The 54531-nt window shown below is 45.8% G+C and overlaps 2 protein-coding genes across 3 annotated transcripts; both read right to left on the bottom strand.

Annotated features, from left to right (window-relative positions):
* Window positions 1-5619: 5619 nt before the first annotated feature.
* On the bottom strand, window positions 5620-28669 carry LOC115085968 (gastrula zinc finger protein XlCGF26.1-like). The gene is made up of 4 exons (XM_029592548.1): window positions 28448-28669; window positions 27258-27384; window positions 10161-10280; window positions 5620-7975 (listed from the first exon to the last, which is right to left on the bottom strand). Exons 1-4 carry the CDS (start codon window positions 28469-28471, stop codon window positions 6483-6485), a joined length of 1764 nt encoding a protein of 587 aa, XP_029448408.1. The 5' UTR covers window positions 28472-28669; the 3' UTR covers window positions 5620-6482.
* A 2821-nt stretch (window positions 28670-31490) lies between these two features.
* LOC115085952 (gastrula zinc finger protein XlCGF58.1-like) lies at window positions 31491-52420 on the bottom strand. Of its 2 annotated transcripts, XM_029592515.1 has the most exons (3): window positions 51883-52420; window positions 45957-46083; window positions 31491-37285 (listed from the first exon to the last, which is right to left on the bottom strand). In XM_029592515.1, exons 1-3 carry the CDS (start codon window positions 51904-51906, stop codon window positions 34764-34766), a joined length of 2673 nt encoding a protein of 890 aa, XP_029448375.1. In that variant the 5' UTR covers window positions 51907-52420; the 3' UTR covers window positions 31491-34763. The 2 variants fall into 2 exon arrangements, with proteins under 2 accessions (XP_029448375.1, XP_029448376.1); XM_029592516.1 differs by lacking the exon at window positions 45957-46083.
* Between the last annotated feature and the right edge of the window lie 2111 nt (window positions 52421-54531).

The following is a 54531-nucleotide window of genomic DNA, read 5'->3' as shown; positions in this document are numbered from 1 at the left end:
TGGCAATTTCTTATGTTCTTATGACAATTTTCAGATGGAAAATATATGCATCTTTCCCTTTGAAAACTGCTGTAAAGTGCATAGGTAATCGCCTCTATATTATGTGGGCTGTTAAAATTACCCCATAAAAGATTCAATAAGCAGGAAACAAGCGGGACAAAAGGAAAATGGATTCAACAGAAACACTAAAAAAGTACACTTGACATGAACTTGCCTGCAGACAATCGCTGTACTTCCCCAGCCAGAAGTGAAAGCCCTTCTGGTAAATTCACAGCCAGTCTTTCTGGCTAGTTTCATGGAATCAGCTGAGTCTCAAGAAGCTGCTTTGCCAGTCAGCAACCTGCTCATGAAGCTTCACTCTGTAATGAATTCCTCTTTCTGTTGGCCACTGAACAGCAAACAATTCCAGCTTCATTTCAAGCAAAGCAGCAGCGTGAACTCTCTGTGTCCTGGCTGGCAGGACAGCAGAATGCAGCACAGTCAGGACACCACCTGCAGGTTAACTTCAAAATCATTAAGAAGAAAGAGTTTTCATAGCTCCCAGATCAAATACCTATTGGCGGACAAAACGGGGAATAATTTTAACATTAAAAACCTCTAGTTTGCCACACTGATAAATTAAAGTTTCCAGTTTTCCAGGTCTTGGTGGAGAGTTGTTAAATGCTTGAGCCAAAGGTTGGACACTCCACTGGGCCAAAGCTCTTCTGATGTTGAAATCTGTTTATTAAGAATGCTCAACAAAAAACAATGTGGCTTAAAACACATGGTACACATTGTGCTCTGATACGCACCACATGCACATACAATGGACCATTATTTACAACCAAATTGATGCCCCCCCCCCCCCCACCCCATCCGCTGAGATGATACGGATCTACAATACCAAACCAGAGTTAATAATCAAGAATGTTCAAAATCTGGCTCCAAGTTCTGTGTAGTAGGGACATTATGTAGGGCATCCAGACATCCGATGTTTGCTTTTTAATCCGAAACGAAGGAGAGTGCTTACATGAGACCTGCTCTATGGTCATCAGGGTGTGAATACTGTTGCACCATTGAGTCCTAGAAGGCTTATTTGGATGTCTCCAAACACAAAGAACAGCCAAGGCTGCTAGAATAAAGACTTTATTGATCCACAATTTTTGTTGTAGAGTTCTCAATACAACTAAAGAATGTTTTTTCAAACTTAGTGCTCAAAAATCTGAAACCACTCCTTCATTTCAGCGAATTCCGTTTAGTAGTTCAGTCTATAATTCTGTCTAAATTAGACTACTGCAACTCCCTACTACTAGGCCTTCCTGCCTTATCCACGAAACCCCTACAGATGGTGCAGAACGCTGCAGCGAGGTTACTCACCAACTCAAATAAAAGAGCCCACATCACACCAATTCTACACGGCCTTCACTGGCTTCCTATAAAAGCCAGAATCTCCTTCAAGACATTAATGTTGATCCACAAGGATATTATGGGCATTACCCACCTAAATCTAAACTCGCAACTCCGCCCTCACACATCACAAAGACCTATCAGATACAATTACAAAGGTTCCTTATATGCTCCCCCGATCAAAACCTCACTAACAAAACGAGCACTCTCTACAGCCGGGCCCACCCTCTGGAACTCATTACCTCCGGAACTTCGCCAAGAAACATGTCATCTAACTTTTAAGAAACACCTAAAAACATGGCTCTTCCGGCAAGCCTTCCCGGAATCGCAGGAACACTCTGACACCGGTCAAAGAGCAAAATAGACCACTATAAGTCCCATGACCGCCCCAAACCCCTCAGGGCCCGATTACGCCTTATCTGGACAGTCCACTTGTTATGAAAGACACCCTTGTAGATGCATTAGTTCATAAGCTCATGCTCTGCTCATGTTTATGCCCATCAACATTGTTCACTGTTACTTGTATCTCTCAATTTATCTTACTATTTATTTTTAGCTATTTTTTTACATCTTTTAACGCTATTTGACGAGTTATTGATGTCTATTTAATATTTACGTTCTTATGTTCAGAAACTCTGTTTAATGTAACGCCTTAACCGCGACTGTTTTGTTCAATGGAAACCGACCTGATTTGATATTTGTATCGAGAATGTCGGTATATAAAAATTCTAAATAAATAAATAAATAAAGATTTTAGTAAAAAAGGACTGAGTAAACATTTGGAGCATAAACATTACCTAATAAAATCTGTCTGCCAAAAAGTTCCAACTCCAAATAGAGATATCTGCCCTCTGGATCCACAACCGAGTGCCGCACAGTAAACGCCAGGGATTTATGAAAAAGTATGGCAACACCTGCCCCGCGGCGGTTAGAGGAGGCAGAGAAAACTTTACCCACCCACTGCTTCTGTAGTTTCTGATGATCCGCTTCCGAAAGCTTCGTTCCTTGCAGCACAGCTATGTCTACACGTGAGCTGCGCATGGCCTGTAAAACTTCGTCTATAAGCCAATCCCACAGACATTCCACGTGAAACACCTAAGAGTCACCAAAACAACCCATAGTGAATGAAATAACAGTGTAAGAAAAATACAATACCTCTATGTAGGGGACAGGACCCCTAAGGGCCTAGACCCATCACCCCTCTAGAGCAATAAGAGATAGAGACAATATAGCAATACCACATATGAATACAATTCTCAGCTCTAAAAAATAGTGCAACCCACAAGAAATGGAGCAGCAAAAAAGAGCAGTAATATTATAAGGTGCACAGTACAGAAACAAAAGACGTCATATCTCAGCAGTCAACCCCCAAGGAAAAGGAAACCCCAATATAGACAGGCAATGGGCAAAGGCTAAAAAATAACTTGCATCCCAAATGCCAACCCAAATAGCCAAAAGTAGCCAGTTTGGATGAACCACATGTGCTGTGAGGGCCTCTCCTACTGCGAACCTAGCGTTCAAAACAGGACTGAACTGTAAAAGAAAGTCATGCAGCTATAAAAGTCTAGAACAAAAGGGCAGATATGAAGGAGTCAGAGTTGAGCCCTTGTAAAAAAAAACCAAAAACAAAAAAAAAAGTATGTTGAGCTTCCTCCGCTGAAGTGAGAAAAATGGTCCTCCCCTGGTGAAAGATTTTCAGCTTGGCAGGGAAAAGCAGTGTGGACCTGATGTTCTTCTGTGCTAATTGCCAGGGAAATGCAGGGACAAATGCCTTCCTCCTCAAGGCCACCGCAGCGGAGTCATCTTGGAAAAGTAAAACGTTGTTCCCCTTAAAGCGGAGATCTTTCGGACGTCGATAAGCTCTCAATATTTCAAGTTTATGGGCAAAATTAAGGTCCCGGAATATTACTGCTCTGGGTTTTTATTTATTTATTTGTTTGTTGAGTTTTATATACAGTTATTCGGTAGAGCCATCATTTATGTACCAATTGTTGTAAAAGCTTTAGATGGAAGCACAATCCCAAGACGACGGGGGCCCTAGGCGGTGGGGCCCCCTCGATCCTCAGAGCACCATGCATGTCTGCAAGGCTTCCACTCACGGCCCCAATTCCCTAGCTGGAACAGATTCAGGAATCCCTACTAGCCGCAAATTATTTCTGCGTGACCTATTTTCTAGGTCATCCACTTTGGACTGTAGGGACTCGCATAGGGATTGCAACTGCTTCATGTCAGTACACATGGAGGTCTTGTCCTCTCCATCTGAGATCTGCTGTTCTGCGGATTGTAACTGCTGCTGAATTTGTGCCAACTGATTGCTCACCCCCGAGAGCTGTGTGAAGATCTGGGCAAACTTGCCGTCAAGAGCAGCTAGCACGGCCAACTGCCACATCAGAGTTCGTCGGGTCCGAAGTTTCAGCGGCAGCAGGAAACTCGGGTGTGTCGGCCATTTTGGAATCGCCACCCCTTGCCTTGTCTTCCTTCTTTGCCGATTTAGACACCATAAATGCAGGGAGACTGCAAGGCTCGCCATGCTTCATGTCACTGAGCTTAGGAAAGTGTAGTGGGATGAAAGCCGCCGAATTCGGTAAGCGGGAAGCACTGGGGAGGGCCCTCGGGGAGATCAGGTCATGCGTCCGCTCTCCCTCACAGCATCATGTGACTGCCAAAGCTCTTCTTAATCCAGTTTCCAACTCTACTGTTATTACTTCCAGCAGTCCCATAATTCTGCTGATTCCCTTAACAAGTTCTTCTGTTTGCTGGGTAACTTTTGCTTTTCTGTTGTGCTCTGTGGGATCTTCCTATAAATTTCTCCTAAAACTGTTCTGTTTTGGCTTTGTTTAGTGGGCATCACCATAATTTCACTTATGCTCTTCTCCAATTCCCTGTAAAATTGTTTTAGTTTCTATCTAAACCATTTATTTTGCTCTCTCTAGTTTCTGTTTTCTTCATATTGCTGCGGTTTTCTGTGCTGCTGCTTTGGATTCTCTCTTTATTTGAACGCTGTGGATTTGGGATTTTCCCGTTAGTATAACCTGCTTCAGCTGGATGCTCTGGATCTTTCTTAGAATCTTTGATGATCTAGGTGCTCATCTACCAGTGATACCTCTTCATGCTGTCATTTCATTTTCCCTCTATATGTTGTTTCCAAGAAGGAGATCTTGCCTTCCTTCTGGTCTTGTGTCCGTATTGGTAAAATGGTCTGAGTAATAATTTTTGCAGTAAAATCCATGTACCATTGTGGATTATGACCTTGTTCTTATGACTATTGTTCTTATGACATTATAGTTCACTTGTTGTTTGTTCCTATGCTTCTCTGCTCTCCTATTGGTTTTTTGTACCCCCTACCCTTCCCCTGTTAACTTGTAATTTCCGTTGCTTTTGTTCCATGTAAACCGAGGTGATGTTTTGACTAACATCGGTATAGAAGACTTTTTAAATAAATAAATAAATACCTAATGCTCTGTGAGGCTACATTTCCATCTAAAGCTTTTACCACAATTGGTACATAAAAATGGTCTCTCATGGGCATAACATCTCTAAATTGATTTCTTTTGTGTACACCATGAGAAAAAAAACAAACAAACCTTACTCTTAAGCCAGGTTATGATCTCAGTTTCTCAAATTTATGGCTAATGCTTTTCTTAATACATGCACTGCATTAAAGACAGCCTCCTTCTAGAATTCATAGGGTGCAACATGCACAGGCAACATATTAATGTGTACTTGAATGTTCATTGTAATCAAGTCACTGGAACCTAAGACAAGTGGGGCTATTTCTGTACCTTTCTGCCACATTTTCTTGGCCTCCAATTGTATCTCTTGATACTTAATGTACTTCTCTCCAAATGCAGCACAGAATTATTGCTTGATATTGAGATTTCCATTAGCAATGCTATTCCTGTTTTCTTTTTTATTTCACAACATCCAGTTTTCTAGCCTTGAGCTTTTTATTGGTTGCAATGTGAATATCCTATGTGATCACAACCTCTTCATTCTCTGTAATTGTCACTTTTTCATCTACACGTGGTTGTAGAAATAAAACTCTGTTATTTTCTATTATACTTGTTTAGTTATTTGCTAGAGGGTGTGCAGAGATTTTCTTGTACTTATATCCAATTGAGTAAGGTCTATGATTACAAAGCAGTATGACAGCGCAGATTTTGCAAGTTAATTGAAAGGTTTGTATTTTATTTGAGGCTAATAAATCACTGTTCTTTATTAGTTTCGTTCTCCTTTAGTACTCTTTGCCTTGAATCTCAACATGTTGATTATCTGGTGTATTTTAAGACTACACTTCCACCTGAATCCTTTTTTTTTTTACTACTCTTACTACATGACAATTCTCTCACCAGTGATGTGCAAGCTCAGATTAGCCTTGTGATTGACTCTCTCATCACATTTAACATATGGAAATGGTCTCATATGAGCATGGAATATTTGGTGAGTCATGAGGTTTAGCTTCTGACTAGAGCACATCAAAATAGTGCATCACAGGTGAAGACTCCAAATAGGTTTTTTTTGAGTATACCATGACAGAAATGAATCTTATTTTTAATCCAAGGGATGTTGAAGTCTATCATGTATTTTCTGGTGTTTTGTGAAGCTTGACTTCTGCCTAAAGCTTTTATCACATACAGTACATGAAAAAGATTTCTCAATGTGAATGCTCTTGTGTTCTCGGAGTCTATACTTCCGTCTGAAACTTTTACCGCACTCAGTACATGAAAACGGTGTATATAGGCCTTAGGCCTAATCTGTATTTCCTGACTTTGCTGGCAACATATTTCGCAACCATGTGCTTTGGCAAGCTCAGTACCGGAAGAAGCCAACACCCCAGAGACGATACCTGATTGGACAATAAAGTAACGATCATAATTGGATATTGGAAGAAGATAACACACCCAGGATGCGCATCAATGTATTTCTATTGGACAATGAAAAAAGTTTAAAAACTCCAGCCCGAGGGCTCCGCATTTGAGAAGCAAGCTGAATGCCAATTGTCACTGACCTGCGTCTCCAGAGAAACAACGACTTCCTCTTTTTCCTTGTTCCTCTTAACTGTATTGTCTTTGTATTGCTATCAATAAATTTGCCTTTTAGATCATAAAGCTGTCTGAAGGTGCTTTCCGAATACCCGCCAAAAACAACGGTTTCTCATCCATGTGAATTTTCTGATGATTTGTGAAGCTTTTTTTCTGTTTGAACCTTTTCTCACAGACAGTACAAAAAAATGGTCTCTCACCAGTGTGGGTGTTCTGATGTTCCCTAAGGTTTTGCTTGCATCTGAAGCTTTTACCACATTCAGCACACAAAAATGGTCTCTCACCAGTGTGGATTTTTTGGTGCAATCTGAGGTTGGACCTATGATTAAAGCTTTTATCACATGCACTACATGTAAATGGTTTCTCATTTGTGTGGATTATCTGGTGTGCTGTGAGGGTTAACTTTTGACTGAAGCTTTTACTGCATTCAGTACATGAATATGGTCTCTCCCCAGTATGAGTTTTCTGGTGTATTGTTAAGCTTATTTTATGCCTGAAGCTTTTCTCACAATCAGAACAAGAAAATGGTCTTTCATCAGCATGAATTTTCTGGTGTCTTGTAAGATGATTCTTCAGCCTGAAGCTTTTATTACATTCAGAACATGTAAATGGTTTCTCATCAGTATGGATTCTCTGATGTTCCATAAGTTTTATTTTCTGAATAAAGCTTTTATCACATTCAGTACAACAAAATGGTCTTTCACCTGTGTGAGTTTTCAGGTGGTTTGTAAGGGTCATCTTGAGCCTGAAACTTTTATCACACTCAGAACATGCAAATGGTCTTTCACCAGTATGGACTTTTTGGTGCATTCTGAGTTTAGCCTTCTGTTCGTAGCTTTCATTACACTCAGAACATGGAAATTGACTTCCTCCAGAGTATCTTTTTTGCTGGCTAATAAAGTGTCTTTTGAGAGAGAAGCTTTTACAAAATTTAGGACATGAAAATGGTTTCTCTCCTGTGTGGATTTTGTGGTATTTTGTAAAGTTTGCTTTATTAATAAAGCTTTTCTCAAAATCCATACTTGTAAATAGTCCCTTTCCTTTGTTGATTTTCTGGTGTTGCAGTAGCTCTCCCTTCCTTCTGTCATCTTTCCCAATTTCATAACAGATTGATGGCCTCACTTCTGTGTGGCCTTTTTCTTGTTCCTCTAGTTCTTCCTTCCGATTGAAACTTTTCCCATAATCTATACATGCAAGTAATCTCTCTTCAGAAAGAGGCCTTTGCTGTGATTTCAGAGTTACAGGATCCCTGAGGAATATCTCGCATACATCACATAAACATCTTTCTTCTGTTTGGTTTTTCTGCTCTTCCCTTGTGATTGTGATATTACTGGCACTTTGCTCAGACACTCTAGAGTTCTTGGCCAAGTAGCCTGCTGAATTTCTTTGCTTCTTTTCTGAGATGTTTTGATTCCTGTGATTTCTTCCCCATCCTGAAGGTGAAGAAGTTTCTCCTCCATCTCTTTTTGTTAACATCTTGTTCCCTTCGGGGTTCTCACTGAGCTCCCAATGATGCATCTCTGCATTGTTTCTGGAGTCATCATTTTCTAGATAAAAAATAAAACATTGGGTATTATTATGTTTGCTGTAGACACAGAATAAGAGATTCTTCAGAAATGAGGGCTCTGATGTAATTGGAAGTCAGACTCAGCAGGGAATAAAAGTTTTTCAGTGAACACTGGAGAGAATTCCCATCAAGGGACTCCAAGCTCCAGTACAAAACCTGGCCAAGCAATCAGGAGAGGCTGCTAAAGCACTTCCTGTTTCCTTTCTGCAGGACAAATTTCTTTCTTTCTTTTTTATACCGGTATTAGAGGTTACATCATACCGGTTTACATCCGAACTGAGGTAGAAAATACATCAAACAGGGACAGGGGATGGGACTACAAGGAACAAAGAGAAAGTTAGCCGGGAACTGGCAAACAAGAGATCAGAACTATAGATATAACCTGTTAAACAATGAAACATAACTTAACAGCTAGGTTCAAGTAACGTATTGATGCAGCAAGGGGTTAAGACACAGGGGATCTAATCTGGGTAAGCCTGTTTGAAAAGCCAGATCTTTAATTTATTTTTGAATTTGATGGCGCAAGGCTCAAGTCGGAGGTTTGTGGGTAGTTCCAGCGGGTGGGACCGGCAATGGAGAACAATAAAAAATGGAGAGCAATAAAACATGTACTGAATTTCAGCACAGTGCTAAAAAACAACCAATGCACTAAGCTGACATGCGAAAGCATCAGGAGTTCAAAAAAGCAGGCTACTCTGAAAATGTGCATTTAAAAAAAGGTTAGCACAAATCACATTTTCTGCACATAAAATAAGATGTGTGTGGTTATGGTTAAAATTTATTTATATTTTGTATGCACATAAATCATAGCTTATGCATAGAAAACGAGATTTGCGTTGAAATCCATGCTTTCTGTGCATAAATCCTGAGTACAGCATCCCCGCGCCAGGAACTCCAGGTTCAGCCTCACAGACTAACTTTATTCCACCTGACTAGGTGCTACATTTTGAGCATTAACAAAACATGAAGTCAGTCAGTGCACCTTTTTACACAGGGGGGTGGAGAGGGTAATAGCTAATGCCTTCCTTAGCATGGAATCTCCACGTGAGGGCACCAACCAAATAAGCATTGCTGTGTGCACAAAACAACTTGCTTCATCAGGGACTAAAATATGGACAGAAAAATTGTGTGCCCTGCTGCGTGCTCTTTATTACATCGGGCCCTGATTAACACAGTAATACAATGAGACCAAAACTCCATAAATTATGAACTGGTCAGTGTTTCTCAACCAGCGTGCCCCTTCACCCCTGCTCAGGGGTGCCATGGAAAAGTCACTACTGCCTGATACTCACATCCAGGCCAGCACCTGGGCTCTGCTCTCAGCACCTTGCAGCCACAAGAGCCACCAGAGATGGCTCTTAAAATTGGAGGAGCTCTTTTCTGAGAATACGAGTCATCACGCATACTTCTTCATCGTCACAGCTAGAGCCTAAACTCCGGAGTGTGGCAAATAATGTGCAGCATGCAGGGTCACGGACAGCTGAGCCCTGCTTTGTCTAACGCACACAGCGCCTCCATCCTATTGCCAGGCGCAGTGAGATAGGAAGAGCGTGCACTGAGCACTAGAAGTGACTTGCCCTGGATGTTGGGAATCGTAGCAGTGAAGGAGCTCTGACAGCCACTTGCAGCAGCCAAGATAAATAACCTAGCCAGCTACCTGCACCACACTTTTTCCTTATCCTGCACTTGTACATAGAGGGAGCTGGTCCATCGTGTCAGGTTCATGTGTGTCTCTGCCCCGTTTCCCACTCTCTTTGTTTTACATTTTGGAAGATAGACTGGTGGGGCTTTCAGTGCTTTCCCAGCTCTTCTTTTGGTCATATGAGACCTCTCCACGACCACACTGCCTGCCCCCGTGGAGCCTGGTGGGCCACACAACGTTTTTGTTAATACAGGTGTGCCTTGAACTTGAAAAGGTTGGGAAATAACAGTCTAAGCTGGTCCCTATCCTACAATACTTCTGAACAGATCGCATTATGGCCTTCAGATGGTCTTAGGACTTTGGAACAGGGCATTCTGTATGTCTGGTGCCTGCAAGAGAAACCCTGAGAGTGATTAAAGAGCTCGCCAGAGAAGCTGGTGAAGGGGTCTGTGCAGTTCCCAGCTGCTCCTTCCACTCTTCATCTCAGCAGTTTTACCCCGGTCCCTCTTATTCCTGCACTCACCTGAGCAGCTGCTTCTCCCAGTTTCTCTTTCATCTGATCCTGGATCATCCCTGATGCACGGCTCTTCCCCTCGTTCCATGTGGGAGATAATATCAGGGGTGACGGTCGGAGAGCCTGACCCTGGGGTAAGAACACTGCATTAGATTTCCTATAATCACTCTGGATTTGAGTTGCTCATATTTTGCAATTTGAAATACCATTTCTAAATTTAAACTATTTGCCACCTTCAAACAAAAGTATTCAAACCCTCGCTTAGAGGCAAAGTTCAGAGGTCCACTGTACCTTGGAAAAGTCATGTAAACTCTCTTTACAGTCTGACTTTTTCTATGCAAAGTGCAATACATTCTCAATCCAATCTCAAGATACGCAAACCTTATTATCTTCTAGAAATCAATCTGACACAGAGAATATGATGGCAGACAACGAATGCAAGGCCCGCTGAGTCTTCCCGTTTGATTCCCACTGCAACCGAATGGACCGTAGAAGATTTCTGATCTTACCCTTCACCTTTCCTAAACATCAGATCCCATGGGCCTCTCCCCTGCCTCCTTAAATTCTGGGATTTGCCTTTGGCTCCACCATGTCCCTCGGAAGATGTTCCTTGTCTCAGTCGCCCTTTCTGTGAAGAAACTGGCCAGTGTTTCTCCTGAGTTTAGCCTTCTGAAATTCACATTATACCCTCTTCCGCTCCCTGGAAAACATTTGTCATTTTTTTTCTGCATGATTTAAACCACTTTGGTATTTATTTATTTATTTATTTATTTGAAGCTTTTATATACCGAGGTTTAGCACATGCCTTCACCCCGGTTTACATTGAAACGAAACAATGATACATAGAACAATTTGAGAAACAAAAGTATATGCAAATAGCATATAGCAAATAGCATATGGAGTAGGTAATTTGAATGTCTCGTCCATATTCCCTCCTCTGCGGTAGAACATCTCTCGATTTTTCTCTCTCACATCTCTGTGTTTTTGGTGCCATTGTAGTAAACCCTGCCTGGTCCACCTCTTCCTTTGTCCACATCCTTGTGTAGGCAGGGCCTCCAGAACTGAATACAATTCTCCAGATCTGGTTTCCTCTATGATCTGCACAGAGGCTTTATCACCTCCCTTTTGTACCCGTATTGCCAACGTTGTTCTCTGTAAGCTGTGCACACGTACATACACATGCACATTAAAATGCTACGTTCCCGGGTAGAGCTGTCGATTAGTGTCAGTATATAACGTTAGAAGTCAGCATAAGGCAGGAAGGACTTTTTCTGATGATGGCACCAAATCTTTGGAACAAGCTACTCACTCAGGTTAGGGCTGAATTTAAGTCTTCTAAAATGTCATAAGTTGGTCAAGGCTTTTTGGTTCTCAGATAGTGGGATATGATTGCAAGGAAAGTCTCTCTAAGGCATTGAGTGTGAAGGGGAGGGTAATGGTTTAATTGCAGGATAATGGCAAGGATGTATAATGAAACATTTGTTATGATTGTTCCCTGCTGGAAAACTGCTACGATCGCTTTGGCTGGTGCGTATGTTTTTAAATAAATAAAATGTGTGCACGCGTGCAGGACAAGAAGCTTGCACTCGGAGAAAAATGGCATGCACAAGAAAAAGAAGACGGAAAGGGTTTCAAAGAACACCACAGTGTGCACGAAGCTGTACACTGTGGTGCACAGGAGAATGTCTTTGTGCATGCAGCCCACAAAAAAAATTAGAGGGAACACTGGTTACAGCTTTCCCTATGCACAGTAAAGCAAATTCAATACACTAGCTTTTTTCTGGGTCCAGATAAATTAATGTATTTTGTGAAGAGAGATCTTTATGGTCCATGCCGAGAAGAGAGAAGGGGACAGAGAAGGAAATCTTGGCTACGGTGCAGGGTAGGGATTTTGGCATACGGAGATGGAGAGAGACCTGGTGGGGCGTGGTAAAAGGCTAGAAGATACGGGGAGATCAGGAGTAAAGGGAAGAGAGAAGAGGAAAGTGGTGGAGAAAAAAGTGGAATGCCGTACTGAGGAGGGGGAGATCTGGATGAGGAGAGGGAGAGAGGATGAACCCTCTTCTCTCATAACCCTCCTCCTGATTCTGATCCCTTTGCTCACTGGCACAGACAACACCACACGACCCCTACAATCACCTCACTTACTCATCCCACATACACCCTCCAATCTCCTTACTCACACACACACACACACACACACACACACACATTTAACCCCTCACCTCTTCTCCATCTCTCACCACCCCCACCACCTGTTGCTCTCCTCCCCTCTCCCCACCCCATCCTCCCACTGATCTCTGCTTGCTGGGAGGAGAACAGTGGTGGTGCAATGCCTTGGGCTGCTTTTGAGGTGCTGCTGTTGGTAGACGTACTGCGAGAAAATACAAAAACCAAGGTCAATATTCAAAGGCATCTAGCAAGATAATTTGTGAGTTATCTGGCCAAATGCCAACTTTTGAAAACTTCAAGCACTTACCTGGCTAAGTCACCTAGTGGATAAAATGTAGCTGGATAACTTAGGGGCATTTTGGAGGCATTCTGGGGTGGAGTTTATTTATCCACCTAAGTTATCTGGATAATGCCCATCTTCGCTGTTCTCTGGTTAGCGTATCTGGCTAACTTTAGGACTCTTGCAGAGCAGTCATAAAATTACGATTGTTGAGAAATACCATGCTAGGTCAGTCCAAGGTCCATCGAGCGCAGTATTCTGTTTCCAACAGTGGCCAATTCGTGTCGCAAGAACCCCTCATTTCCCCAATAGTTGTTCCATTTCATATGTTTTACTCCCAGGGATAACCACTGGCTTTCCCAAGCCTACCTGGCTAATTACTGATTATGGACTTTTCCTTCAACAACATCTCCCATCATCTATTGACCCCCACTATGTTACTTGCCTTGACCACATCCTCCGGCAACAGATTCATAGCTTGGAAAAAAAAAATACTTCCTACAATTTGTTTACAACCTACTGGTTGCTAATTTCATGGAGTGTCCCCTAGCCCTAGTGTTGTTTGAAAGGGTAAATAACTGTTCTCCAGTTACTCGTTCCATCCAGTTCATGATTTGATAAATTTCAAATCATATCCCCTCACGGTTTCTTTGCCAAGCTAAAAAGCCCTAATCTATTTAACTTTTCTATTCCCTTTATCTTTTTTGTCACCCTCCTCTGTATTTTTCCTCTGTGCTATGTCCTTTTGGAGATGGGGCAACCAGAACTGCACACAATAGTCAAGATGTGGTCGCACCATGGATCTATAGAAAGCTATTATGATATTCACAGTTTTGTACTCTGATCCTTTCCAAATAATTCCTAACATTCTATTTGCCTTTTTGACTGCTGATACACAATTAAGCCAAAAATTTCAAAAGTATTGTCCACAAGGACTCAGAGGCCCTTTTTCTGGATGGGGATTCCTAACACGAAACCAAGCAAAGTGTATTTGTACTTGGGCTTTTTTTTTTTTCCTATATGCATTTTTTCTTGTCCACATGAAACTGCATCTGCCATTCAGAAGCCCAGCCTCCTAGACTCACAAGATCCTTCTGCAGTTCTTCACAGCCTGCTGCCGTTTTAACGACTCGAAAGAATTTTGCGTCACCTGCACATTTGCTCACCTCACACGTCATTCCTTGCTTCAGATCATTTATGAATATGCTAAATAGCACAGGTCCCAGGTACAGACCCTTGGGACACTCCACTAATGACGTTTCTCCATTCCTACCTTCTGTTTCCTGTCTTTTATCCAGTTACCAATCCTCAACAGGACACTGCCTCTGATCCCAAGTCCTCCCAATTTCCTGAGGAGTCTCTCATGAGGGACCTTGTCAATTGTCTTCTGAAAATCCAAATACACTATATCAACCGACACACCTTTATCCGCATGTTTGTTGACATCCTCAAAAAATTCTAGTACATTGGTAAAGCAAGACTTCCCTATGCAAAACCTATGCTGACTCTCCCCATTAAATCAAGTCTATATATGTAGACAGACATTCTGTTTTTAAGAACAGCTTTGACTTTTTTGCCCAATAGCCACATCAGACTCACCAGTCCATAGTTTTCCAGATCACCACTGGAGCCCTTTTTAAAAATCAGCATCACAACCATCCTCCAGTCTTCTGGTACCATGGCTGTTTTAAACGATAGGTTGCAGATCCCCAGAAAGAGCTCTGCAATTCCTTTTTTGAGTTCCTTCAAAACTCTGTGATGAATACCATCTGGTCCCAGAGATTTGTTCTTTAGTCCAGGGATGGCAGCTCTGGTCTTTGAGAACCACGCACAGGCTAGGTTTTCAGGATATCCACAAAATATGCAGGAGACAGATTTGTATGAACTGCCTCCATTGTATGCAAATTTATGTCATCTTCAGTCATTGAGGATATTCTGAAGAGCTCCCCTTGGGAGGTTTTTTTTGTGCTTTTAGCATTTATTCAACTGTTTCAAGTATATTCAAAGCAAAAAGCCTGAGCTCTTGTATGTGTGCACCTGGTGCAAAGAGCTCCTGGCTCTCAGAGAATGAGTCCAATCTCTGAAGGTCACAGTGGCAGACTTGGAGGAGCTGAGGCAAACAGAGAGGTATATAGAGGAGACATTCAAGGATATAGTAGAACAATCCCAATTTCAGTCAAGAAGCACTTGCACTGCTTTGGAAGGAGACAATCATTTTGTTGTGGAAGAAAGTGGTCCTGTAGCTTGAACTTGCCCTCCGGGTGATGCCTTACCTCTCACACAGAAGATGTGTTTCCCATGCCATGTGGCCAGGAGGGAAGAGTTAGGGCAGCCATTATAGTGGGCGATTCAATCATTAGAAATATGACCAGTTTTAATACTGTATGGGAATCCTATAAGAGATGGCGGGGGACTACTCCCCTGCTACGAAAGCACCCCAAGCCTTAGAACCATTGTGAAATCCTAGAACTCTGCTTGCCTCATTTATTCGCTCTGCTATAGTAATGCTGTAGGTCCAAACCAGTTTGATGGGTTGGCAAGTTCTGCCCAATTCGCATCTATGCTCATGCTGAACTTGGAATTCAAATGAACACATAACACACTTGTGAGATGACAGTTTTGCAGTTTATTGTACATTATCATATGATATTAAATGTTATATTATTGTTATACTGTTTGTGAATTATTCAAAAAAAAAAAATTAAACACAGAAATGTAGTTAGTTGGGTGGCTGGTGGGTGTGCGGATCGCTTGGAAACTTGTCTGCCTGGTGCGAATGTAGTGGATTTTATAGAGTGCTGGGGAGGAGCCAACTGTCATGGTATATATGTGAGTACCAATGACATAGGAAAGAGCAGGAGGGAGGTTCTGGAAGCTAAATTTAGGCTCTTAGGTAGGAAACAAATCCAGAATCTCCAGGGTGGCATTCTCTGAAATGCTCCCCATTCCACATGCAAGACCCCAGAGGCAGGCAGAGCTCCGGAGTCTCAATGTGTGGGTGAGAAAATGGTACAGGGAAGAGGGTTTTAGATTTGTTAGAAAATGGGGAACATTCTGGGGAAGGGGAAATATATTCTAGTGAGACAGGCTTCACCTTAACCAGAGTGGAACCAGACTGCTGGCACAAACATTTAGACAGGAGATAATGCAGCTTTTAAACTAGATGGGGGAAAGCCATAGTCACTCAGAAGCGCATGATTCAGAAAGGAAAATTTGGTTCTTACCTGAGCATTTTCGTTCCTGTAGTACCAAGGATCAGTCCAGACTCCTGGATTTATTCATCCGTGCCAGCAGGCGGAGACAGAGAAAGTAAAACTGACACTGCTTTATATACCCTGATGCCACCTGCAGTTCCTCAGTATTATTATTATTATTTATTTCTTTTATATACCGACATTCAATCGAGATATCACATCGGTTTCCAGATAACCAAGAGAATAGGGCGTAGTCCGCCCTATTTTACATTATAACATGGTAACAAAAAAAAAACAATTATAACATATTATAACAGTGGTACATGGAACAAAAGGTTATAGGATATAACAAAAGGTTATAGAAAATAACATATGTACATGAATGTGTTGTTGATAAAATAAATTTAGGATTAGGGACTTGTTGGTAAGGTAATTTAGGAATAGAGGTGGGGGGGATGAGGGAAGGGAGGGGGGAAGGTGGGGTGGGAGGAAGTAGTGGAGTGAGGGATTCAGGGGGGTGAGAAGACTGAGTATGGGATGAGGTGTGTTGCGTATTAATCTGTACCAAAGCTAGATGCAAACAAACTATCATAAAAAAACATTTGAATCTAAACTTGATAACAAAAAACTTCTGATATCTGTTATGTACAACAGTTAAGCAGACGACTCTCCACCCTCCTTAATATCCGAGTGAGACTCTGGACTGATCCTGGATTACTACAGGAATGAAAATTATCAGGTAAGAACCAAATTTTCCTTTCCCTGTATGTACCAGATCAGTCCAGACTCCTGGGATGTACCACAGCTTCCTAAACAGGGTGGGATCTGGAGAGTCCCGCTTGTAATACGCTTTCGCCAAAAGACAGAGACTCCCGATCTGCCACATCCAGTCGATAATGTCTTGCAAAAGTATGCAGCGACTTCCAAGTCACTGCTCTACAAATCTCTTGTGGTGATACCAAGTGAGCCTCTGCCCAAGAGGCCGACTGAGATTGGGTGGAATGAGCCCTCCGGTACTGGCTTACCTTTGAGAATATAAGCAGATCCAATAGCTTCCTTAAGCCACCTGGCAATGGTGGTTTTATAAGCTTGAAGCCCCTTCTTCGGACCGCTCCACAAAACAAAAAGATGGTCAGATCGCCTAAATCCATTCATGACCATAAGATAGCGAAATAACACTCTGACATCTAATAGCCTAAGCTCATGAGCATTTGGTTCAGAGGCTGCCAAATCCGAAAAGGCCGGCAGCTCAACCAACTGATTAACATGAAAAGAAGATACCACCTTTGGGAGAAAAGATGGAACTGTCCGTAAAGACACACCTTCATCAGATATCTTAAGAAAGGGATCACGACATGACAAAGCCTGCAACTCTGAAATTCTCCTTGCAGAGCAAATGGCTACCAAGAAGACCACCTTCAAAGTGACATCCTTAAGAGTGGTCCTGCGAATAGGTTCAAAAGGAGCCTCACACAAATCTCGAAGTACCAGGTTGAGATTCCAAGGAGGACAAACATTCCTCACCGGCGGACGCAAATTTTTGACACCTTGAATAAAAAACAGACCACATCAGGATGAGAGGATAAGCGGTAACCATCCAGGTTTCCCCTCAAAGATGTCAAAGCCGCCACCTGAACTCCAAGAGAGTTGAAAGCAAGGCCCTTGACCAAACTGTCCTGTAGGAAAGATAACACATGTGCCTCGGAAGCGCGCAAGGCCTGAATCTGCTTCGCCACACACCAGGACTCAAATACCTTCCAGACTCGGACGTACAACTCTGAGGTGGATTTCCGTCGAGATTGAAGGAGAGTAGTAATCACCGGTTCTGGGTATCCTCTCGACCTTAAATGCTTCCTCTCAAAAGCCATGCTGCTAGACAAAAGCGATCTGCCTGATCGGAAAATACGGGACCCTGATGTAGTAGACCTGGAAGATGACTGAATCGCAATGGCCCCTCGACCGCTAGGTTTATCAGATCTGCGAACTAAGGACGGCGTGGCCACTAGCACCACCTCTCCTGGATGTCTCTCTATTTGCCGAAGGATCTTGCCCACTATAGGCCAAGGAGGGAATACATATGGCAGAACTACCCAAGGCCAGGGAAGGACCAGGAGCATCTATGCCTTCGGCGCCATAGTCCCTGGTCTGCTGAAGAACAGAGGAGACTTTGCAATGTGACGCGTCGCCATCAGATGGACCCAAGGACAGCCCCATTTCTCACGAATGAGTTGCATCGCTGCATCCGACAACTCCCATTCTCCCGGATCTAACAGCGTACGGCTGAGATTGGAGAAATTACTTACCTGATAATTTCATTTTCCTTAGTGTAGACAGATGGACTCAGAACCAATGGGTATAGTGTACTCGTGCTAGCAGTTGGAGACGGATCAGATTTCAATCTGACGTCAGCCCCTAGTACATATACTTCCTGTTCTATGTAAGACACACATGTTAAGTCACTCCAATGTTATATGTAAACCGAAGTGATCAGTAACATTGTTACTAGAATTTCGGTATATAAAAATGTTAAATAAATAAAATAAATATACCCCTGCAGGAAGTGCAGATCCTCAGTATTCTTCCTTGCAAAGCATTGTGGATATATGTTTGACTGACCGATTAGTTAATTTGATTAACTTGTATAACTTCGTAACTATATAAACGTTATATAGTGATTAACTGGTTAATTTGAACTGGTCGATTGAGTATAGCTGGAGACCGCCAGGGAGCTCAACGGAAAGCGTCGACACCCAGCCGGGTGGAGACCTAGGTAAACGAAAAGGAGGCTTACCCTTGAATTATTTGCAATACCATTCGTGACGGCAGCCAAGGGCGGGCTGCTGAGTCCATCTGTCTACACTAAGGAAAACAAAATTATCAGGTAAGTAATTTCTCCATTTCCTAGCGTGTAGCAGATGGACTCAGAACCAATGGGATGTATAAAAGCTACTTCCGAACCGGGTGGGAGGCTGCCTGTGACCCACTCAGTATTGCCCTTGCAAATGCCGTGTCCTCCCGGGCCTGAACATCCAGACGGTAGAATCTGGAGAAGGTATGGATGGAGGACCATGTCGCTGCCCTGCAAATCTCGGCGGGTGACATCATTCTTGTTTCTGCCCAGGATGCTGCCTGGGATCTGGTCGAATGGGCCTTGATCTGTAGAGGCGGAGGTTTCCCTGCTTCTACATAGGCCGCCTTGATGACTTCCTTGATCCATCGGGCTATGGTTGCCCGCAAGGCTGCTTCCCCTAGTCTTTTCCCGCTGTGAAGGACGAAAAGGTGGTCCGTCTTCTGTACGGGTTCTGACATTTCCAGGTAACTGGAAAGGATTCTGCCAACGTTGAGGTGATGCAGACTACGGGCTTCTTCTGAATTCTTCAGGGCTCCCGCCGACGGGAGCGAGATGGTCTGGTTCAGATGGAAGTGGGAGACCACTTTGGGAAAGAATGACGGTACCGTGCGCAGCTGGATGGATCCTGGGGTGAACCTGAGAAAGGATTCACGGCAAGACAGCGCTTGTAGTTCAGATATGCATCGCGCTGAACAAACTGCCAGTAGGAAGACAATATTCAGGGTCAGCTGATGGAGTGATAGCCCTCGAAGAGGTCTGAAGGTGGTTCCCGATAGGAAGTCCAAGACGAGGTTGAGATTCCACAGAGGTACCGGCCACTTCAGGGGTGGACGAATGTGTTTGACTCCTTTCAGGAAACGTGACACATCCGGGTAAGAGGCTAGGCTATCGCTCTCGCCCCTGGTGCCGAAGCATGCCAGTGCTGCCACCTGTACCTTGATGGAGTTGAGGGACAGTACTTTTTTGAGTCCGCTCTGTAGGAACTCCAGCATCATGGGAACTTTAAGTGAACCTGTCTTGATGGCGTGATCTTCGCACCAGGCTTCAAATATTCTCCAGATCCTTATGTATGTTAACGATGTGGAGAACTTGCGTGCTCGGAGGAGGGTGTCTATCACCGCCCCCGAGTATCCGCTCTTCTTCAGGCGAGCCCTCTCAATGGCCAGACCGTAAGAGAGAATAGAGCTGGGTCCTCGTGGAAGATCGGACCCTGTTGTAGCAGATCCCTGAGAGGGGGTAGGGGTAGAGGGTTCCCTGTCAGCAGTCTTCTCATGTCTGCGTACCACGGTCTTCTTGGCCAATCCGGGGCCACTAGAAGAACTAGTCCCTTGTGTAGCTGTATCTTGTGAATGATTGTGCCCAAGAGGGGCCACGGCGGGAAGGCGAATAGTAGGGTCCCCCGTGGCCAGGCCTGCACCAAGGCATCGATCCCTTGGGATTGTAGATCCCGCTTGCGGCTGAAATATCTGGGTACTTGGGCGTTGGTTCTGTTCGCCAGAAGGTCCATTTCCGGTGTTCCCCACCGGTTTACTATCATCCGGAAGGCTGCAGGAGACAGCTTCCATTCTCCTGGGTCTAGACTTTCTCTGCTGAGGAAGTCCGCCATGATGTTGTCCTTACCGGCGATGTGGACGGCGGAGATCTCCTGTAGATTTGCTTCCGCCCATGCCATCAGTGGGTTTATCTCCAATGACACCTGTTGGCTTCTGGTTCCCCCTTGTCTGTTGATGTAGGCAACCGTTGTGGCGTTGTCAGACATCACCCTGACCGCTTTGCCTCAGAGTCTTTGGGCGAACCACAGGCAGGCAAGTCTGACTGCCCGCACTTCTAGGCGATTGATGTTCAATCCTGCCTCTTCTGTGTTCCACTGCCCTTGGGTGGTTAATTCCTCGCAGTGTGCTCCCCATCCCTGTAGGCTGGCATCTGTAATTAGCAGAGTCCAGGTTGGGGATGATAGTCTTGAGCCTCTGTTCATGTGGCTGGGCTGCAGCCACCAGTGTAGTTTGGTCCGAACTGTGCCCAGGAGGGTTAAGCGTACGGTGTAGTTGTGCGACCATGGGTTCCAACGGGACAGCAGTGAGTGTTGTAGGGGCCTCATGTGGGCCCTCGCCCAGGGGACAATTTCCAGTGTGGATGCCATCAGCCCTAGGGCCTGCAGGTAATCCCATGCCGTGGGGCGAGGGTCGCTCATCAAGGATTGCAACCGGTTCCACAGTTTTGATCTCCTTGTGGGAGTCAGGCTGACTTTGTCTTCCTTGGTGTCGAAGTGGACCCCCAGGTACTCCGATTGTGAGGGCTGCAGGGAACTCTTGTTTGTGTTGACCACCCATCCAAGGCTCTCCAGTAGAGACTTGACTCTGTTGGTTGATTGGATGCTTTCCTCTGGTGACTTTGCCCTGATCAGCCAGTCGTCCAAGTAAGGATGTACGAGGACTCCTTCCTTCCGCAGTATTGCCGCCACTACCACTATCACCTTGGTGAACGTCCGTGGTGCTGTGGCTAGCCCGAAGGGTAGGGCCCGGAACTGGTAGTGATGGCCCAGGATCTTGAAACGTAGGTAACGCTGGTGTTCCTGATGAATTGGGATGTGCAGGTACGCCTCCGACAGGTCCAGGGAGGTGAGGAACTCTCCCGGCTGTATTGCCTTTATTACGGATCTCAGGGTTTCCATGCGGAAGCGGGGGACCTTCAGGTATCGGTTTACGGATTTGAGGTCCAGGATTGGTCGGAACATTCCCTCTTTCTTGGGAACGAGAAAATATATGGAATAATGACCAGAGTTTATCTCCTGAGGAGGTACCGGAGTTATGGCCTCAAGGTTCAGTAGCCTGGCCAGTGTAACTTCCACTGCCGCCTTTTTGGTGGGGTCGTGGCAGGGGGACTCCACAAACTTGTCCGGGGGGGTGCGTATGAAGTCCAGGTAGTACCCTTCCCGGATAATGGCTAGGACCCACTTGTCTGAAGTTATCTCGACCCATCTTTGGTAGAATAGGGCCAGTCTGCCCCCTATGGCTTCCCTTGGATGGGTCGGCTGATTCTCATTGCGGAGCGCGGCCGGGCCCTGAGCCCAAGCTGTTTCCCCTCTTGTTGTGCTTGTTCCGAAAGGACTGGTTCCTGCCCGGAGGGCGGGGCACCTGGTAGCTGCTCCTGTAAGGGTTGAAATGCTGCGAGCTTCTGCCCCTGGAGGCCCTGGAAGGCTGTCGCTGGGCTCTCCTTGACTTGTCTTCCTGAAGGCGCAGTACTGGGGATTCGCCCCATTTGCCCGCCATCTTTTCTAAATCGCTGCCGAACAGAAGTGTTCCTTTGAAGGGCATCCTTGTGAGGCGTGTTTTGGAAGATGGGTCGGCCGACCAGCTTCTGAGCCAGAGCTGTCTCCTGGCCACCACCGCCGATGATACTCCTCTGGCCGCTGTGCGTACAAGGTCTGAGGCTGCGTATGTTAGAAAGGATAGTGCTGGGTCCAGGATATCTCCCGGGGTGCCGTTCCTGGCCTGGGATAAGCAGGCACGTGTCACCACGGTGCAGCAGGCCGCAATCTGAAGAGACATAGTGGCCACGTCAAATGACTGTTTAAGCTTGGCTTCTAGCCACCGGTCATGCGTGTCCTTGAGTGCTGCTCCTCCCTCTACCGGAATGGTGGTGCGCTTGGAGACTGCGCAGACCATGGCATCCACTCTAGGGCAAGCGAACATGTCTTTGGTTGCTGGATCCAGGGGGTACAAGCTGGCCAAGGCCCACCCCCCTTTAAAGGCAGACTCTGGGGTGTTCCATTCCAGGTCAATTAGCTGTTGAGCGGCTCGCAAGAGCGGGAAATGACGGGAGGTCTGTCGAAGGTCTTCCAGGAAATGTGTTCTCCTCGGGATCCCCCTGGGTTTCTGAATCCGGAATCGCCAGTTCCGCCAGGCACTGGGAGACCAGATCCGGGAGCTCCTCCCTTGTGAAGAACCGTCTCATGGTTCAGTGGGGGTTCTGTCCCCGGGGGGAGTTCTCCTTCTTCTAGGGGTTCGACTTCTTCTTCTGAGATGTTCTGAGATGTTCTTCTAAGATGTTCTTCTGAGATGTCCGTACCCCCGAAGGGAGTACGGACATCTCAGAAGAAGGGCTACTTGGCGGTAAAAGCCTATGCCTAGGTCTTGAGGGGCCTGGAGCATAGGGGTCCTCCTGCAACGTATGTGGTTGGTCCGCCCGGGAATCCGTTTGCATTCGGACAAAGGCGTGAATCCCCTTGAAGAGTTCCACCCAAGAAATAGATGAGGGGTCCACATTGAGTGGTGCTACTTCCCTGGGAGCCTCCGGCTGAGAGGGAGTCCCGCTGGGGGTTGCTAGCTCCAGGGAGCCCCCTGAAGAGCTAGTCCCCGGCCCTGGGCGAGACTGAGCCTGTGGTGGATCTCCCAGGGCCTCCTCGCATTGGGCGCATAATGCATCGGCTTCCTGGCTCTGGGCGGCCCTGAGGTGGCATGCTGAGCAGAGGCCTAGGGATTTTACTTCCATTATTGGAGGTGACTAGGCTGCCTGCGCGTACATATTTCGCTCCGGAGCGCCTGGCCACGTGCGCGCGTATCTGTGCGCTTAGCCGGGGTTTGTGCGCGTATCTGAGCGCTTAGCCCGGGATGTGCGCGTGGGTAGTCGAGTGCGCGTAGTCCATGCGACCGGGACTTGCACGCGCCGCTTATGCGTCCAAGGGTTCTTGTGCGTATAACTTACGCGCAGAAGTAGGTTTGTGCGCACAGGTAGATTTTGTGCGCTCGGCCGGGCGGCGATGTGAACGGCGCGAATAAGGCCAAGATGGCAACGGCGACCACGCGGGCAAGATGGGTCTCCACGTGGGAAGGCCCTTGGAAATGCCGGGGTCTGGCCCTGCTAGGGCGAATCAACCCGGTGGCGCTGGCTTCGGCCGATGGCCTGCGCTCGTCCTCAATCCTCGGAGACCAGCACAAGTAAAGATTTCTACCTTACCTTATCTTCGGCGCTTCCCGGTCTCGACCTGGGCGGTCTCTGGCTACGGGTGGAGAGGGCAACTACCTTCACCGCCGCTTTTGAGGGTGCACCCGCTGCCTCTCAGCCGCGCCCGAACTCCTCTTGCTCGGGGGCTGTAAGTCCTCGCCGCAATCCGGCCACCGGACCGAGGCTGCCTCTATGCCGCGGCCGATCCTTCGGGGGCTAGGTCTCGCCGCAATTTGGCCGCCGGACCGAGGCTCACCTCCGAGGGATCACGGAAATCACCTCGGGAATCTCGACTGGGGGAGGGACCCGAGGGTATCACCGCAGGAGAGCAGGGCTCGTCTTCAATGGAATTTTCTTCTTTAAATTTGGTTCCAACGCTCGGAGAGCGTGCAGATAGCTCCTAACTGCTATGGAGTCGGAAAATACTGAGGATCTGCACCTCCTGCAGGGGTATATGTACTAGGGGCTGACGTCAGATTGAAATCTGATCCGTCTCCAACTGCTAGCACGAGTACATTATACCCATTGGTTCTGAGTCCATCTGCTACACGCTAGGAAATAAGGAAATATACTACAAAAGCATTTAACTTGCAAAAGGGAGATTATGAAAACATAAGAAAAATGGTTAGTAAAAATCAAGAGGTTTACATCAGGCATGGACATGATATTTTTAAACAATCTTGGAAGGCCAGACCAGATGTATTCCATGCCTTAAAAAAGGTGGATGGAAGCCACCTATTAAAAAAAGGTGGATGGAAGGCCATGCTTAAAAGCTGAGGTAAGATAGGCTATTCTATCCAAAAGAACATCATTCAAAAAATGGAAAAGGAATCTAAAGGAAGAAAACAGGAAACAGTATAAGCACTGGCAAGTCAGATGCAAAGCATGGATAAGGAAGGCAAAGAGAGAATTTGAATTCGAGTTTTAGCTGTGAAGCTAAAACTCATAATAAAAACTTTCAGGTGCATTACCAGTAAAAAGCCTGCGAGGGAGTCAGCTGTGCAGCTTTAGATGATCAAGAGGTAAAAAGGAGTGCCAAGGAAGGACAAAACCATAGCAGAGAGATTCAATTAATTCTTTGCTTCAGTCTTTACTGAGGAACATGTAAGGCTGATAACCCATGCCAGAAGTGATATTTAAAAGTGATGATTCAGAGGAAATGAAAAAAATAAACCTCAGTGACCCTGGAAGATGTACTAGGGCAAATTGATAAAATAAATAGAAAATCACCTTGACCAGATTGTATTCATCTCAGAGCGCTAAAAGAACTAAATAATGACATTTCAGACCTACTGTTAGTAATCTGTAAACTATTAGAGTGGCCAATGTAACACCAGTTTGTAAAAATGGTTCCAGGTGTGATCCAGGAAACTGCAGACCAGTGAGCCTGACATCCGTGTTGGGAAAAATGGTTGAAACTATTCCAAAGACCAAAATTACTGAACATATAGATACACGTGGTTTAATGGGACAAAGTATACATGGATTTAGCCAAGAGAAGTATTGCCACATCAATGTGCTACTTTTTTTTGAAGGCATGGATAAAAGTGAGCCAGTTGATATAGTGTATCTGGATTTTCAGAAAGCATTTGACAAAGTCCCTCATGAGATACTTCTTAGAAATTAAAAAGTCATAGGATAGGATTAAGAACTGGTTAAGAGAGAGAAAACAGAGAGTAGGGCCAAATGGTCAATTTTCTCAATGGAGAAAGGTGAATTGTGGAGTGCTCCAGGAATCTGTACTAGGACCGCTACTTTTTAACATTCATAAATGAGCTAGAGATAGGAACAGTGAGTGAGGTGATCAAAATTTGCTGATGATACAAAACTATTCAAAGTTGTTAAATCACAAGAGGATTGAGAAATTGCAAGATTAGGTGACTGGGCATCCAAATAGCAGATGACATTTAATATGGACAAATGCAAAGTGATGCCTATAGGGAACAGCAACCCAATTTATAGCTATACAATGCAATGTACCACTTTGAGAGTCACCACCCAGGAAAAGGATCTAGGCGTCATCATGGATATGTTGAAATCCTCTTCTTAGCATGCGGTGCTGGCCAAGAAAGCAAATAGAATAGTAGGAATTATTAGGAAAGGAATGGAGAATAAAACAGAGAATATCATAATGCCTCTATATTGCCCCATGGTGCAATCACACCTTGAGTATTGTGTGCAAGTCTGATCACCACATCTCAAAAAAGATATAGCAGAATTAGAAAAAGTACAAGTAAAGGCGACCAATATGATAAAGGGAATAGAATGATTCCCCTATAAGAAAAAGCTGAAGAGGTTAAGGCTCTTCAGTTTGGCGAAGAGACAGCCGAGGGGAAATATAATAGAGGTCTAAAAAATAATGACTGGAACGGGTAATTGTGAATCAGTTGTTTACTCTTTCAAAAAGTACAAAGACTAGAAGGCATTCAATGAAGAAGGCATTTATGACAAATAGGAGAAAATAATTAAACTTTAGAATTCCTTGCTGGAATATGCGGTGAATGCTGTAAGTGTAGCTGGATTTAAAAAAAAGGTTTTGACAAATTCCTGGAAGAAAAATCCATAAATCAATATTAAGATGGACTTGGGAAAATCCACTGTTTATCCCTGAGATAAGCAGCATGGAATCTACCAACCTTTTGGGATCCTGCCAGGTACTTGAGACCTGGCTTGGTCACTACTGGAAACAAGATACTGGGCTTTAATGGAACTTTGATCTGACATACAGGTCGATACAGTAAAGTGTGCTCCGTCGGAGCGCACTGTCAGCCTGCTCTGGACGCGTGTTTTCCCTTACCCCTTATTCAGTAAGGGGAGGAAAACATGCGGCCCACCCGCGGCACCTAATAGCGCCCTCAACATGCAAATGCATGTTGATGGCCCTATTAGGTATGTGCGCGCGATTCAGTAAGTAAAATGTGCAGCCAAGCCGCACATTTTACTCTAAGAAATTAGCGCCGACCCAAAGGTTGGCGCTAATTTCTTTCGGCGCCAGGAAAGTGCACAGAAAAGCAGTAAAAACTGCTTTTCTGTGCACCCTCCGACTTAATATCATGGCGATATTAAGTCGGAGGTCCCCAAAAGTAAAAAAAAGTAAAAAAAAAATAAATTTGAATTCGGCCCTCGGCTGTCGGGCCGAAAACCGGACGCTCAATTTTGCCGGCGTCCGGTTTCCGAGCCCGTGGCTGTCAGCGGGCTCGAGAACCGATGCCAGCAAAATTGAGCGTCGGCTGTCAAACCCGCTGACAGCCGCCGCTCCTGACAAAAAGGAGGCGCTAGGGACGCGCTAGTGTCCCTAGCGCCTCCTTTTCCCCGTTTTTCCCGCGTCACCTCATTTAAATACTGAATCGCCCGCACCGGCGAAGGGCTGGTGCGCGCGCCGGGAGAGCGGGCGTTCGTCCGCTCTCCCGCGGTCTTACAGTATCCACCTGCAAGTATGGCAAATGACCTAGTTCTTATTATGTTTTATTTATTCATGTATTCATTCTTATTATATCTTTGTTACTATTATTAAATGATGTATTGTATGGTATCAAATAAAATGCTTTGTGTTTAAAAAGATTTACATAGCAAATAGCATAGACTAAGAATTCTTTTTTTCTGATAGTCTAGAAATAATTTCCCTCACTTAGACCCTATGATAAAAATGTTAAGTTCTTCCTTACCCAGTGAAATCAGGTTCTGATAATTCTCCTTCATCACATCCTTGTAAAGCTCCTTCTGCTTATCATCCAAATCCTGCCACTCATCTTGGCAGAAATAGACAGCGACATCATCAAAGGTCACTGAGATCTGAAACACAAACCCTTCCACACTCAGCACCCTCTGCATTCCCTCCATCAGGAGATTTTGGTGAAATTTAATAACACATACAAGGAAGATTTTTTTTTAATCACTGTTACCTTGGGACTTAGCAGAGCACGGGGAATTTTTTTATGATATAATAATCCTACCTAATAAACGAAGGATGACCGACGTGCCGCAAATGCGCAGTAGAGACCAGCTCTACCGCGCATGTGCGGGCGAGCACGTCGGTCTGAGCCAGAAAAAAAAGAAAAAAAATGGCGGCGTCCAGTGGCAGCGGCGGTGTTGGGAGGCAGCGGCGGCGGCGGGTGGCAGGGGCGGTGTCCGGTGGCAGCGGCGGCGGCATTGAGTGGCAGCAGTGGCGGTGGTAGCAGCGGCGGGTGGCAGCGGAGGCGTCCGGTGGTAGCGGCGGCGGGTGGCAGCGGCGGCGGCGTTGCGTGGCAGCAGCGGCGGTGGTAGCGGCGGCGGGTGGCAGCGGAGGCGTCCGGTGGTAGCGGTGGTGGTGGTGGGTGGCAGCGGCGGCAGCGGCAACGAGGGAGGAGAGAGAGAGGGAGGGACTGAGTGGGAGTGGGACTGAGTGAGAGGGAGGGAGTGAGACTGAGTGAGAGGGAGGGAGTGAGTGGGACTGAGTGAGAGGGGGGACTGAGTGAGGGGGGAGAGAGAGAGGGAGAGGGGGGAGAGAGAGGGGGAGGGAGTGGGACTGAGGGAGAGGGGGAGGGGGAGGGAGGGACTGAGTGGGAGGGAGGGAGGTAGGGGGTGGTGAGAGACAGAGGGATGTAGCCCGTTTTAACGGGCTTAACGGCTTGTTCAGACATAAAACACACAGTCACCCTAAAAAAACAGTTTGCACATGGAATCTGGGACACAAAATATCACTTTGTGGGTCTTCTGATCTTTCTCCTTAACTCAAGAGGGTCCCAAAGTGTGTTTTCTACACCCCAGGTCTGCTCGGGGTCCTATTAAAGTCAGGGCTGACTCTGCAGTGTCCCAGGTTAGAAAGCTGCAGCAGTGTTTGTGTAGAGAGGGCAGGAAGACGGGAGCAATCTCCTACCTGAGCAGATGCTCCTGCAGGCATTTTCCTCTCTGCTTTTAGGATTAGAAATGAATTGAGGGCTTTTTCTCTGGCTGGGGAAGAGCTGAATATGTGCTTCTTGCAGTGCTGGCTGGGGAAGGGGGGAGACACAGAGAGAGCTCCAGCTTGAAGCTGGAAGGCTGCAGGAGAGAAAATCTCCTCTCTCACCAGGCTCTTTCCCTAGAAGCAGAGCAGCAACTCCTCCTCCTCCTCCCTCGGCGCACACTGATGATGTCACAAGATGGGGGTGGTCACACTTGATTTGTTACTATGGGAACACGCTTATAGCTTGTGCTACCAATAAAGTTTCTTTAACCTGAATTAGAACCTAAGACCTGTCAGTGCTGGCAGGAGGCCGCACAGGGTGCAGACAGAAATGAAGTTGTGAATGCTCCTCTAGACTCCATCCTCCTCTCCCCTTCATGCAGCACACCCAGAGTCAAAGAACCGTATCTTCTGCCAGTTCTCTAATACCAAACTTATAACTGCCCCACCCTTGAAAATAGTTAAGAAACTGAAAATTGCGTCCACTGACTGCTGTAAGCTCCTTATTAATTCAGGAGTATGCCCCAAAATGTGTACCCAGCTGCATCTTAGCGGCCGTGTGCACAGCCGAGCAGACAATATCACTTCGGGGCCTCAGTCAGTCCTGCAAGGTGTTTAGTATTATATCTGCTGCTCCACACAGGCTACCCCTGTACCTTCTTGGAAATACAATGCAGGCGATTTTCACTGCTATTTCAGGCAAATACATGTGGGAAAGGCAGAGGAGAAAAGTCTGTAGGAAGCAAGTCTGTGCCGCTAGGACCCACGAGCAGTGGCAGCAGGGGTGGTACCTGCAGTGGTACTAGCAGTCCCCTGATCAAGCATGATTATTATTTTTTTTTAAAGAGGGTCTGGACGACAAACCTGGAAGAGCCAGGGATGCAGGGCTGATGGTTAAGAAGCAGCAGTTACCTGCTTCGCGTCCCACTGTTGGTACAGTCCAGCGGGATGAGGCGGCAGACTCAGTAGAGGTTGGCAGTATCAGAGGGAGGGAGGGACTCTATATGGAAGCAGCACAAGCCAGTGCAGGACTCCTTTCATTCTGAGCTGTTTTTGCTAGAGCAGACCTTTGAACCCACTGATTTGGATGAATCCGATTGGAAGATTTAGAGGAAGCGGATAGTGCCAGTCTGTAACTCCTTTTCTGATTATGCTGAGAGCCCAAGTGTCATTCTTCAGCATGCATATCAGTGGTGTAACCAGAATTGATTTTTTGGGTGGGGACAATGTTAACATGGGTGGGCTGTAGGCATGCAGGTCTGAGACCTATTAGTTGTATTCTTATTGATAAATAATGCCATATACTGGCATTATTATGCATCATGAATGAAACTTTAAAATATTTTACCTCAATTATTTCAAGCACTTACCAGCATTCAACATTTCTTATTAATCTGTATTAATTTATTTTATATTTATTGCAGTTTATAAATGCACAAGTATATCATGTAAAAAGCAAAGAAAACAATCAGATCCAATCAATCATGTGATAAAATAAAATTTAATATATTCTTTCATGAATCCTCTTTGCAGAAAGCCAGAAATCATCATAACTACAATAAAATAGCATTAATCATCAGAACAGGTGCAGAGCAGAGCTAGGACATTTCACATTACAACTAACATGAAAAAAAATTCTAATTCTGGTGTCACCTCAGCAAAAATATCCCTCCACTGCTATTTTGTGAAGTAACTCAAACTCCTGTAAAACAGGAGACATCTAGAACCTTACCATACCATACAATCACAGCAATGACTCTCAGGATTCAAATAACAGCAACCTTATGAAAAAGCAGCAATGCAAATACTACATCAGACCCTAGAACATTAATACATCACTTACTGGAATAACAGAACAAGCTGGACTACTACAGAGAAACTTCATGCAAGCAGAAATACTGCACTTCAGCCACACACACACACAGGCAAAACAGAGACCAACCTTTAGCTAACATAGAAATAAGAGATTACAAATTAGAAACAGAAAGAAGCAGACAAAACTGAAATAAAAAGCCTGAGAAACTAGTCTCTGAGCAGTGGAATACCAAAGAGAGCAAAATACAAAAATAATACTTTAAACTCATCGGCTCAGCGTGCTGTAGCAGTCAAAAAAGCAAACAGAATGTTAGGAATTATTAGGAAGGGAATGGTTAATAAAATGGAAAATGTCATAATGCCTCTGTATGGTGAGACCACACCTTGAATACTGTGCACAATTTTGGTCGCCACATCTAAAAAAAGATATAGTTGCGATGGAGAAGGTACAGAGAAGGGCAACCAAAATGATAAAGGGGATGGAACAGCTCCCCTATGAGGAAAGGCTGAAGAGGTTAGGGCTGTTCAGCTTGGAGAAGAGACGGCTGAGGGGGGATATGATAGAGGTCTTTAAGATCATGAGAGGTCTTGAACGAGTAGATGTGTTTCGGTTATTTACACTTTCGGATAATAGGACTAGGGGGCATTCCATGAAGTTAGCAAGTACCACATTTAAGACTAATTGGAGAAAATTCTTTTTCACTCAATGCACAATTAAGCTCTGGAATTTGTTGCCAGAGCATGTGGTTACTGCAGTTAGGGCCAGAGTTTCAAAGGGGTATGCGTGTACCCCCCGAAAACCTGGCTGAAGTACCCCCTGCACGCGCCGAGCCTATGTTGAGTAGGCTCGGCGGCGCATGCAAGCCACGGGATGCGCGTAAGTCCTGGGGCTTTCCTGGAGGGGGCGTGTCAGGGGCGTGTCTCGGCGGCACGTCATTTGGGGGTGGGGCTGCGGGCTTGGTTTCGGCCCAGGGGCATTTTGGGGGTGTGGCCGAGGCCTCCGAAACGGCTCCCGGGCCTGGGAATCGCGTGCCGGCTTCCGGCCCGGTGCGCGCAAGTTACGCCTGCTTCGGGCGTAACTTGTACAACAAGAGGTAGGAGGGGTTTAGATAGGGCTGGGGGGGTGGAATAGGGAGGGGAAGGGAGGGGAATGTGGGGGGAGGCGGGAGGGAACGGAGGTAGACTGCAAGGCTCGGCGTGCGCAGGCTGCCAATTTTGGGCAGCCTTGCACGCTCCGTAACAGAGGGATAAGGGCTGCTGCAGGGCCTGTGAGCTTGCCTTAGCCCACAGACCCCATGCTGGCTTTCATTAGCTATGATGCTGCTGCTCCTTGCAGTTCACTGTCAGGCTTAGGACCAGCCGTGAGGGGATAGGAGGGTTGCATGTGCACAGGCTGATGAAGATTGCCACTGCTCCTCTCTCCTCATGAACCACTGAACCTACTCAAGAGAAAAATATTGCCCTTATCATCAGCCTTCTCCCTTTCCTTCCCATCAGTTGTCTTCCACCTTTGGTCCAGGCCCAAAGGAATATACTGCCACTGACCCTGACCAAGGGGATATTTAGAGGAAGGCTATTTGAAGGATGGGATGAGTTGCAGGAGGGGTTTGAGGATTGGCTAAGGTAGAGACAGATTGTTGTGGAGAGTGAGAGAGGGAGGAATGACAGACAATCACCTGGGGGATGTAAGAGTTGCTAGGGAGTGAGAGGAGATCCGCTGGGGGGAATGTGAGAGAACAGTTGGAGGGGGAAGAGGTGAGGCTGGGACATGATAGAGGGAAATGGGGGATGAGACTGAGGTGGGAATGGGATGAAAGGTAAGGGATGACATAGGATCTGTTGGGAGTGAGAGAGGATCAGTCGGAGAATACATAAAGGGCTGGAGAGGGGGGTGTGAGGAGATGGAATGGAAAAGTGAGGGGAGTGGAGGTTGAAAAAGTGCATCTACTGTAGGTGAGGAGGTCGAGAGGGATCATCTGGAGTGTGGAGAGGGAGAAGAGTTATTGTTAGAGGGGGACCGTACCCCTGCCAATTTGTTTTGGTTCTCCTCTGGTGTCAAGTGAATTTTCAAGCGCTAAAATGGGGTCACACTGGCTAAAAGTTTGGGAAGCCCTGGGTTACGGCCCATCCAAACATCAGTCAGATATAAGACCTGCAACCTATGATTTAATTCAAGAGAAGAAGAATCACTTCTTCTAACTCCCCCCCGACCCCAATCTATCCAAGGAAAAATTTAAACAAACATTGCAGTCCCCTCCAATAGCTAATTTATCAGTGGGATTTTGACCCAACCTAGAAAAAAAGGCATTAAAGAAGTCTGTGGCACATTCGAGACATATACCTCAACTAATGTAAAACCAGACCCATACAAATCACATGCTCATATAACAAATCTGCCATCCAGGTCTTGGAAAGATTTAATAACCTGCAGAGGAAGTGATTTGTGCATCAAAATGCATACACCACAGCTCTTATTTTTCAAAGGCGTTATGCATATAAATTTAACTTGCTACCATGGCAATTTTCAAAAGCCATTTACCTGCATTTAAGTGCACTTTACATGGGCTAAAACATATGGAGAATTCAATGGCACATATTGTAGCAATTTTCAAAAGCCCACTTACATGGGTAAAGTGGATTTACACATTTAAAACCCAGTTTGAAGCATGCAAAGGCTTTTGAGAATCAGGCCTTTAGTATTGTAAGCAGCAGGATAAAACTTTTCCCACTCAGCTCCTAACCAATTTGTTATGCTCCAACCTGGAGAAGACATCCCTCGAACATCCAGAGATACAAAGGGTAATTTAGAGCCCAAAGTCACAAGAAGGCAAATAATCTGACCAAAAGCATACACAGCCCGATGAGAAAAAAATAGCTAATTTTTTGCATGACCCCAACATAGGAAAAACAAAGTCTCTGATAAACCTCAGTCCTGCGATGCAAAAATTGATTACAAACCTCTAACTGCCTGACTTTTTAAATTTTAAAGCCCCTTCAAAGCTCAAACAATAAGCAATCCCCGATTTCCTTCCCCCAAATACAGACCCACAAACAGCAAGTAGCCCTCCCATACTTAGAAAGATGCAAGCCATGCACCCGCAGAGAAATCAGGTCTAAAGCTCAAACCACTTCCTGTTGCCCTGTTTTGGAACAGTCCCAGGACCAGGGCGCAAACCCAAAGACCATCCCACACGTAAACCACATCTCTAGAATGTGAAAAACGGAGAGAAAATATTTAGCACACAGAAAAAAAACAACAAAAATAGTCCCAACAACAGAATTCTCTCACTGCAAATCAGAGCAAAGTCCCAAATAATGAAAACAATTCTGCCTGTAACCCAAATTAAAAGGCAAAAACTTCCTCCAACTTCACATAATGTTCCAATGGAAAGACAAACTGTCCATAAAAGGATTGGCACTGCACAGCAAGAACCTGTTGCAGTTTTGTAAAAAAAAAAAATCCATAATCCAGATATATGAAAAAAAAAAAATTTAAGCAAAATAGTCCGAATCACATGTGGACCACTGCTCAAAAAAAATAAAAAATCTAATACAGCAGACAAATAGTAGTCAAAAAAATTCATCTTGCTTCACAAGGGCCCATCATATCTTTTCAGGCTTAAGAAATGGCATGAAAGTTAAAAGTAACAATGGAGAGAGAAAAAGCCTGAAAAAAAAAATACAAACAGGCTCAGTTCATGGATTAAGAAACATCACAGCAACATTTGTAAGAACTGCTTTGCTTCCTCTGGAGAGTTCTTGCTTGACTATCCTTAGCTGTGGGATATAACATCGCATATGTGATATCTTTTTGCCCGAGGCCCCGCTTTATCTCGGCAAAGGCCTGCCAACCTGGAGCGGCTCAAGGCAATCTGCTGCCTGAGGTGAGGGATGAGACGGCCAATACTTGGCAAATTATTCCTATGATTTCAATTTTCTATGTCATCTTGCATGTCATCTAGCCTTAGCCTTCCATTCCAAAGCATCAATCTTCTGATCATACTTAGTCATTGTATGCTCCAAATCACCCATCTGTCCTGTTATCTCGTTGATTCTGGTCGTTTGTGCCTGGAACAATGTGACAAGCTGAGCCACTTTGTCAACAACAATACTGAGCCAAGAATCAATGCATTTGGTAAGTTCATCAGATAATTTAGCCATTAAGTGTTTAAGAGTGGCTGTAATACAGGTTGGGGATGCAGCAGCCCAGTTCTTTTCTTCTGAGGAAATCGCATCCACAAAGCCTACATTCCCTTTCTCCAAATTAATTTTACAATACAAAGGTTGAGATTTGGCTACCTTAACCACCCACATCTTGGATATAGATTGAGTAGGAAGTAGCTTGGATATATCAGCATGTTGATATATAACTTTATTGTAAAATAAAGTTTACCAGGGCAATGGTGGGAACACCATTTCATTGCTGCTGCTCAGACTAGAGCATCATATGACCTCTTTTCTGATGGATTTTGAGGTCTTCCTTTCTCTTATAGCTTTTACCACACTCAGTACATGAAAATGGTTTCATTCCTGTATGTATTGTTTGGTGGAGTTTGATAGTTGTCATATGAGCAAAGGTTTTACCACATTCACTACACGTGAATGGTTTCACTCCTGTATGGATTCTTAGATGCACGTTGAGGTTTGCCTTGTGAATGAAGCTTTTACCACACTCTGTACATACAAATGGTTTCACTCCGGTGTGGATTTTCTGGTGGCCTGTAAGATGTGCTTTTGTCCTGAAGCTTTTACCACACTCAGTACATGGGAATGGTCTCACACCTGTGTGGATACTCTTGTGGCCTGCAAGGTGTCCCTTTGTCCTGAAGCCTTTACCACACTCAATACATGTGAAAGGTTTCATTCCTGTATGGGTATTCTGGTGCTTTGTGAGTTCTCCCTTTGTTCTTAAGCTTTTACCACAGTCACTACATGTAAATGGTTTCACTCCATTATGTATATTCTGGTGGCTTACAAAGTCTCTCTTCATCCTAAAACTTTTACCACAATCAGTACAATAAAATGGTTTCATTCCTGTGTGTATTCTCTGGTGGATTGTGAGATCTTCCTTTCTTCTAAAGCTTTTACCACACTCAGTACATGAAAATGGTTTAATTCCTTTGTGTATCGTTTGGTGGACTTGGAAATTTGTCATATGAGTGAATGCTTTACCACACTCAATACATGTGAATGGTTTAACTCCTGTATGGATTCTTAGATGCACATTGAGGCTTGCTTTATGACTGAAATTTTTGCCACACTCTGTACATGCAAATGGTTTCAATCCTGTGTGGATTTTCTGGTGGCCTACGAGTTGTGCCTTTGTTCTGAAGCATTTACCACACTCAGTACATGTAAATGGTTTCTCTCCTGTGTGGATACTCTTGTGGCCTGCAAGATATCCCTTTGTCCTGAAGCTTTTGCCGCACTCCGTACATGCAAATGGTTTTACCTGTGTGTGGATACTCTGGTGATTTGTGAGATCTCCCTTTATCCTGAAGCTTTTACCACAGTCAGCACACATAAATGGTTTCACTCCATCATGGATAGTCTGGTGGCCTGTGAGGCCTCCTTTTGTCCTAAAGTTCTTACCACACTCACTACATGTGAATGGTTTTGCTCCTGTATGGATGCTTTCATGCAATGTGAGGTTTGTCTTGCGGTTGAAACTTTTACCACATTCTGTACATGTAAATTGATTCACTCCACTATGGATTCTCTGGTGATATGTGAGTTCTCTCTTTGTCCTAAAGCTTCTATCACACTCAGTACATGTAAATGGTTTCACTCCTGTGTGGATTCTCTGGTGGTCTGAGAAGTCTCTCTTTGTTCTGAAGCTTTTATCACATTCAGCACATATAAATGATTTCCTTCCTTTGTGAATATTTGTGTGGCTTGTGAGGGCTCCCTTTGTCATGAAGCTTTTACCGCATTCAGTGCATGTATATGGTTTCACTCCATAGTGGATTCGCTGATGCCATATGAGAGATATCTTCTGACCAAAGCTTTTACCACACTCGCTACAGGTAAATTGTTTTTCTGCAGTATGGATTTTCCGGTGGACTGTGAAATTGGTCTTCTGACTTAAGCTTTTATATGTACCTTGACTTTCTCCTTTGTGGGATTTCTTCTCTTGTGAGTTGTCTTCCTTCCCACTGAAGAATTTTTCAGATTGAGTGCAAGAGAATGGTCTCTCACCAGTATGGTTTTTTGTCTGCCTCGAAGAGTCATTATTCAGAAAGAAGGTTTTATTGCATTCTTTACTTGAAATTGGGCTCTCTCCTTGGTAGAATTTTGGGAGTCTTCTGAAATGTTCTTTCTGATTGAAGCTTTTGTCACCATCAGTACATGAAAATGCTCTCTCTTCAGTGTAGATTTTCTTGCACTTTGTATGGTCTGCTTTGTTAATAAAGCTTTCCTCATATTCTGTAGTTGTGCATAGTCTCTCCCCATTGTTGATTTTCTGGTGGTGCATCAGCTCTTCCTTCGTAGTGAAACCTTTCCCACATTCGGAGCATGTAAAAGGCAACTCTTGTGTGTTTGTTTTCTGCTGTTGCAGCAGTTCTCCCTTCTGACTGAAAATATTCCCATAATCTTTATGTGTACTCAGTCTCTCTTTAGCGTGACATCTCTGATGTGATTTCAGAGCAACAACATTCCTGAAGAATATCCCACATACATCACATAAACATCTTTGTTCTGTTCTCTGTTTTCTCTGCTCCTCCCCTGTGTGCATATTATTGGCACTTTGCTCACATACAGTAGAGTTCTCAGCAGAGGCTCCTGTTGAATTTGTTTGCTTATTCTTGGAGATGCTCTGATTTCTGTAATTTCTCCCCCAGTCAAAACAAGAAGTTTCCTCTCTGTCTCTTTCTGGTAATCTTTTGTTCCCTTCCAAATTCTCACTGATTTCTGAGCGATGCGTCCCTGTATTACTGTTTCTGGAATCATCATTTACTAGATTAAAAAAACAAACACTGGAAATTATTATAGTAGAAAAACAGTTTAACAAGTCCAATAATATGGTAACATTTGTTTTTACTTGTTGTGTTTCTGCTATTCTTACGACAAGAGCACATATATTGCATCACAAAATCGCCCTGCAACACTGAGTCATGTCCTCTGGCATGTAAAAGAAAAAAGTCTAATTATGTATCCTGTATCTGTCTCTGGTGTTCAAGGAGGACAATTTTCAAAGCCCTTTGCCCAAGTAAACAGCATTTTATGTAGATAACCTGGCTTTCTGAAGCCTGCCCTCCCTCAGCGTGTTTAAAAGTTTGTGCATACTTTTAAGCTGCAGTGAGCAGAAGTGATCCCAGCTACACATTTAAGAAGGGAGTGGAAAAGAAGGCACACACACTGTATTTTTCAAGTCTTCTCACCTTATTTTCCATTTTAAAAGTCCCCATACTTTCACTTTGAAAACCGGTACCTGCAGGCTTTGCCCCAATGCAAACAGCTTGAAGGCCATCACTGCAATGTGCAGTAAAATAGTGAGCACGGGCCAAACGAGAGAGGCAACCCGGCTCAAGAGGGAATATTACAACTAAAGAGCATGGGAGAAAGGCAGAAGAGCAAGGAGGAAAGAATGATTACAGTTGTAATTCCAGAGATAAGTGTAAATGCATAAAACTACGATCATTTACTTTTTTTTTTTCATGAAACATTTTTTAAGTTTCTTTAAAAAGTTAACCAAATATGGCCACAGTTCAGCTAGATACCTGCTTCAGGGGGATTGCTTACTTCAAGAAAACCTACTGAGCACAATCTTGAAAGGCATTTCCATGGGTAGATGGGACAATAACCCTTTGATAATTGCCCAGCCTCTATGCAAGAAAAAGGGGCAGTGTCAGTGGCAGGTTTAGAGTGGGCCCCTGAAATGCACGAGGATTTCATTTTGAAATCCTGTTGCGTGCTTTTGCACTATTTTTCACTTGCACAGTACACAGGTTAAAAAGTTACCGTGGTACCGTCCTCCATCATAGTTTCAAAAGAAAAGTATGCGAGGAATTTCCGTGTGAATATTTATATGCCAGCATCTTTGTATGAAGTACCTGCAGGCCTGCAAGCACCAGGGGGAGTATGAAAACTACTCTTCATATATTTACAGAAGGGAAGAACAATGATGTTATTGAAGACAATTTAGAACTACCTCTTGCTAGATAACTTCTCATTAGCAAAAAGCACAGATTGGATGTTTTTGTGTCCACAATGATTAAAATCTCCATCCGTTGAGACTACAGTGCAGGCTTCTGCCCACATAATCTTATGTAAAGGAGGACTCTGGGTACAGCCCAGCAGGAGAACCCCTGCAGGCATCAACCCAACTCTGTGGTCTTCACACTGGAAACTGCTTGTATTTGCCCTTTCTTCAGCACATAGTGATTTAGAAAACAAGGGGCCCAGGACAGTAAAGACCGCTGTACTTTTAGAATAAAGCTTGAGATACCTGCTATCCCAGGAAACCTTCCCAATGTGGTCATTATGTATTAGAAAAGCTATTTTATTTTTAGAAGAAGTTTACATAACACATTATGGATCTGCTTTTTCAAAGGATTTATGCGCAGAAACCCTGGTTTGAAAATCAGTTTAGGGTCTATGCACGTAAAGGAACACGCAGAACACAATTTTGTGAAGCTGCGTACTTTTGAAAGTATGTGTTTAAAACTACATGCACAAAGATACACCTGCTTTTGAGAGCTGCGACAGCTTCCACATGCACCCATGAATTTTCAAAGGGGATTAAAGCGCATAACAGTACCCGCCAGCTTTAACCCTACTCAGCTGTTTAAAATGACCCTACCTATGTTTACAACAATGCATCGATCTGTGCAGTCTGGGTAAACAAGCATTGGGGTAACTTGCTTGATGCGGCGGTTACTATCCTTATCCATTAAGCCTTATGTTCACCTTTGATGCAATTCCAACATTACTCTCTGCATCAATGGCAGGGGGTGGCATGAAATTTGAATGAAACAGATAAGTATGGGTGGTTGGTGAAATAGATAAGTATGGGAAAATAAGTGTGGGAGCTTGCTGGACAGACTAGATGGGCCGATTGGTCTTTTTCTGCCGTCATTTCTATGTTAATGTCTTCAATTTTGTGTTTTATGCTTTCATATTTTATTGTTTTCAGTCTCATCATCCTCTTATCATGAGGCGTAAGCATGTCCTGTGCCTGCTTGGCAGCCAGTTCACAAGCCACTTGCATTGACAGAGCATTATTAACCTACTGTAGTGTACACGGGTGTGATGAACCGGGGCTTCACATAGGCAGAAGAGGTCTGAAGAGACAGGACAATTATGAGACTTCAGAAGGCAGAGGAAGCTCTAAATGGAGGTCCAGGGGAACCACTGCCCTAAGACAGAGAAGAAAGTTGAACTAGAGTTGGCTAGGGAATGTAAAGTCAGAAGGAACGGGAAACATAGGGCTGCTGGGAAATGTAGTTCAGTGAACGTCACAAGAATACCAATTAGGACAAAGATAGCAACTACAGCAAGGTGTGTTACTAATCAGGAGATACAGCTGAAGCTAATTACAGAGCTACTGTATATGCTTAGTCTCTCTCTTAAGAAAGAACACTGCCTTTCAAGGGTACAAGAGAAAGTAAAGGAGAGCCAGGAGAAAGGGCTTATCCAGACCCAGATTCCCACAGCTTGGAGCTAGAGATTTTGAATATGTAAAAAGGTACAGTTGGGAAGTAGGTCAAATATGGTCCTAGGAAACTGGACTGGCTTACAACTGTTGACCAAAGGATTTTACTGGGAAAATCCTGGTGGCTCAGGAAAAGAACTGAAACTTAAAAAGTGTGAAGTGAGGTGTTTTACTGCAGGTGGTTGATTCTGAAGAATTTGTTCCAGAAAACTTAGCGGGTCATGGAGCACATAGGCAGCAACCTGACACAATGGGTTATGGGCCCAGGAGATGCAATTACACTGTACCGCAAGTGAGATACTGTGAATATTGTGATATCAAGCTGTCAGGAGTTACAACTGAAATATAGGCTACCGTCATCAACAAACTGATTGTTCTACATGACATAGCTTGAGCCAATCAGATGAACTAGTAATGATGGAATGTAATTAATGGGCAATGGTCCGACTGGGCAACATGAGATCAAAGGACAATTAAACAGAAAGTAAGTTTGCATGAAGACAAGGTAGGGAACTCGTGAAGAGCTGTGTATTTTATTTAAAACATTTCTAAACTGCTTCCTCAGCCAAACACACAGGTTACACATGCAGTATATACTGTAAAATTAAAATGAGACAAAGCAATACAAATACATTAAAATAAAATAAAAATGAGAATATAAAAACTTAAAACATTAAGACATTAAACAAAATCATGACTAGCAGCAGTAGCATGTCCAACATTTAAACTCTCTAATAAAACTGTGTGAAAACTTCAGAAGCAATGGGGCAGATTTAAAAACCTGTGCGCGGGCGCAGATTTGTTCGTGCATCCCGGCGTGAACAAATCTACGCCCGATTTTATAACATGCGCGCGCTGCTGCATATCTGATTTTTTTAACTTTTTTTTTTTTTTTTGGGGCCTCCGACTTAATATCGCCAGGATATTAAGTCGGAGGGTGTACAGAAAAGCAGTTTTTTCTGTACACTTTCCCGGTGCCAGCCGAAATTAACACCTGCCTTCGGGCAGGTGTTAATTTCTGAAAGTAAAATGTGTGGCTTGGCTGCACATTTTACTTTCTGTATCGCACGGGACTAACTAATAGGGTCATCAACATGCATTTGCATGTAGCGGGCGCTATTAGTTTCGGGGGAGGGAGTTGGACACGTGTTTTCCCCACGCTAGTACCCCTTACTGTATAAGGGGTAATATTAGCGTGTGGAAAACGCGCATCTAGATTGGGGCTAACCTGAGCGCACTGTACTGAATCGGCCTGATAGGTCGCAGGAGTTTTATAGCTGGGAAGTGCTAGTTTCTGGGCAGTTTCATCTCCTGCCCCTTAGTTATGGTTCCTGGAGAAAATCTTCTGGGTCTTCACCATTCTGCTTCCATGGAGGGTGGGGTCCGGAAGTGGCTGCAATTGATTCTTCAGCTCTGCGTATGCTTGAGGTGTCACAGGGTCTCTCTCCGGGTGAGTACGTTCGTTCATTGCTGAAGCCAGCAGCAGCCACTTTAAATTCTCTCTGGGATTTGATGGGTGGCTTTGGTGTTTCCTTAGCAGACTGCTCTATTAAAATTAATAGGCTTACTGAGAACATTTGAGCCTCTGGGTCAGAAGCATGAAAGCAAGAACACAGAGAAAATAAAGGCTTTAAAGTGTTCAGACTACCTTAATTCAGGAGCAGGGATCCCTTTCCAGACAGTGGAATTCTTGGAATATCGTCAGCAGCACTTGAATTTATGTTTGCTGAGTTCCTCCAAGGCTATCAGCAAACTGCCACTTGTGACTCTTAAAAAAAACAAACCCTTTTTTTTTTGGGGGGGGGGGGGGGTGAGTTTTGCATGTCCCCTACCTCTATACCTCTGCTTAAGATTAATTTTCTTTCCTATGCATCACATGTAAGGGATCAGCAAAACCAGATTGCCCACTCTTTTATAAACAGGTTAAATCTGACTTCTTTTCTAGAAAGTTCCGCGTTTTGGAAACGATGAAAGGGCTACACCGTTTCTATCAGGATTTATGAAATTATGTGTTATAAGAATATGAATTGGTCAAAATGTCAGACTTTATCCTGATCTGGCAAGGGTCATCCAGGAAAAGAGGAAGGGTTTCCTGGCTCTCTGGCAAGAGGCGAGCACACCAGGCACGTGTGATATCCTTGGAAACGTGTGGCAGGACAGAATGCTGATTGTTTAGTCTTTGTTCCTCCTGAACAATTGAGGCTCCTCATCGATTCCAAAAAAATTGCTTATCTTCTGTTTCAGCTCCCAGGAAGAGTCGGGCTTGTAGGTCTTTTACAGTAAGGGCAAGAGACAGAAAAGCACGTTATTGCTGTTTCTTTATTTGCTTCCTTTGTTCCTATTTTTTCTTCTGTTTCAGCTCCCAGGAAGAGTCGGGCTTGTAGGTCTTTTACAGTAAGGGCAAGAGACAGAAAAGCATGTTATTGCTGTTTCTTTATTTGCTTCCTTTGTTCCTATTTTTTCTTCCTTCTAATGACTGTAGGTTGACATGAAATAAAATTTGATTTTTTTCCTTATTTTCTTTGGACGGTAATATTTCCATTTCAGTCGCAGTATTTCTAAATGCCAAGTCATTGCCTTGTAATTTTGAGATTTAAATTAATAAAAATATGGTTTATAGACACATTTTTTAATCTTTGTTTGTTTTGGCTGTAGCTAAAATCTTGGTGGTTGTTTAATTTAGTTGTGGACATCCATTTTGCCCTCACTATAGCTCCCCCGACACAGCCCCGTGTGACATCCATTCTACCCTCACTATAACCCCCCGACACAGCCCCATGTGACATCCATTCTACCCTCACTATAACCCCCCGACACAGCCCCATGTGACATCCATTCTACCCTCACTATAACCCCCCGACACAGCCCCGTGTGACATCCATTCTACCCTCACTTTAACCCCCTGACACAGCCCCGTGTGACATCCATTCTACCCTCACTATAACCCCCTGACACAGCCCCGTGTGACATTCATTCTACCCTCACTATAACCCACCGACACAGCCCCGTGTGACATCCATTCTACCCTCACTATAACCCCCCTGACACAGCCCCGTGTGACATCCATTCTCCCCTCACTATAACCCCCTGACACAGCCCCGTGTGACATCCATTCTACCCTCACTATAACCCCCAACACAACCCCAAGTGACATCCATTCTACCCTCTCTATAACCCCCTGACACAGCCCCATGTGACATCCATTCTAGCCTCACTATAACCCCCAACACAACCCCATGTGACATCCATTCTACCCTCACTATAACCCCCAACACAACCCCATGTGACATCCATTCTACTCTTACTATAACCCCGAGACAGCTCCATGTGACATCTATTCTATCCTCACTATAACCCCACTGACACAGCCCCATGTGACATCTATTCTATCCTCACAATAACCTCACTGACAGCCCCATGTGACATCCATTCTACCCTCTCTATAACCGCCGACACAGCCCCATGTGACATCCATTCTACCCTCACTATAACCCCCTGACACAGCCCCAAGTGACATCTATTCTACCCTCACTATAACCCCACTGACACAGCCCCGTGTGACATCCATTCTAGCCTCACTATAACCCCCTGACACAGCCCCAAGTGACATCTATTCTACCCTCACTATAACCCCACTGACACAGCCCCATGTGACATCCATTCTACCCTCACTATAACCCCACTGACACAGCCCCATGTGACATCCATTCTATCCTCACTATAACCCCCTGACACAGCCCCGTGTGACATCCATTCTCCCCTCACTATAACCCCCACTGACACAGCCCCGTGTGACATCCATTCTACCCTCACTATACTCACTGACACAGCCCCATGTGACATCCATTCTACCCTCACTATAACCCCCTGACACAGCCCCGTGTGACATCCATTCTAGCCTTCTATAACCCATGGACAGTCATGTGACATCCATTCCAATCTCCCAATAACCACAGCCTCCAGTTCTGGGCAGTGGCTCAGGTGCAGACTGTGCAGCAAAAGTTAGAAAATGTGGTAAAGTTACAGAAATTCTGTAAGGCATTGATAAAAACTTGCATTGGAATCGCGGAGACAGAGGAGAAGGGGCGATGGAGTACAGGTGAGAGAGGATAAAGGCAGGAAGGAGGGGGACAAGAGGGGGAGAATCAGACAGAAGAGGGGTGGTGAGAGATGGGGAAAATTAGAAATGGCCTTGGGTGGGTTGCCCTATCAGGGAGCATCAGTTCTGGCCTGTGCCTCGGTAGAGGGGAGAGGCAGCATTAGGAAGAAGAGTAGCTTTCTTCGGGCTGCTCTGCTCACTCCCAATTCACCCTTCCCTCCTGTTCCCTGCAAGACAAGAGGGGAAGGGTTGCATTAAGGAAGAGAGTGGCTCTTCCTTACTCTGACTGTGATTATTTGCAGAGGCACTGCCTGCCTATGCCAAGGGAGTCAGTCCTGAAGGCTGCATGCAAACGTAACCGGGCCTGGCAGTGTCCTCCATGGTGGAGTAAATGCTAAATAAAATACAGTAATTCAAAAAGGAGACTAGGTTAGAAGATGAATCAGCTGCACAGAAGTGTAAAGCTGATGAGACTTGCTGGACTTGTGGCAAATTGAGTAATGTTAGAGGAGCCTCTTGTGCACAGGGCTTTAGATACTTCGGGGTCTGTGGCTGTCGTTAAGGCAAGGAGGAAGGATGAAGACTTTCACTGGTTTGGGGAGGGAAGGAGAGACACTCCTCTCCCCTACCCCCACCCTGGGTCAATATTTTGTCTTAATCCACCCACGGAAACAACAAAAAGGAGAGAGGGGAAATGGGAGGAGGAGGAGCGGGATCTTGGTTCAGGAGCGAGGGGGGATCCAGGAGAGGGAGGTGAAGGCAGGAGTTTGAGGGGCAGATACAGGATGGAGAGGCCCCCCTCTCACCTACACACACATCCAGCACTGCCCCTCTCTCATCCACCCACTCCCAGTGTGGCTGACCTCTCCCTTTTCCCCCCCACACCCCCCCCTTCCTTCCCCAGGGGTTATCCCCTCACTCCAGCATATTCTGGTGCTGATCATCCCCCCCGTATCAATTCCCCACCCCCCTCCCACACATGTGCAAGATGACAATACACAAAAGGGCCAATTGACCAAACTGTAAAATCACAGTAAAGTGTGCTATTTGGGGATTTTTCGGCTTACCACAAATACACATCAGTCACACTGTGAGTGAAAAAGTAATTAGGTGCATCGCATGGAATTCACGCCAAGCAGCTCATCGCTCTAGCCAGGCGATGCTTCTGGGATCCGTAAATTAAAGGAGCCCCAAGCCTCCGTGGAACCCCACAGTCCACCCTCACCCCGTGTGTCCAAAGATACAGCATAACCCCCCCCTCCCCAGCCAGCGAGAGCCTCCGTCACTAACCTGGCCCCCGTCAGTCTCCAAAACGGTGAAGCCAAGGAAAGCTTTGGGTCAGCGGGCAGAGAATGGAGCGAGTTTGGACTGCGCCTGCCCCCTCTGGGCCCAACGCCTTGGGCAAGCTGGGGAAGAGGGACAGCAGTGAGAGGCGTGGGGGGGACTGGAAAGGTTTGGCCAGCTAGGGTTGGGAGCCCAGGAAGGTAGGAAAGAGGTTCAGGGCTAGCTCTCCACTTACTGAGCTGGGTTGGGATCTGCCACCAGGGCTTTTAATCGGACACAAAGGCAGGTGGAAGAGGACTCAACAAGAGACTGTGGGCCCTTTAAAATTGCAGCCTGCTGCTGAGATCAACCATTGCCCTGGGACTTACATTCACTGCGACACGGGCGTTACTAAACTGCAGTTCTCCTGTGGGAAGTTTCTCATGGAACGCACTCTTTTACTGTGGCTTAGAAAATTACCTGCAAAGTCATCACTACAGCACTAGCTCACATTTTGTTTAAGCAAATCACACCAGAAAAACCTCACACAAAAGAATGTATTTTTTATTATGTTGTCTCAGGGCTAATAAAAACTTAACAGGACCCCTTACCCAGTGAGATCAGGGTCTCGTAATTCTCCCTCATCACCTCCTTGTAAAGCTCCTGCTGCCATCCTTCCAAACTCTTCCACTCCTCCCGGGAGAAATAGATGGCGATGTCCTCAAAGGTTACTGGGACCTGAAACACAAACCCTTCTGCATCACCTCCATCAAGAAAACTCCCAGTGCCGAGGACCAGCGGGGCAGGGGAGTGGCGGGAGAATTCATAACACACAATCCCAAAGCAGGATTATAATATCTGGATACCAGTTACACATAGAACCTGGGACACAAAGGTAAAATTGTTCTTACCTGTTAACGGACTCAAGGAAAGAAAGTTAAACTTGGGAGTTCCCAACTCCTCAGCCGACACAGACAGAAGGCACACCTTAGGCAAGCAGACAAGGACCCTATTCTTACCCCTTCTCTCTTGCATGATCTAATGTTAATATTTTTTTTCTCAGGAGAGGGTGAAGAGATAGAAAGAGAGAGCCATAGGCCTCAAGCATTTCTGCTTATGGCCCCTCTATTCCCAGTGTGGGGTCTGGACCGATCTAGCAGGACTCAAGGAAAGGAAATTATCAGGTAAGAACAATTTTACCTTCCTTTTCTTCCTGCTAGACCAGTCCATTACACTTGGAAGATACAAAAGCTGGGAAGAAGACAGGACTGTCTTAAAGACCCCAGGTACAAAGGTTACTTTTTCCTTCACCTGTACGTCCAGCCTGCAGCACTTGGAAAACGAGTGCCGCTCTGCAGATTTTTTTTCCTGGGGAGACCAGTGATGTTTCTGCCTGGAGTGCCCCTCGGACTTGCGTACCATTGAGCGGGTAAGCTAAGGCGACCGATTCTTTAATCCAGCCCGCTGTGGCCTTGGAAGTTGCTTCTCTCCTTTTTTTTGGTCTCACGCGAAACACAAACAGATTTCCTGAAAGGGTTTGTAGCCTTTAAGTTTCTTAGTAATGCACGAGGCATGTCCAGGAAGTGCAGTCTTTCATCTCTACCCTTATATTTCTTTCTCCGAAAGGCTGGTGGTAACATCAACGGATTCAGATGGAACGGGGACAATACCTGTGGCAGAAGTAAGGACACAGCTTGGAAGAACATGGAGAAATCAGTTTGTATGGTTGCATGAGAAGACCTTTACTCCAAAATAATGCGTCAGCTGGAGCAGATTGTTAACAGAAAGGTAGGGTTTGTTTGGTTTTGTAAATGTCAGATCCTTAACATATGCTTGCCCTAAGGGCTCAAAGGGTGCTTCTGATAGCACTCTAAGGATCAGGTTAGGATCCCAGGCCGGATTTAAGATTTTGGCGCCCTTTTGAAACTATGTTGGCGTATGGTCCTAAGGGAAGCAGGAAATAGGCTCCTCTTTAAGGCTATTTGGTGCCTTCACAAAAGTTTGGCAACCTGGACCTACGTTGCCTATTCCTAAATCCAGGCCTGCTAGGATCCCACTGGGGAATGCTAGGTCTGAAGGATGGACAAATAGCCTTCATCCCCTTCATAAAGTACACTACATTGGGGTGTGCAGCTAACTGGGTATCTTTAGCGTGGCCCCTGCAGCAGGAAATGGCCATTACCTGTAGCCCTCAGTAAATTAAGTGCTAAGCCATTCTCCAGGCCCTTCTGCAAGAAGCCTAGGATTCATGGAGTAATCAGACTTCTTACGCTCCTGGCAGTAATCGTCAAATAACCTCCAAACCCAGGTATAGGCTAATGAGGTTGAGTTCCTTCGTGCTTTTAGCAGGCTCATCGCGCCTGCTTGGGAATAACCTTAATGCAAAATGGAGCTGTATCTTCCATTAATACTGGATCCTGCCGCAGCGACCCCCGTTTCCTGGGGAGCTGCACAGGGGTCCCCCCACTAGGAGCTTTATCAGGTCTGCATCCCAAGATCTCCTCGGCCAATCTGGAGCTACACTGAGGGGTGATCCTCTAATCTTTTTATTATGTTGCATAAGAGGGGCCAAGGTGGACACACATACAGGAGTCTGCCCTTTGGCCAGGCACGGATTGGGGCATCTATCCCCCTTGGATCCTGCCTTTCACCCACTGAAGAACCTCTCTAGCTGGGCACTGGAGCCGGGTCACTCTTACGTCTACTGCCAGTAGACACCCCCCCCCCCCTCCCCACTGATCCAATATCATATGGGAGGGTCTCCTGGCTAAATTCCCACTCCCCTGCTGGGCCCAGCTTGTTCCTGCTAAGAAACTCTGCTTGCTCATTTTCTGTTCCTGCAATGCTGACCGCTGGGCTAGATTCCTCCCTGCCCCTCCGAGAATCCCGCTCACCTCTTCCGTGAGCTTGGGGGATGCAAGTGCTCCTCTGCTTGTTTACACACGTTACTGCCGTGGCGCTGTCTGAGGACTCTGGTTGCCTTTTCTTCATTCTTCGTAGGCGGCCTGAAATGCCAACTTGATGGCTCTTAAATCTATCCTATTAATAAGCCAAAGAGTTTCCTCCTCTGGGCATCTTCCTTGAGTCAGCGGGCCATGGCAACGAGCTTCCTCCCCCCCCCCCCCTCAGGTTGGCATTTGGGGCTAGCACAGCCCAGTCAGGTGGTTCTAACGCTAACCCTTTTAAAGAGGTTGGATGAAACCAGCCATCAGTCCAGACTCTCCTCCAACGACCGTGGCCACCCATAGCCATCGATTGTAACCTTGAGAGGCTGAAGACCAGTGTCTGTTGCAATGGGCACATATGCAATCTGGCCCAGGCGGCTATCTTTATGGAGGCCGTCATTAGCCCCAATAGCTTGCAAGTGGTCACAAGCCCTGGACCACCTTAAGGTGCGAAAAGTACCTAACTTGGTCTAGTATTTTGGTGACCCTCTTGGGCGAGGGACGCCTCTTCGTCCGCTGCGTGTAGAAATAGCTCCTAAAAAATGCCACCGACCGCGAGGGCTCTAACTAGCCCTTCGCACAGTTCACCATCCAGCCTAGCATGGCCTCCTGGTTCCCTAAAAAAAGGAATTATCCTCTGCAGGGTCTTCCGCTCTGTGGTCCTACTTCTTCAGGGTCACCTACAGCTTCTCTCTCCGGGAAAGGCTCACAACTGAGGAACTCCCCTCTGATGAGGAGCCCCGCCCCTTCCCCCTGGGAGCTCGACAGCGTGCTCAGCTCCGATTCACCTGCAGACCAAGGCCCATCCCCGAGTCCGGGGTGGCTGTAGCTGCTGGTGACCCCTTGGGAATCTCTCAGGCGTTTAACGTGCCCTGCTCTTTCCTCTCATCTTTTATGGGGATCTTGACCACACAACTGAACAAGGCGTCCGCACTATGCAGGAGGTTTGGTGCCCCTGACCAGCATTGGCTCTGGAGCAAGTCCCATGGGACCCCTTGCCAGGTCCAGTCCCAGGCCCCACCCCAGGTGCCCAACTTTTCTGATTGTTCCTTCCCCAAGATCCTCCTTCAATGGGGACGCCGTTGGGCCTGGCTGTCCTAGAGGCAGTGGTTCCTCTTCTCCAGAGGCAGTTACTAGCCCAAAGCTCTACCACGGCCCTTCCTTTTGTATAGGAGGGTCACCGCTGAGCCTATTGGAGAATCTCAGTTCAGGGCCCCATTGCGTGCCGGGCAAACAGAGCTATCAAAGCTGGGGTCTCTCTTAGAACCACCAACCAAGCACCTATGGCTTCATGGCACTGATTCCCCTATCTCTTTTGTTTCGAACAGCCCCCGTGTTGGATTGGCTGCAAGTAGAATGCTGACTCACCCAAGACGAGATGAAATCGCTGAATTTAGGGCGATTTATCCATCCCCCAACTGAATGCAAGAGCCACAGGAACTGGAAAGTGCAATCTCTGGGGAACTCCAATGGCCAGCTGGTCGTGACTCTGTTACCTGCTCAACTGCCCTGCCTTCAGTCTTTACCCCCCCCCCCTTTTTTTTTTTCCCGCTTAATTCCTCCTGTGCAAAGTCTGGGAGATGCATTACAGACAGGCCAGGCACAGGAGGCAAAGGAGAAGAAAGAAAGAGGACCTCAAGTTCCCTCTTTAAAAAGAAAATGTCTTTTCAAAAAGGCCAGGTCCTCAGGGATCTTCAGCTTTTATGGAAGAGGAGACTCCTCCCATGAAGGATCCTCAGTTCCCTAGAGAAAAAGGATCCACTCCTAGGCAGCTTATCACCAAGAACCCTTCTGATGGGAGGGGGGGGGGGGGGGGAGCAGTTATACTGGGAAAATCAGCCCCTCAAGGCTGCTGTTCAAGGAGTTAGACAAACTATCAGGCCAGGGCTGCACCTTGACTCTCAGAGGAATCCAAGCTCATCTGGCAGAATTGCCAACTGCCCAGTTTTGGACTGGACAGCCAGGTTTTCAGGTATTCTGTGCAGCGTCCAGTCAAAAGTACTGAACGGACACTAAGTCTGGTTTTGCAGGTGGCTCCTCCTCTCTCCCACTGCCTCTTAGTTAGAGGGAGAGAAAGGCCAGGTCAGAGTCTCTCAAAGGAGAGCTGTTCTGCATTCCTGCTGCTTGTCTCCTTGGCCAGCATAGGGAAAGGAGGTGGCCCTCGGCTCCCAGTGACTCCACAGATGTCTTTAGCTAGGACCCTCTTGGTCCCACCCCCTTCCTCACAATGGGCTGGGCCAGGAACCAAGAAAGGAACTGCAGTGAGCCTGCCGAGACAGGTACAGGCAACAAAGGAGAAGGTGGTGCGACAGACAGAGGTGCAGGGTGGGTAGAGGAGAGAGACATAAGGGACAGCGACAAAATGGAAGGAAAGAGGAGTGACACATGAGGAGTGTGGGAGGGTTGAAATACAGAGGGGGATACATGGAGGAAGGGTATAGGTCACAGTCTTTCACAGTCCAGTCAACAGCTGCAGCTGTCCAGGAAGTTGCTCTGAGGGCTGTACCTTCCTCTCTCAAGTCTCACTTTGGACCTATGTCTTGCCCCTTAATAACTTGAAATGTACCTAGTGATAAAAAATAAAACACTGTACTGTAGTGATCCCCCTCCCCCTCTCCACCCATGCCTCTATCACCTTCCTGGCCCTTTCCCTGCCCTGAGCCCATCTTCCCCCAGGCCTGTTGTTGGGCTGCCCAGTACCCCAGCCAACATGGGTAATATGGCTAACCATGAGGGAAGGAGGGCAGTACCTTCTTGGATGACATGACTGGCCAGCTGAGCCAGCAGCCACATAGGGGCTAAGGAGCACTTATTCCACAACAATGATGGCATGCAGCACTGGTGCCCAGCCCTCTAGGCAGTTGTTTTTTCCACCTGACAGCCCTGGTTTCCCTCTTCCCCCCCCCCCTCCCTGCCCAGCAGGCTTCTGAGCCTCTGAGATCACGTGTGAGAGGGAGGGTGTGTGCGCACTCATGTGAATGAATGCATATGAGAGAAAGATAGAGGAGAAAGTTTGTGCCCCCCATTACCTCCTAATAAGAAATGGGAGCAGCTAAGTGGGAGGAGGCCCCCTTCATTGCCCTGAGACTGGAACAGAAATTGTTGCCTGTATCAGCTCATTATTGCCCTTTAATGCATACATAGATACACTGTAAAGGTAGTTCACTGGCAGGATCTAAAATTTATGCAAATGAAGAGTACCATCTCCCCACCCCAAGTGTCCAGGTCTGGTCTATTGAAAAGTTGGCAACCCTATCATCTACATTTGTCCGTAGCTATAGGAGATAGAGACTACTAGCAAGGGCTTGCAACCACGCCCCTTTTATAGCTAAAAACAAGCTCTAGAAGGAGACATGCCCTCTTCTCCTTCTGCTGAAGAGCAGGGAAATTCCAAGTGTAATGGACTGGTCTAGCAGGAGAAAAATGATATTTCATTTTGTGGAACTCCTAATCTCTCTCCTCACACTGAGGAGGGCCCTTTTTGTGCCTCAAGTTTCCTATTAAAGTCAGGGCTGACTCGGCAGTGTCCCAACTTAGAAAGCCACAGCAGATTTTGCACAGAGAAGGCAGGAAAGTGGGGGCAATCTCCTACCTGAGCAGAAGCTCCTGCAGGCATTTTCCTCGCTGCTTTCAGGATTAGGAATGAATCGGGGGCTTTCTCCGGCAGAGGAAATGTTGGGTGTTTTCCTCTTGCTGTGCAACTCCAAGGCTGTTACAGAGGCAAGAGGAGGAGGGAGAGAAACTGAGATTTGGGACTGGCGGTGTTTGGTTTCCAGCTGTAGTTAATCTGCAAATTAAAGGACAGGAGAAGAAAAGACTCTTTGTGGCTCTGTCTGACTTCAGACTCTGGCACCGCCTCTTCCTGCTGGGCTCGGACTGATGATGTCACAGAGGGCGGTGCCGAGCTTTAGTAGGGGAAGGAGGGGGTTTGCCCTGAGCGCTATCACTTGCAGGTTGCAGCGTTTCTGACTATAAGGCCTCAGCTCATATTTTGACTTTTAGATAAGGTCACCAAATGGTGGGCCTTATCCCCTTTTAAATTTAATTTTAAGATTTCTATTTAGGGTGGCCAACTCAGAGCACCCCGAAAGGAAGAAATTTGCCTCCAAAAAAGACAAAATGCAGGACAAAAATTTACATTGAGTTTGCAAATATGCTAATTCATTCACATAGATGTGGCATTTACAATTACAATTGTTTAAATAGAAATACAACCACTTAGCTGTCACCCTCATTTCCCCTCCCTCTCTTCCCCCCTGCCCAGCACCAGGTCCCTCTCTCCCACCCTTAACCCTTCCCCCCTCTTTTGAGTTCTGGTTGGTGTAGATTGGCAGGGGGGAGTTTTACACACACACATATACATCCTCACTCTCTGACACAGCCATGCACCTGTTTTGTGGTGCTGTTTATCATCCATGTGCTTGCTCAGCAAGTTACCCCTCCTCCCCGGTGGGCTGACTAATAATCTTGTGCAACCTCTCGGCAGATTGACCAAGATCAAAAAACAAACTACTCCTCATCACTATCCAGGGCTGAGGCAAAGACAAGTCAACGCTCCACAACACTTCTGAGCAAATACCCACCAACTCCTTTCCTCTTCTGTCAGTAATTGCTTACTCTCTAAAGATCACAGAAGCTTCCCACAAAATGATAGGGTTAAAGCTAGGAGAAGATACCACACTAAGAGACCAGAGGGAGCCCAGCCTACCCTGGTGAGTGTTCAAAGAGGATGTGGTAGACTGGGCTCCCTCTGGTCTCTCACTCAGAAACATAACCAGGAACCATGCTGCTGTCAAGTCTATCATACGATTAGTTTGATGATAAAGATAAGACTTTCTGACCTCAAACCAGACATTTGGACATCCTATTTTTTTCTACCTGAGTCCCGGCCTTGCCTCTCACTAACATTCTTCCCTTAGTGTGGTATCTTCTCCTAGCTTTAACCCTACCATTTTGTGGGAAGCTTCTGTGATCTTTAGAGAGTAAGCAATTACCGTATTTTTCAGACTATAAGGCGCACATAAAAACCTACGATTTTCTCAGAAATCGGAAGTGCGCCTTATAATCCGGTGCGCCTTATATATGAATTCTTCTGCTGCCACTCCTTTTATATTGTCTTTTTTTCTGTTTCTTTTCTCTCCATCTTCTTCCCTCAAACACACAGGTTCTCATTCTCACATGCATTTCTCTCTCTCACACACACACACAGCCTCTCACTGTCACATGCTGTGTCTCATACAATCATTCATACACTCAGTCTCTCACTCCCACATGCTGTGTTACTCAAGCACAGACTCTCACTCACCTCTAGGCCTTCTCTTTGCGGGTCGCCGCAGGATGGGCTCTGCAGTGGCCCTGCTACCGGGCCTCTTCTTCTTCTCGGGCTGCTGCGACTTGAGATTCGCGGCGGTCCGTAAACGCAAGTGCTGCTCCACTTCTGCACACGCTGATGCTTCCCCTCCTTCCTGCCCACGCAGCTCCGGCAAAGTTTACTTCCGGGGACGCACAGGCAGGAAGGAGGAGGAGCATCAGTGCGTTTAAACGCGGTCTTTTTCTTGGCCTTGCCGATCTGCCTGTCGCTGTGCCCGGGGGCATTGGGGGGATAATAAAAAAGTACCGTAGTTTTAAAGGGCGGTCTGAGCTTTGTTTCATTTAATGCGCTGCGCCTTATAATCCGGTGCGCCTTATATATGAACCTGGACGCCTTAGCAGGCGCTCATTGATAATGCGCCTTATAATCCGGTGCGCCTTATAGTCTGAAAAATACGGTACTGACAGAAGAGGGAAGGAGTTGGTGGGTATTTGCTCAGAAGTGTTGTGGAGCGTTGACTTGTCTTTGCCTCAGCCCTGGATAGTGATGAGGAGGAGTAGTTTGTTTTTTGATCTTGGTCAATCTGCCGAGAGGTTGCCCAAGAAGAGAGGATTGTTTTGTAGTGAGAACTTTGGACATTGACCAAGGCTGGAAAGAAGGCCCCCACCCCCGTATCCAGAAGGGCTGGGTCATTGATTCTTTTTGTCCAAGCTGCAAGGAAAAGGCACGGGAAAGGAGAAAAGATTCTTTCCAGTTCACTTGGATCATCTGAAGCTCAGCTAAAGTCTGAAGCTAAGTCCCTGCCGGGGCCCCCAGCCAATGAGCCGCTGCATTGCTACACGGGGTTGCAAGGTTCCAAATAGCATAGAAGGAAAGAAATCTCCCTAAACTCTGATTCTGACACCACGCAGCCTAAGCGACAGAATAATG

The sequence above is a fragment of the Rhinatrema bivittatum genome, chromosome 2 (assembly GCF_901001135.1).
Source record: "Rhinatrema bivittatum chromosome 2, aRhiBiv1.1, whole genome shotgun sequence".
Classification (NCBI taxonomy): Eukaryota; Metazoa; Chordata; class Amphibia; order Gymnophiona; family Rhinatrematidae; genus Rhinatrema; species Rhinatrema bivittatum.
Note: the sequence above shows the minus strand (reverse complement) of the source record. Positions and strands in the feature narration are given on the sequence as shown.

What these genes read in the sequence shown, in the direction of transcription:
- LOC115085968 (XM_029592548.1), bottom strand. Translation starts at nt 28,471, where the DNA reads ATGCCTGCAGGAGCATCTGCTCAG. An exon ending in CTGCAGGAGCATCTGCTCAG is followed by an intron (nt 27,385 to 28,447) that starts GTAGGAGATTGC and finishes TTTGTGTTTCAG; the next exon opens with ATCTCAGTGACCTTTGATGA. An exon ending in TCAGAACCTGATTTCACTGG is followed by an intron (nt 10,281 to 27,257) that starts GTAAGGAAGAAC and finishes TTCTTACCCCAG; the next exon opens with GGTCAGGCTCTCCGACCGTC.
- LOC115085952 (XM_029592515.1), bottom strand. Translation starts at nt 51,906, where the DNA reads ATGCCTGCAGGAGCTTCTGCTCAG. An exon ending in CTGCAGGAGCTTCTGCTCAG is followed by an intron (nt 46,084 to 51,882) that starts GTAGGAGATTGC and finishes TTTGTGTTTCAG; the next exon opens with GTCCCAGTAACCTTTGAGGA. An exon ending in CGAGACCCTGATCTCACTGG is followed by an intron (nt 37,286 to 45,956) that starts GTAAGGGGTCCT and finishes TTTTTAATCTAG; the next exon opens with TAAATGATGATTCCAGAAAC.